Raw genomic sequence first — 72,089 nt, forward strand, 5'->3', positions numbered from 1 at the left:
GTTTTACTTCCCTCGAAGACTGTTGCGATCTCCTATACTTGTGGGTTATCATCGAGCGCGGCATGCCACCGCCGCCGCTGCCGCCGGCTGGTCGTTGTGCGCCATCGCGTTCGCGTGCGGGTGGGCGGTGGTTCGGGCGGCGGCTAGGGATGGACTGCGGGGAAAAGAGAGGAGTGCGCGCCGGTGTGGTTTTAAGGAAGGCGGCGGACGCGCATTGAAGGCGCGTGGGTAAGGTAGGTGGACGCCGTGTGGACAGTCGCCGCCCTCGCCGTTTTGGTTTTCGTGCGGGAGACCATTAACGCCGATGACCAACCTACCCGCGTCATTTCCGATGCGAACCGCCGCGACCCCTCGCTGACAAGGTGATACGTCCAATTTGCATCACTATTTTATATCATAATTTGCTGTTATTCATTGATATATTTCATATTTGGACACAATACTTATGTTATTTCATCTATTTTGTATGTTTCATCATTATTGGAGGATCAAGCACCGGAGCCAGGATTCTGCTGGAAAAAGCACCGTCAGAACGCAATATTTCGGAAGATCAACTGTGGAAGGAAATTATACCAAAAATCCTATTTTTCCAGATGACGAAGGAAGCCAGAAGGGGGAGCCAGCTGGACCCAAGGTGGGCCCAGACCATAGGGCGGCGCGGCCCAGGGCCTGGCCGCGCCACCTGGTGGTGAGGGGGGCCCACAGCCCCTTTCGCCTCCTTTTCTTCGCGAAATCCTTCGTCCCGAAGACCTAAGCCACAGAGGGTACCTCGCGAAGAGTTACAGCCGCCTCTGCGGGGCGGAGAACACCAGAGAGAAAAGAGCTCTCCGGCGGGCTGAGATCCACCGGGGAAATTCCCTCCGGGAGGGGGAAATCGACGCCGTCGTCACCGTCATCGAGCTGGACATCATCTCCATCACCATCATCATCATCTCCACCATCATCACCGCCGTCTCCACCGCTGGACATCGTCACTGCCGTAGCAATTTGGGTTTGATCTTGATTGTTTGATAGGGGAAACTCTCCCGGTATCGATTTCTACTTGTTGTTGATGCTATTGAGTGAAACCATTGGACCAAGGTTTATGTTCAGATTGTTATTTGTCATCATATCACCTCTGATCATGTTCCATATGATGTCTCGTGAGTACTTCGTTTAGTTCTTGAGGACATGGGTGAAGTCTAAATGTTAGTAGTGAACTATGGTTGAGTAATATTCAATGTTATGATATTTAAGTTGTGGTGTTATTCTTCTAGTGGTGTCATGTGAACGTCGACTACATGACACTTCACCTTTATGGGACTAGGGGAATGCATCTTGTACTCGTTTGCCAATTGCGGGGTTGCCGGAGTGACAGAAACCTAAACCCCCGTTGGTATATCGATGCAGGAGGGATAGCAGGATCTCAGAGTTTAAGGCTGTGGTTAGATTTATTCTTAATTACTTTCTTGTAGTTGCGGATGCTTGCAAGGGGTATAATCACAAGTATGTATTAGTCCTAGGAAGGGCGGTACATTAGCATAGGTTCACCCACACAACACTTATCATAACAATGAAGATTATTTAGCCGTATGTAGCGAAAGCACTAGACTAAAATCCCGCGTGTCCTCGAGAACGTTTGGTCATTATAAGTAAACAACCCGGCTTGTCCTTTGTGCTAAAAAGGATTGGGCCACTCGCTGCAATTGTTACTCTCGCACTTTACTTACTCGTACTTTATTCACCTGTTACATCAAAACCCCCTGAATACTTGTCTGTGAGCATTTACAGTGAATCCTTCATCGAAACTGCTTGTCAAAACCTTCTGCTCCTCGTTGGGATCGACATTCTTACTTATCGAAGATACTACGATACACCCCCTATACTTGTGGGTCATCAAGACTATTTTCTGGCGCCGTTGCCGGGGAGGAAAGGTAAAAGGCACTCATACTTCGGTTCAGTGTGATTTTTTAAGGCGCCATTGTGTTTGTGCTTGAAGCTATTTCCTTTAAATCCTGCAATTGCATATTTTTGTTTCTTGTTTACACTAGTTAGGCATAATGGAAAACAACAAAAATATGAGAGATCTTTATGAACTTTATCTTGAATTAGGACATGATGTGTTTGAAGAGAGAATTAAAAAACCCATGGAACTTTATATGCATGCTAATGGGAATGTTATTAATATGAATGCTTTGAACACTATTGTTGCTAATGCTATGGAAAATTCTAAGCTTGGGGAAGCTGGTTTTGATGAGCATGATCTTTTTAGTCCCCCAAGCATTGAGGAGAAAATTTACTTTGATGATACTTTGCCTCCTATTTATGATGATTATAATGATAGTAGCCTTTTGGTACTGCCTGTTATGGAGGATAAATTTGATTATGATTACAATATGCCTCTTATATTTGATGATGAGAATAATAATGATAGCTACTTTGTTGAATTTGCTCCCACTACAACTAATAAAATTGATTATGCTTATGTGGAGAGTAATAATTTTATGCATGAGACTCATGATAAGAATGCTTTATGTGATAGTTATATTGTTGAGTTTGCTCATGATGCTACTGGATATTATTATGAGAGAGGAAAATATGGTTGTAGAAATTTTCATGTTACTAAAACACCTCTCTATGTGCTGAAATTTTTGAAGCTGCACTTGATCTATCTTCCTATGCTTGTTACTTTGCTCTTCATGAACTTGTTTATTTACAAGATTCCTATGCATAGGAAGCATGTTAGACTTAAATGTGTTTTGAATTTGCTTCTTGATGCTCTCTTTTGCTTTAAATACTATTTCTTGCGAGTGCATCATTAAAACTGCTGAGCCCATCTTAATGGCTATAAAGAAAGAACTTCTTGGGAGATAACCCATGTGTTTATTTTGCTACAGTACTTTGTTTTATATTTGTGTCTTGGAAGTTGTTTACTACTGTAGCAACCTCTCCTTATCTTAGTTTTGTGTTTTGTTGTGCCAAGTAAAGTCGTTGATAGTAAGGTTCATACTAGATTTGGATTACTGTGCAGAAACAGATTTCTTTGCTGTCACGAATCTGGGCAAAATTCTCTGTAGGTAACTCAGAAAATTATGCCAATTTACGTGAGTGATCCTCAGATATGTACGCAACTTTCATTAAATTTGAGCATTTTCATTTGAGCAAGTCTGGTGCCTCAATAAAATTCGTCATTACGAACTGTTCTGTTTTGACAGATTCTGCCTTTTATTTCGCATTGCCTATTTTGCTATGTTCGATGGATATTTCGATTCCATTGACTTTTAGTAGCTTTGTGCAATGTCCAGAAGTGTTAAGAATGATTATGTCACCTCTGAACATGTATATTTTTATTGTGCACTAACCCTCTAATGAGTTTGTTTCGAGTTTGGTGTGGAGGAAGTTTTCAAGGGTCAAGAGAGGAGGATGATATACTATGATCAAGGAGAGTGAAAGCTCTAAGCTTGGGGATGCCCCGGTGGTTCACCCCTGCATGTTTCAAGAAGACTCAAGCGTCTAAGCTTGGGGATGCCCAAGGCATCCCCTTCTTCATCGACAAATTATCAGGTTCCTTCTCTTGAAACTATATTTTTATTCGGTCACATCTTATGTACTTTACTTGGAGCGTCTGTGTGCTTTTGTTTTTGTTTTTGTTTGAATAAATGTTTGTGTGGGAGAGAGACACACTTCGCTGGTTCATAGGAACACATGTGTTCTTAGCTTTTAATTTTCATGGCGAAGGTTGAAACTGCTTCGTTAAATTGTTATATGGTTGGAATCGGGAAATGATACATGTAGTAATTGGTAGAATGTCTTGGATAATGTGATACTTGGCAATTGTTGTGCTCATGATTAAGCTCTTGCATCATATGCTTTGCACCTATTAATGAAGAAATACATAGAGCTTGCTAAAATTTGGTTTGCATAATTGGTCTCTCTAAAGGTCCAGATAATTTCTAGTATTGAGTTTGAACAACAAGGAAGACGGTGTAGAGTCTTATAATGTTTACAATATGTTTTTTATGTGAGTTTTGCTGCACCAGTTCACCCTTGTGTTTGTTTCAAATAGCCTTGCTAGCCTAAACCTTGTATCGAGAGGGAATACTTCTCATGCATCCAAAATACTTGAGCCAACCACTATGCCATTTGTGTCCACCATACCTACCTACTACATGGTATTTCTCCGCCATTCCAAAATAAATTGCTTGAGTGCTACCTTTAAATTTCTATTCCTCCACCTTTACAATATATATCTCATGGGACAAATAGCCTAAAAACTATTGTGGTATTGAATATGTACTTATGCACTTTATCTCTTATTAAGTTGCTTGTTGTGCGATAACCATGTTCCTGGGGACGCCATCAACTACTCTTTGTTGAATATCATGTGAGTTGCTATGCATGTTCGTCTTGTCTGAAGTAAGGGCGATCTACCACCTTATGGTTAGAGCATGCATATTGTTAGAGAAGAACATTGGGCCGCTAACTAAAGCCATGATCCATGGTGGAAGTTTCAGTATTGGACATATATCCTCAATCTCGTATGAGAAAATTAATTGTTGCTACATGCTTATGCATAAAAGAGGAGTCCATTATCTGTTGTCTATGTTGTCCCGGTATGGATGTCTAAGTTGAGAATAATCAATAGCGAGAAATCCAATGCGAGCTTTCTCCTTAGACCTTTGTACAGGCGGCATAGAGGTACTCCTTTGTGACACTTGGTTAAAACATGTGCATTGTGATAATCCCGGTAATCCAAGCTAATTAGGACAAGGTGCGGGCACTATTAGTATACTATGCATGAGGCTTGCAACTTGTAAGATATAATTTACATAACACATATGCTTTATTACTACCGTTGACAAAATTGTTTCTTGTTTTCAAAATCAAAGCTCTAGCACAAATATAGCAATCGATGCTTTCCTCTTTGAAGGGCCATTCTTTTACTTTTATGTTGAGTCAGTTCACCTATCTCTCTCCACCTCAAGAAACAAACACTTGTGTGAACTGTGCATTGATTCCTACATACTTACATATTGCACTTATTATATTACTCTATGTTGATAATATCCATGAGATATACATGTTACAAGTTGAAAGCAACCGCTGAAACTTAATCTTCCTTTGTGTTGATTCAATGCCTTTACTTTGAATTATTGCTTTATGAGTTAACTCTTATGCAAGACTTATTGATGCTTGTCTTGAAGTACTACTCATGAAGAGTCTTTGCTTTATGATTCACTTGTTTACTCATGTCATATACATTGTTTTGATCGCTGCATTCATTACATATGCTTTACAAATAGTATGATCAAGGTTATGATGGCATGTCACTCCAGAAATTATCTTTGTTTATCGTTTACCTGCTCGGGACGAGCAGGAACTAAGCTTGGGGATGCTGATACGTCTCCGACGTATCGATAATTTCTTATGTTCCATGCCACATTATTGATGATATCTACATATTTTATGCATACTTTATGTCATATTTATGCATTTTCCGGAACTAACCTATTGACGAGATGCCGAAGTGCCAGTTGCTGTTTTCTGCTGTTTTTGGTTTCAGAAATCCTAGTAAGAAAATATTCTCGGAATCGGACGAAATCAACGCCCAGCATCTTAGAATCCCCGGAAGCATCCAGAACACCCGAGAGTCGCCAGAGGGGGGCCACAGGGGCCCCAGATGATAGGCCGGCGCGGCCCACCCCCTGGCCGCGCGGCCCTATGGTGTCGTCGCCCCGTTGACCTTCTGACGCCGCCTCTTCGCCTATATAAAGGTCCTCGACCTAAAACCTCGAGACGAAAAAGCCACGGTACGAGAAACCATCCAGAGCCGCCGCCATCGTGAAGCCAAGATCTGGGGGACAGGACTCTCTGTTCCGGCACGCCGCCGGGACGGGGAAGTGCCCCCGGAAGGCTCCTCCATCGACACCACCGCCATCTTCATCACCGCTGCTGTCTCCCATGAGGAGGGAGTAGTTCTCCATCGAGGCTCGGGGCTGTACCGGTAGCTATGTGGTTCATCTCTCTCCTATGTACTTCAATACAATAATCTCATGAGCTGCCTTACATGATTGAGATTCATATGATGATGCTTGTAATCTAGATGTCGTTATGCTAGTCAAGTGAATTTTACTTATGTGATCTCCGGAGACTCCTTGTCCCACGTGTGTAAAGGTGACAGTGTGTGCACCGTGTGGGTCTCTTAGGCTATATTTCACAGAATACTTATTCACTGTTATGAATGGCATAGTGAAGTGCTTATTTATGTCTCTTTATGATTGCAATGTGTTTTGTGTCACAATTTATCTATGTGCTACTCTAGTGATGTTATTAAAGTAGTTTTATTCCTCCTGCACGGTGTAATGGTGACAGTGTGTGCATCCGTGTTAGTACTTGGCGTATGCTATGATCGTGATCTCTTGTAGATTGTGAAGTTAACTATTGCTATGATGGTATTGATGTGATCTATTCCTCCTACATAGTGTGAAGGTGACAGTGTGCATGCTATGTTAGTACTTGGTTTAGTTGTGTTGATCTTTCATGCACTCTAAGGTTATTTAAATATGAACATTGAATTGTGGAGCTTGTTAACTCCGGCATTGAGGGTTCGTGTAATCCTACGCAATGGTGTTCATCATCCAACAAGAGTGTAGAGTATGCATTTATCTATTCGGTTATGTGATCAAAGTTGAGAGTGTCCACTAGTGAAAGTCTAATCCCTAGGCCTTGTTCCTAAATACTGCTATCGCTGCTTGTTTACTGTTTTACTGTGTTTCTACTGCCTGCAATATTACCACCATCAACTACACGCCAGCAAGCACTTTTCTGGCACCGTTGCTACTGCTACTATTTATTCATACCACCTGTATTTCACTATCTCTTCGCCGAACTAGTGCACCTATTAGGTGTGTTGGGGACACAAGAGACTTCTTGCTTTGTGGTTGCAGGGTTGCATGAGAGGGATATCTTTGACCTCTTCCTCCCTGAGATCGATAAACCTTGGGTGATCCACTTAAGGGAAACTTGCTGCTGTTCTACAAACCTCTGCTCTTGGAGGCCCAACACTGTCTACAAGAATAGAAGACCCGTAGACATCAAGCTACTTTCTGGCGCCGTTGCGTTTGTGCTCGAAGCTATTTCCTTTAGATCCTGCAATTGCATCTTTTTGTTTCTTGTTTACACTAGTTAGGCATAATGGAAAACAACAAAAATATGAGAGATCTTTATGAACTTTATCTTGAATTAGGACATGATGTGTTTGAAGAGAGAATTAAAAAACCCATGGAACTTTATATGCATGCTAATGGGAATGTTATTAATATGAATGCTTTGAACACTATTGTTGCTAATGCTATGGAAAATTCTAAGCTTGGGGAAGCTGGTTTTGATGAGCATGATCTTTTTAGTCCCCCAAGCATTGAGGAGAAAATTTACTTTGATGATACTTTGCCTCCTATTTATGATGATTATAATGATAGTAGCCTTTTGGTACTGCCTGTTATGGAGGATAAATTTGATTATGATTACAATATGCCTCCTATATTTGATGATGAGAATAATAATGATAGCTACTTTGTTGAATTTGCTCCCACTAGAACTAATAAAATTGATTATGCTTATGTGGAGAGTAATAATTTTATGCATGAGACTCATGATAAGAATGCTTTATGTGATAGTTATATTGTTGAGTTTGCTCATGATGCTACTGGATATTATTATGAGAGAGGAAAATATGGTTGTAGAAATTTTCATGTTACTAAAACACCTCTCTATGTGCTGAAATTTTTGAAGCTGCACTTGATCTATCTTCCTATGCTTGTTACTTTGCTCTTCATGAACTTGTTTATTTACAAGATTCCTATGCATAGGAAGCATGTTAGACTTAAATGTGTTTTGAATTTGCTTCTTGATGCTCTCTTTTGCTTCAAATACTATTTCTTGCGAGTGCATCATTAAAACTGCTGAGCCCATCTTAATGGCTATAAATAAAGAACTTCTTGGGAGATAACCCATGTGTTTATTTTGCTACAGTACTTTGTTTTATATTTGTGTCTTGGAAGTTGTTTACTACTGTAGCAACCTCTCCTTATCTTAGTTTTGTTTTTTGTTGTGCCAAGTAAAGTCGTTGATAGTAAGGTTCATACTAGATTTGGATTACTGCGCAGAAACAGATTTCTTTGCTGTCACGAATCTGGGCAAAATTCTCTGTAGGTAACTCAAAAAATTATGCCAATTTACGTGAGTGATCCTCAGATATGTACGCAACTTTCATTCAATGTGAGCATTTTCATTTGAGCAAGTCTGGTGCCTCAATAAAATTCGTCATTACGAACTGTTCTGTTTTGACAGATTCTGCCTTTTATTTCGCATTGCCTATTTTGCTATGTTCGATGGATATTTCGATTCCATTGACTTTCAGTAGCTTTGTGCAATGTCCAGAAGTGTTAAGAATGATTATGTCACCTCTGAACATGTATATTTTTATTGTGCACTAACCCTCTAATGAGTTTGTTTCGAGTTTGGTGTGGAGGAAGTTTTCAAGGGTCAAGAGAGGAGGATGATATACTATGATCAAGGAGAGTGAAAGCTCTAATCTTGGGGATGCCCCGGTGGTTCACCCCTGCATGTTTCAAGAAGACTCAAGCGTCTAAGCTTGGGGATGCCCAAGGCATCCCCTTCTTCATCGATAAATTATCAGGTTCCTTCTCTTGAAACTATATTTTTATTCGGTCACATCTTATGTACTTTACTTGGAGCGTCTGTGTGCTTTTGTTTTTGTTTTTGTTTGAATAAATGTTTGTGTGGGAGAGAGACACGCTCCGCTGGTTCATAGGAACACATGTGTTCTTAGCTTTTAATTTTCATGGCGAAGGTTGAAACTGCTTCGTTAAATTGTTATATGGTTGGAATCGGGAAATGATACATGTAGTAATTGGTAGAATGTCTTGGATAATGTGATACTTGGCAATTGTTGTGCTCATGATTAAGCTCTTGCATCATATGCTTTGCACCTATTAATGAAGAAATACATAGAGCTTGCTAAAATTTGGTTTGCATAATTGGTCTCTCTAAAGGTCTAGATAATTTCTAGTATTGAGTTTGAACAACAAGGAAGACGGTGTAGAGTCTTATAATGTTTACAATATGTCTTTTATGTGAGTTTTGCTGCACCAGTTCACCCTTGTGTTTGTTTCAAATAGCCTTGCTAGCCTAAACCTTGTATCGAGAGGGAATACTTCTCATGCATCCAAAATACTTGAGCCAACCACTATGCCATTTGTGTCCACCATACCTACCTACTACATGGTATTTCTCCGCCATTCCAAAGTAAATTGCTTGAGTGCTACCTTTAAATTTCTATTCCTCCACCTTTACAATATATAGCTCATGGGACAAATAGCGTAAAAACTATTGTGGTATTGAATATGTACTTATGCACTTTATCTCTTATTAAGTTGCTTGTTGTGCGATAACCATGTTCCTGGGGACGCCATCAACTACTCTTTGTTGAATATCATGTGAGTTGCTATGCATGTTCGTCTTGTCTGAAGTAAGGGCGATCTACCACCTTATGGTTAGAGCATGCATATTGTTAGAGAAGAACATTGGGCCGCTAACTAAAGCCATGATCCATGGTGGAAGTTTCAGTATTGGACATATATCCTCAATCTCGTATGAGAAAATTAATTGTTGCTACATGCTTATGCATAAAAGAGGAGTCCATTATCTGTTGTCTATGTTGTCCCGGTATGGATGTCTAAGTTGAGAATAATCAATAGCGAGAAATCCAATGCGAGCTTTCTCCTTAGACCTTTGTACAGGCGGCATAGAGGTACCCCTTTGTGACACTTGGTTAAAACATGTGCATTGTGATAATCCCGGTAATCCAAGCTAATTAGGACAAGGTGCGGGCACTATTAGTATACTATGCATGAGGCTTGCAACTTGTAAGATATAATTTACATAACACATATGCTTTATTACTACCGTTGACAAAATTGTTTCTTGTTTTCAAAATCAAAGCTCTAGCACAAATATAGCAATCGATGCTTTCCTCTTTGAAGGACCATTCTTTTACTTTTATGTTGAGTCAGTTCACCTATCTCTCTCCACCTCAAGAAACAAACACTTGTGTGAACTGTGCATTGATTCCTACATACTTGCATATTGCACTTATTATATTACTCTATGTTGACAATATCCATGAGATATACATGTTACAAGTTGAAAGCAACCGCTGAAACTTAATCTTCCTTTGTGTTGCTTCAATGCCTTTACTTTGAATTATTGCTTTATGAGTTAACTCTTATGCAAGACTTATTGATGCTTGTCTTGAAGTACTACTCATGAAGAGTCTTTGCTTTATGATTCACTTGTTTACTCATGTCATATACATTGTTTTGATCGCTGCATTCATTACATATGCTTTACAAATAGTATGATCAAGGTTATGATGGCATGTCACTCCAGAAATTATCTTTGTTTATCGTTTACCTGCTCGGGACGAGCAGGAACTAAGCTTGGGGATGCTGATACGTCTCCGATGTATCGATAATTTCTTATGTTCCATGCCCCATTATTGATGATATCTACATGTTTTATGCATATTTTATGTCATATTTATGCGTTTTCTGGAACTAACCTATTGACGAGATGCCGAAGTGCCAGTTGTTGTTTTCTGCTGTTTTTGGTTTCAGAAATCCTAGTAAGGAAATATTCTCGGAATCGGACGAAATCAACGCCCAGCATCTTAGAATCCCCGGAAGCATCCAGAACACCCGAGAGTCACCTGAGGGGGGCCACAGGGGCCCCAGATGATAGGCCGGCGCGGCCCACCCCCTGGCCGCGCGGCCCTATGGTGTCGTCGCCCCGTTGACCTTCTGACGCCGCCTCTTCGCCTATATAAAGGTCCTCGACCTAAAACCTCGAGACGAAAAAGCCACGGTACGAGAAACCAACCAGAGCCGCCGCCATCGCGAAGCCAAGATCTGGGGGACAGGACTCTCTGTTCCGGCACGCCGCCGGGACAGGGAAGTGCCCCCGGAAGGCTCCTCCATCGACACCACCGCCATCTTCATCACCGCTGCTGTCTCCCATGAGGAGGGAGTAGTTCTCCATCGAGGCTCGGGGCTGTACCTGTAGCTATGTGGTTCATCTCTCTCCTATGTACTTCAATACAATAATCTCATGAGCTGCCTTACATGATTGAGATTCATATGATGATGCTTGTAATCTAGATGTCGTTATGCTAGTCAAGTGAATTTTACTTATGTGATCTCCGGAGACTCCTTGTCCCACGTGTGTAAAGGTGACAGTGTGTGCACCGTGTGGGTCTCTTAGGCTATATTTCACAGAATACTTATTCACTGTTATGAATGGCATAGTGAAGTGCTTATTTATATCTCTTTATGATTGCAATGTGTTTTGTATCACAATTTATCTATGTGCTACTCTAGTGATGTTATTAAAGTAGTTTTATTCCTCCTGCACGGTGTAATGGTGACAGTGTGTGCATCCGTGTTAGTACTTGGCGTATGCTATGATCGTGATCTCTTGTAGATTGTGAAGTTAACTATTGCTATGATGGTATTGATGTGATCTATTCCTCCTACATAGTGTGAAGGTGACAGTGTGCATGCTATGTTAGTACTTGGTTTAGTTGTGTTGATCTTTCATGCACTCTAAGGTTATTTAAATATGAACATTGAATTGTGGAGCTTGTTAACTCCGGCATTGAGGGTTCGTGTAATCCTACGCAATGGTGTTCATCATCCAACAAGAGTGTAGAGTATGCATTTATCTATTCTGTTATGTGATCAAAGTTGAGAGTGTCCACTAGTGAAAGTCTAATCCCTAGGCCTTGTTCCTAAATACTGCTATCGCTGCTTGTTTACTTGTTTCTTGTGTTTCTACTGCCTGCAATATTACCACCATCAACTACACGCCAGCAAGCACTTTTCTGGCACCGTTGCTACTGCTACTATTTATTCATACCACCTGTATTTCACTATCTCTTCGCCGAACTAGTGCACCTATTAGGTGTGTTGGGGACACAAGAGACTTCTTGCTTTGTGGTTGCAGGGTTGCATGAGAGGGATATCTTTGACCTCTTCCTCCCTGAGATCGATAAACCTTGGGTGATCCACTTAAGGGAAACTTGCTGCTGTTCTACAAACCTCTGCTCTTGGAGGCCCAACACTGTCTACAAGAATAGAAGACCCGTAGACATCAAGCTATTTTCTGGCGCCGTTGCCGGGGAGTGAAGCGCTATTGGTAAGGGAAATATCTACTGTTTGTGCTGATTTTATTTCTGCCTGCTGCCATAATTCATTATGGAGAGATCTTCTCTCGAATGTTTATTTGGAAAATCTGCTACTACTGCAAAGGTAGTGGATGAGGCGCCAGGTGAGGAGGAAATACCATACAAAATACCTATGAAAATTATTGAACGCGTAGTGAATAACCGTTATACAGGGGATGGAACTGTCCACCCTGGAGATCATTTATTGTTCTTGCATGAATTATGCGGTTTATTCAAGTGTGCAGGTATTGCTATGGATGAAGTGAGGAAGAAACTATTCTCTATATCGTCTGCAGTAAAGCGGCGCATTGGTATAAATTACTGGATAATGGGGATTCTCTTGAATGGAATGATATTGTGCCCCGGTTTTATTCTAAGTTCTATCCTCCAAGTGAAATTCACAAGGATCGGAATCGCATATATAATTTTTGGCCTCATGATGGAGAGAGTATTGCCCAAGCTTGGGGGAGATTGAAGTCTTTAATGCTCAAATGCCCCATTCATGAGCTTCCTGGTAATGTTATTATTGATAATTTCTATGCAAGACTTTCTTTTGAAGACAAGACCCTGCTGGATACTTCTTGTTCTGGATCATTCACGCGCAATAAGGACGAGTTTAAAAGGGACCTTCTTAATCGAATCCAGGAAAATACTGAAGGATGGGAGATCGACAAAGATCGAGAATCAGGTATAAATTATAATTACAAATGCATTGAAGCTTTTATGGATACTGATAAATTTCGTAATATGAGTGCTACATATGGTCTTGATTCTCAAGTTGCTGCAAATCTTTATAAAGCTTTTGCCTCTCATTATGAATTGCCTAAGAAGAATTTTGATAAGTATCATGAACTGTATAAAGATAAAATTGATTCATCTATTAATAAATGCGTTGTAGTTGAAACTGTTGATCATGTTATTCCTGAAGCTTATATTGAAAAAACTCCTTTCCCTGCTAAAATGAAGGAGTACTCTGTTATAAATAGTGCGGTTCATAAAAGTGAAAAGAAACCTATAGAACCTGAAGAACAAATAAAAGTTGAACCTGCTGTTGCAATAGTTAAAGATCTTGTGACTGAAAATTTGGAGGAAGGTCATATTATTTTCTGTGAAGATGCTTCTAATATTGTTTCACATCCTAATAAACCCAAGCAAGTTAGTGTTCCTATGCTATCTGTTAGAATTGGTGATCATTGTTATTATGGTTTATGTGATATTGGTGCAAGTGTTAGTGCTATTCCTTATGAGCTTTACACGGAGATTATGCACGAAATTGATTCTTGTGAACTTGAAGATATTGATGTGGTTATTCAGCTGGCTAATAGAGAAACTATCTCTCCAATTGGTATTGTTCGAGATGTGGAAGTTCTATGTGGTAAGATTAAATATCCTGCTGACTTTTTGGTACTTGGTTCTGCTGCTAGTGATTATTGTCCTATCATTTTTGGTAGACCTTTTCTAAATACTTGTGGAGCTATTATAGATTGCAAGAAAGAGAAAATTTTGACTAAATTTGCCGGTGAATCTTATGAGTTTAACTTCTCTAAATTTACCAAAGCTCCTTATAAAGATGATTTGCCTAATAATGATTTTAAAATGGAACAGTGTGCATCTATTGTTCTTAGGAAATAAAGAGATGAGATTGAGGAAATTTTTCTCCGCCAACCTATTCTTAAGCATGATTTACCGGTGGAAGATCTGGGTACAACACCGCCACCAAAGGAAGATCCTGTCTTTGATTTAAAACCTTTGCCTGATAATCTTAAATATGCTCATATTGATGATAAGAAAATATATCTTGTTATTATTAGTTCTAAGCTTACAGAGTTTGAAGATGAAAGACTATTGGAAATATTGAAGAAACACCGAGGTGCTATTGGCTACACTCTTGATGACTTGAAGGGGATTTCTCCCTCTATTTGCCAACACGCCATTAATATGGAAGATGATGCGAAGCCTGTTGTTGAACCTCAGCGTCGTCTAATTCCCAAGATGAAGGATGTGGTAAGAAATGAGGTATTACGACTTCTTGAAGCTGGTATTATATATCCTATTGCTGATAGTAGATGGGTTAGTCCTGTGCATTGTGTTCCTAAGAAAGGAGGAATGACTATTGTGCCTAATGATAATGATGAGCTCATACCTCAAAGAGTAGTTGTAGGGTATAGAATGTGCATTGATTATCGAAAAGTTAATAAGGTTACTAAAAAAGATCATTACCCTTTGCCTTTTATTGATCAAATGTTAGAAAGGTTATCTAAAAATACTCATTTTTGTTTTCTTGATGGTTATTCTGGATTTTCACAAATCGCTGTCAAAACTAAGGATCAAGAGAAAACCACTTTCACTTGTCCCTATGGAACTTATGCTTATAGACGTATGCCTTTTGGTTTATGTAATGCTCCTGCTACTTTTCAAAGATGCATGTCTGCTATTTTTCATGGTTTTTGCGAGAGTATTGTAGAGGTATTCATGGATGATTTTTCTGTCTATGGGAATTCTTTTGATAATTGCTTGCGGAACCTTGAAAAAGTTTTGCAGAGATGTGAAGAAACTAACCTTGTTCTTAATTGGGAGAAATGCCACTTTATGGTTAATGAAGGAATTGTATTGGGACATAAAATTTCCGAGAGAGGTATTGAAGTTGATAGAGCTAAAGTTGAAGCAATTGAGAAGATGCCCTATCCTAGGGATGTTAAAGGTATTCGTAGTGTTCTTGGTCATGCTGGGTTTTATAGGAGGTTTATTAAAGATTTCTCAAAGATTTCAAAGCCTCTTACTAATCTTCTTCAAAAAGATGTACCTTTTGTTTTTGATGATGATTGTAAGGAAGCTTTTGAAACTCTTAAGAAAGCCTTAACAACTGCTCCTATAGTTGAACCTCCTGATTGGAACTTACCATTTGAAATTATGTGTGATGCTAGTGATTTTCTTGTAGGTATTGTTCTTGGACAGCGAGTGAATAAAAAATTGAATGTTATTCATTATGCTAGTAAAACTCTTGATGCTGCTCAAAGAAATTATGCTACTACTGAAAAGGAATTGTTAGCTGTAGTCTTTCCTTGTGATAAGTTTAGATCTTATATTGTTGATTCAAAAGTTACTATACATACTGATCATGCTGCAATCAGATACCTTATGCAAAAGAAAGATGCTAAGCCAAGGCTTATTAGATGGGTACTTCATTGCAAGAATTTGATTTACATATTGTAGATAGGAAAGGTCTTGATAATCCTGTTTGATAATTTGTCTAGATTGGAAAATATTGCTTATGATCACATTCTCGTTAATGATAGTTTTCCAAATGAACAATTGGCTGCAATAAAGGTGAGTTCGCGAGACAGTCCTTGGTATGCTGATTATGCTAACTTTATTGTTTCCAAGTACTTGCCTCCAACCTTTTCAGCTCAGCAAAGGAGGAAATTCTTTTATGACTTGAGGCATTATTTCTGGGATGACCCACACTTATATAAAGAAGGAGTGGATGGTATTCTGCGAAGATGTGTTCCCGAGTATGAACAACAAGAGATATTGAGTAAATGTCATGGTAGTGCTTATGGAGGACATCACGCCGGAGAAAGAACCGCGCAAAAGGTTCTACAATCAGGTTTTTATTGGCCAACTCTCTTCAAAGATGCAAGGAAGTTTATTTTATCTTGTGATGAATGCCAAAGGGTTGGTAATATCTCTAGGCGCAATGAAATGCCGATGAATTATACTCTTGTTATTGAACCGTTTAGAGAGACCAATTATGCAAACCAAGGTTCGATCTGGTACTTTCCTTTTGTCGTGAATTTTTTTGCTATATAATCCCCCGGACCCCTAGAGGTCCGTATATCGTTTTCTCGACGTGTTTTGTTTCGAGGTGTTTCTGCCAGGATTTGCTTCGGATCTAGAGCCATCATGTCTTCGCCAGAAACTCCAAAGGACAGCTCCTGCAAGGATGTTGGCAACTTGTACATGGAGGAGCTGAGGACGCACCCCAAGGAGTTGCTGCTCGTTGAGGGAGAACTGCAGATCAAGGATATCCAGGGTCCTAAAGGAGAAGGAAGCTTGGAAGACAGGATGGAGAAGCTAGAACAAGAGGTCTTCAAATACAAGAAGATGGCTGATCGTGAGGTGGATATCTTCCACAAGATTGTGTCTGAACTCATTGTTGAACACGAGAAGGAAACTGCAAAGCTTTGGGGCGACATCCTCTCACTTCACGACACCACCAACAAGCTCCAAGCACAACTCTATGACGTTCAGAATCAGAACTGTGAGTATGAAAACAGGTTTAAATACATAAGCCGTGCTGCTAGTTTCAGGATTCCTGAGACCAAGATGTCGTTTCTTGATGGAGAGCCTCTTCCTTGGAAGTTTGATGACGGGAGTTCATCACCACCATCGCCGAAGGAGTAATTCATCATCGGTATTGGCATCCCCTTGGTTTGTTCCAAGCTTGGGGGAGTGCCGCGGTATCACATCATCACTACCCTTTACTTTTTACTGTCAAGTAGTGTCATATCATGAGTAGGGAAGTTATCATATAAGATGGGTTGCAGTTTGGAAATATCTCTCCTTTAGTTGGTTGTCTATGTATCCCTTGGTGTGAGTTATCGTTATGGAATATTAATGAGAAGTCTTATCATTTACATATTGCACATCTTATTTTAGTTTACAATCTATATTATATGATTTACCTTGTTGTTAGTATTGGTATCACTTTGGGAGCATTGAATAAATCTATTTGGTTTTGGCAAACTTAGCATTGGTCAATAGCAACAACACTTTGAGGTTTAAGTAGAAAAGAGAAATACATGTAGATGTTTCATTGTCTTTCTTTCTTGTTAGCTCATAGCTTATTATTCTGAAGTTAAAACTGTTTGTGCTTACAAGGAAGATGCATGATTGTTTCTATCATATGTATATTTGTTTGTTTCCCTCAACTCTTATGCTTGCTAATTAACCTTGCTAGCCAAAGACCTGTACTGAGAGGGAATACTTCTCGTGCATCCAAACCTTAGCCCAAACCTATGTCATTTGTGTCCACCATACCTACCTACTACATGGTATTTTCTGCCATCCCAAGTAAATACTTCATGTGCTACCTTTAAACAAATTCAAAATTTACTATCTCTTATTTGTGTCAATGTTTTATAGCTCATGAGGAAGTATGTGGTGTTTTATCTTTCAATCTTGTTGGGCAACTTTCACCAATGGACTAGTGGTTTCATCCGCTTATCCAATAATTTTGCAAAAAGAGCTGGCAATGGGATTCCCAGTCCCAAATTAATTAATCTAAATAGACACTCCTCCATGGTATGTGATTGATGGACGGCACCCGAAGGATTCGGTTAGCCATGGCTTGTGTAAGAAAAGGTTGGGAGGAGTGTCATCATAATAAAACTAAAATAAAAAGGCACTCCTTCATGGTATGAGATTGTTGGCAGGCACCCGAAGGATTCGGTTAGCCATGATTTGTGAAAGAAAGGTTGGAAGGAGTGCCACACAAAATAAAAATAAAATGGGAGCCGCTCTTTGAAGGTTGTCTGGCAAGGGGGTTAGAGTACCCGCTACCAGTCGTTGACAACAACAAACACCTCTCAAAATGTTATTTTTATTCTCTTTATATGATTTCAAAACTGAAAAAGCTCTAGCACATGATTTAATCCCTGCTTCCCTCTGCGAAGGGCCTGTCTTTTACTTTATGTTGAGTCAGTAAACCTATTTCCCTCCATCTCAAGCAAGCATTTGAGTAGTTGTGATCAAACCATTATATTGTGATTTGCTTCATCATGTCTTTTATTCTTCCTTGTTTCGTACAAGTTTTATCTGAATGAATATAGCTTTGCAAGTTATCAATGATCATGAGGAGACTATTATAATTGAGTATGCAAGTTGTGCCATATAAACTTTAACATGAGAGCGCTGCTCAATGAGATAAGTATAATCTGTTAATTGTTCTCTGACCAAGAACGAAGTTTGCCATCACCAACTATGATTTCTTATGCACCTTTATTTGTGATTACTTTATACTTGTTTCAAGTTGAGTTATATGAGGAAGTTGTTTACTAGAATGACTTGTGTGAATGAATATGATGCTTCTTGTCCGTATTTTATTTATCGACTCTTCACTCCATAAACATGTGGTCTGTTATCGAGTTCGATTTCGCTTGGGGACAAGCGAAGTCTAAGCAGGGGAGTTGATACGTCCAATTTGCATCACTATTTTATATCATAATTTGCTGTTATTCATTGATATATTTCATATTTGGACACAATACTTATGTTATTTCATCTATTTTGTATGTTTCATCATTATTGGAGGATCAAGCACCGGAGCCAGGATTCTGCTGGAAAAAGCACCGTCAGAACGCAATATTTTGGAAGATCAACTGTGGAAGGAAATTATACCAAAAATCCTATTTTTCCAGATGACGAAGGAAGCCAGAAGGGGGAGCCAGCTGGACCTAAGGTGGGCCCAGACCATAGGGCGGCGCGGCCCAGGGCCTGGCCGCGCCACCTGGTGGTGAGGGGGCCCCACAGCCCCTTTCGCCTCCTTTTCTTCGCGAAATCCTTCGTCCCGAAGACCTAAGCCACAGAGGGTACCTCGCGAAGAGTTACAGCCGCCTCTGCGGGGCGGAGAACACCAGAGAGAAAGAGCTCTCCGGCGGGCTGAGATCCGCTGGAAATTCCCTCCGGGAGGGGGAAATCGACGCCATCGTCACCGTCATCGAGCTGGACATCATCTCCATCACCATCATCATCATCTCCACCATCATCACCGCCGTCTCCACCGCTGGACATCGTCACCGCCGTAGCAATTTGGGTTTGATCTTGATTGTTTGATAGGGGAAACTCTCCCGGTATCGATTTCTACTTGTTGTTGATGCTATTGAGTGAAACCATTGGACCAAGGTTTATGTTCAGATTGTTATTTGTCATCATATCACCTCTGATCATGTTCCATATGATGTCTCGTGAGTAGTTCGTTTAGTTCTTGAGGACATGGGTGAAGTCTAAATGTTAGTAGTGAACTATGATTGAGTAATATTCAATGTTATGATATTTAAGTTGTGGTGTTATTCTTCTAGTGGTGTCATGTGAACGTCGACTACATGACACTTCACCTTTATGGGCCTAGGGGAATGCATCTTGTACTCGTTTGCCAATTGCGGGGTTGCCGGAGTGACAGAAACCTAAACCCCCGTTGGTATATCGATGCAGGAGGGATAGCAGGATCTCAGAGTTTAAGGCTGTGGTTAGATTTATTCTTAATTACTTTCTTGTAGTTGCGGATGCTTGCAAGGGGTATAATCACAAGTATGTATTAGTCCTAGGAAGGGCGGTACATTAGCATAGGTTCACCCACACAACACTTATCATAACAATGAAGATTATTTAGCCGTATGTAGCGAAAGCACTAGACTAAAATCCCGTGTGTCCTCGAGAACGTTTGGTCATTATAAGTAAACAACCCGGCTTGTCCTTTGTGCTAAAAAGGATTGGGCCACTCGCTGCAATTGTTACTCTCGCACTTTACTTACTCGTACTTTATTCACCTGTTACATCAAAACCCCCTGAATACTTGTCTGTGAGCATTTACAGTGAACCCTTCATCGAAACTGCTTGTCAACACCTTCTGCTCCTCGTTGGGATCGACATTCTTACTTATCGAAGATACTACGATACACCCCCTATACTTGTGGGTCATCACAAGGCGCCCCCACCCGCGAAAACGTCGTTCCGCGAGGCGCCGGCGCGCCCGATTCGCGCCCTTGGCGAAGGGGCCGGCACGGGGTTGCCGACGATTCTATTGGGCTCCAAAATTGGCCGACGCCGTTTGGGGCGCGCCGGTGCGAGCCCATTTTCGCCCCCAGCCCCCAAATTACTATCGGGGCCGCTATTGGGGCCACCGGTGGAGATGCTCTAAGAGCATTTCCACCGGCAGCCTCAAATACGCGCCGGCAGGGCGCCGATACTGCCGTATGGGGGGGCCTGCACATCATCTTCTATTTAGGGATGCTGCTCCCACACCGGCGTTCTTCATACGTCAGCTCCGATAGATTTTGAAATTTAAAATGATATTTAAAAACCGAAATTCATATGAAATTTATATAACTCGAATTTAAATATAACTAAAACTTAAACTTAATCCTGATCTACTGGCCGTCGGTTGGGGCGCTCGACGGCCCTGCCTCGTCATCGTTCTTTGCCTTTACCGCCTGCGTCCGTTCCCGCTTCTTGTCCCTTGCTTCACGCATCTGGCGATGGAGTATGACAGCCGGCTGTGCTGTCCCCGCGCTTCCAGCCTTTCCCGAGAAGTTTCGATCTCGGCGTGTCTCGCCTGCTCGCGGGCGAACGCCTCATAGTGGCGATGAGCATTGAGCTCTGCGAGCTTCTGTCGCTCCGCCTCCATGAGGAGGCGTCCCGCCTCCTCGGTGGCCGCTCGCGGGCGCGAGATCTCGAGGGCGTGCTCGAGGTTCGCGTCGTTGACGAACTCCCGCTCCTCCTCCTTCAACCGCTAGTAGCGTTGCACGTTTAGCGGCGCGAGGATCGTCGCCTGCTTTGGATGGGCGGGGGCCTGCGGCGGCTCGCCCCACTGTGCCGCCTACTCCTCCGCCTCTGGTTCCGCGTCTGCGACGTAGGCCTCGTGCCATGCCGCAAATGGTGGGTCCTCGTCCTCGTCCTCGTCGGAGTTGTACTCCACGTCGGGCTGCGGCTGCGGTGGTGGTGGAGGCAGCGCGCGGCCGTTGAGGCCAAGAATGGAGTAGGTGGTCTTCAGATGGCGCAACATTTTGAGGTGGAGAGGAGAGAATGGAGCGACAGTGGTGGTGGAGATGAGAGGATAGCACTGTGGTAGTGGAAGGCCTACGTACTATATAGCGGTGGTAACTACCCGCATTTACAGCGGCGTAGGCGACTGGATGCTGCGTGGCCAGTCGCTGCCCTCGTGGCCGCCTAAGGTTTCCGCGCGGGAGATCATTAAACGCCGACGATCAACCTTCCCACGTCGCGGCCGATGCGAACCGTCGCGCTCTCGCTGACAAGACGCCCCCACCCGCGAAAATTGGCGCGCCGCGAGGCGCCGACGCGCCCGATTCGCGCCCTACGCGAAGGGGCCGGCACGGAGATGCCGACGATTCTATTGGGCTCGAAAACTACCCGGCGCCGTTTGGGGCGCACCGGTGCGAGCCCAAAAACGACGCCGTTCCCTAAATCGCTATCGAGGCCGCTACCGGGGCGCCGGTGGAGATGCTCTAACGTGCAAATTAATCGGTGTAACGATATCTTCAACAGCGACCCAAAGAGTGATCCATTCTGTCTATTTTGGTTCATTTAGATTGGTCCATTTGGTCAGGAGTGATCATTTTGCCCGTTGAATACAAACAAACAAATTTGAATAATTTTAAAAAGTGGCAAACATTTGATAAAGATATCATTCATTCATTCGAACATAGTTTACATAGAAAAAATAAAACACTAATTCCCAACGATGTCATCTTCTTGGTCGTTAGAGACAAGGTCGACGAACGGCGAAGGCACCCACAGCCGTTGCGACCTGCGACAGATGCAGCACGTACTACGGCGGATATGGCGCGTACCGTGTAGGACTGGCGGGCGGCGCATATTGTGGAGGAGGCGACACCATCTAGACGTCCCACACAGCCTGCGGTGGCACGTGCGGCGGTAGTGGTGGGCGACGCCTCGTCCTCCATGTCATGCTCGCCGTCTTCTTACTCTTCGTCCTCCTCATCCATGAGGACACGTGAGGGCGAGATAGAGAGCCAATCCTGTCGCTTGGCGGCCTGGACATACTTCTCGTCCGACTTCAATAGCTTCTTCGGCACCTTCACCTTCTTCTCGCCGTCGGTGAAGGCGCTGCGCTTTGAGCCCGCCATGGGGACGGTCTCATCAATGGCAGGGGTGGTGGCTGCGGTTGGTTCCTCAGCTTCCAATGCAGCAACAGCAGCGGCCAGGGCTTGCATGGGTGGGTAGGTAGGATTTTTGCCTCTGCTCGAATATGATTTTTGGGAGTGGAAGTGGTTTACGTGTCACTGGTGGGCGGGCCATGTAGGACGCATGGGAGGATGCGCGTGAACAATTCACGCAGCGTTCGCACAAACACAATTGGACCTCAAATTTGGATCACGTTTGCGCGAACATGCTGATCAGTTTATTCCATTTAGCTGACGCGGCCCGTTTGTCCCCAAAGGGATTTCGGGCGCGCCGGTTATACCTTCTCCAGCCGAGCGGCCAAAAGCCTTTTTTGGCCAAAAGCCCTTTTTGTTAGACGCAGCCCAATATGGTGTCCGACACTCCGATCTCATCCCTACTACACCGGGGACGATTTGACGGCGCCGGATAGAATGAAAACCTGCGTCGGGAGTGGCTAGCCTGATTCGTCAACAACGCAGAGGCATGCATCGTTGCAGCTTTGCCTTAATGGCAACGGCGGTTTCCAGGGCGCTGTAGGCGGGACGTCCCGTTGGCGCTGCGCTACCTCCACGCATCGCAACCGTTCGCTTTCCGCGCATGTTCGCGCTCCTTCTCCACCGCTTCCCACGCTATCTCCCCACCTCCTCCCGCGCCGCCACTGGCTATAAAAGGTCACCCCCGCTCGCCATCGCCACGATAGCCGCCGACAATCCATCCCTCCGCCTCCATGACACCATCCCTTGCTGCCTAGCCACCACGTTCGCAATGATGAGCCGCACTGGCTCCTCCACCACCGCCTCCGCCTTCACCTCCCATGTTCGAATTTAACTGCGACAACGACAACATGGAGGAGGACCCGGAGCTCATGGCGCCGTTTTTATTTGAAGTTGTAAAATACAATTAAATTTAAATGATTTTTTTTATATTTCATATTATTAACATTTTTTGGAGACTCGTTTTGGGGACGCAGGCCAAAAAAAGGCATAACCGCCGACGCTCCAAACGCTATTCATACTTATTTTGGAAACGCAAGTGAAGATGCTGTTTAAGTTTGGAGGAAGCAACTCCTTGCGGTGCAGCAAAGAAGCGCATCATATGCAGGGCCCACCGTCGACATGGACAAGCCAAAAGATTGTGCGTAGGCCTGCTCTCCGGCCAGTATCGACGCTCGTAGCCCGTAGGTGGTAGTAGACAGACCACACTAGCTGACTGACGGGTGGTCACGTCGGGTTCGGGTCCTTGCGCACCGTAGCCATGACGACACGATAGGTACAGTACCATACGAGTGCGACGGCGTTGCCCTAACCTGACGGTGACGGCGTGCCGCAACCGCTCTTCGCGCATTCATCGCCCCGTACCCACCCACGGAATTGCGGCTCCGCTCCACAATAAATTACTCTCAAAGAAACCATCCGGTCCGGGCCCCAGCCGGCCCAGCGCCGACGCGGCCGAACGGACGGTCCGGATCGAAAGGCTCACCTCGCGTGGACCACACGATAGGTCAGTGTCAGTGTCAGTCTGAGCGAGGCGTGGACTAGCTAGGCCTGGAAGTGCGCGCAAGGCACGCACCACGCCGCTCCCCACCGGACTGAGATCCAGTGACATGCCCACCGGACTGAGATCCACTGACATGCTGTGGGCATGTCACCGGTGAACAGTACCATGACATGCACCCTCAGCCATTAGATCTAAAATAGACATGCAGGATTAAACACTGTAGCACACGCACTGTGGATGACTGTAGCACGTGTACTGTAGACGATGCTGTAGCGGGTGAACAGTTTGAAAACACTGTAGCGGGTGTCCTGTAGCGGTGAACATCTGGCCATTAAATCTAGATCCAACGGTTAAAAAAAGGGTGCATGTCATGGTACTGTTTACCGGTGACATGCCCACAGCATGTCACTGGATCTCAGTCCCTCCCCACCCCACCGTAGGCCAAGATATATACGGAGTAGTAGGTTATAAAAATGCATCCAAAGGCGGAAAGAAAATTATTATTGGGGCCGTAGGTTGCGTTCTGGTCTGCGCCCAGTGGCGGGCCCGACTCGTCAATGACGCAAAGGCATGGACGATGGTTTCCAGGACGGTGCAGGCGCGACGACCGTGTCGTCGCCGTTCGCATTCCCGGGCATGTTTGCGCGCCTTCTCAATCGTTTCCCGCGCTTTCTTCCTACCTTTTCCCGCGTCGCCACCATCTATAAAAAGGTCACCCCCGCTCGCCATCGTCACGAAAGCCGTCGGCAATCCATCGCTCCGCCTTCGCCTCCGCCTCCACGACACCATACCTCGCCACCTAGCTACCATATACGCAATGATGAGCCGCACCGCCGACAGCGGTCAGGCTCCTCCGCCACCTGCAGCGGAGGGATGTAGACACCGCCCGCGCTAAGCCGCCATGAAGGTATCCCGCGGAAATCGGGCGGCGCCGGGTAGTTCGCCTCGTAGAGGAGACATGCCTCCAATCTTGCAGGGAACGGCGGCCGAACCCGTTCGCCGCCGCGCCGTCGCCGGGGAATCTTTCGGCCATCTGCTCTTCGGAAAAGAGGAGTGCGGTGGAGGCGAGGGAAGGTGAGGGAGTGGGCGCTCGGTCGGCGGTTCGTGGAGGAAGGAGAAGGGTGAAACGGGGGAATATATATCTCCGGTGACTAGTGGCCGCGTGGCGTGTAGAAGCCGAGTTGGCGCGAGTTGGCGCGTTGGCGCGTTAAAACCGATGAGACGACGGTTGACGCGCCGTGTGTCGCTTACCGGACGGGGCCACTGGCATGGCGGGTTTCTTCGTGCGCCGTCTCGACGATTCGCGCCCTTTTCTTTCCATATGTTGCTCGCGGGCGCTCGCTAGGTAGTTGGGTTCGGGCTGGAATTGCCGACGGAAAAACGGCCTAATCTGGCAAATTATGGACTGCCGGTGCCATGGCTGAGATAAAATTCGGCTCGAAGAGGGAGTGGCGAGGAGCGAAGTGGAGATGCTTAACTGACGGCGTGCCGCAACCCTTCTCCGCGCATTCGTCGCCGTGTACCCACCCACGAATTGCGGCTCCATAATAAGCTACCAAAAAAACCTTCCGGTCCAGCCCAGCCGAACGCACGGTCCCGATCGAACGGGACCACACGATAGGTCAGTCTGAGCGAGGCGTGGACTGGCTAGCCCTGGAATCAAGTGCGCGCACCACGCCGCTCCCATCTCCACCGCAGGCCAGATATATACGGACGCGGAAAGAAAATTATTATCGGGCGGCGTAGGTTGCGTTTTGGTCTGCGCCCACAGCCAACGCATCTTCCTTCCTGCTCCTCTCTCTCTGATTCGGCAGATGAGATTGGTTGGAGAGGGACTGGTGAGGAGGAGGGACGCGAGAGCAAGCGACGACGAGCAAGGATTCGGGAGGAGGAGCGGCTGCGGCGTCGCCGTCTGCTTACGCTGTCATCTCTCTTTTTAATGCCTAGACGCAGAGCACTGATTGCCAGTTGCCTGCCTGGACGCCGCCTTCTTCTCCACCCCTCCAGCAGCGGCACCACACCACTGAGCTCTCCACCTCTCTCCCGCCCCTGCTAGGCACCGGGCGTGATCAGGTAAAACTTCGAATCTGGAAGTGTTTTTCATGTTCCGCTGCAGATGTTTGTTGTGAGTGTTGAGTCGGCCGAATGGGTTTCTCTCTCCGGATCGATCTTGCGCCGGGTGGGATTTGGCGGTTCCTTTTGGTTCTCTTTTCGTTTGGGGGTTAGTGCTGTACTTGTTCCTTGGCCAGATTGGTGAATTCCTAGTGGTATGTCCGGTTGCTTCGCTGTATCTACGAGATCGGTGAGTTCCAGCGGTATATTTCGGTGCTTCGCTGTACACACGAGATCGGTGAGTTGCTGGCCGTATATCCGGTTGCTTCGCTGTATGTACGAGATCGGCGAGTTCCTTGCGGTATATTTGGGCGATGCGCTCTCACGCAAGCCGCAAACCCCGTCTGGGTGGCTCACGTTACCGAGGTTTCCTTCCCTTTTTAGCGCAACACGGTAGCGTCGCGAGCGAGTTCTTCCTGGGATTCCGCTGAGCTTTACTCTTTTTTTTTTTCCCTTTGTTCTCTTTTGCCGACAGTTCGTAGCAGTATCCACTGTGAAGCAAGGCCGGTTGCTTTTACTAATCTACTACTGTTCCCTGGGAGGCTGGGAGTACTTATGTTTACGATCTTGATGTGCTCATCGCGACCTGAATGAATCTATCGAGCTGTAGTGATGCAGTTCATCATTACCACTTGCCAGATTCGGTTTTAGCCTCTGACCCTTCTCACGGAAGACTCGTCCCGTCCTGAATTGATGCAGTACAAGTGAACTTCCTCTCGTTGTTGCAAATAGACAAAGTAATTTCTCCTAGTATGCCGCCAGCTTCCAAGCGAACTTCCTTCTTGGTGTTGGAAGGAATTTTTCTCGTAGCATGTTATCAGTTGTTTCTTGTTACGATCCGCCGTACGATCTGCTTGTCTATTCCCAGGTGGCATCTCATTACTCGTGTTTGCTTGCTTGTACTGCTGATTCCTGCCTTGCTTGCTTTGGAGAGAACTGACTTCACTTCTTCTTTGGGATTCTGCTGCGCTTTTACTTTCTTTTTTGTTTCCTTCCTTTTTTTTCGCCCACAGCTCGTAGTATCCAGTGTGAAGCAAGCCCGGTTGCTTTACGAGTTACTGGTTTTTCCTTGGGGGTATTTATGGTTATGGTCTTGATGTGCTCGTTCCGACTTGAATGGATCGAGATTTAGTACTATTCAGAAAGGAATTGCTACTTCTGTCTGGTAGATACTGTGTACTAATGGGGTGCTAGCAGTAAGTATCCCATCATCATCAGCATTAACACTTGCTAGATTTGTTTGAGGCCTCTCACTCTTCTCATGGAAGACTCGTCCTGTCATGAATTGATTGATGCAGTAGTACAAACCAACTTTCTCTAGGTGTTGCAAATAGACAAAGTAATTTTCTACTACTATGCTACCAGTGTCTAAGCGATTTTTCTTCTTGGTGTTATAAATAGATAAAGGAATTTTCTCCTAGTATTCCCAGGTGGCATCGCATTACTCGTGTTTGCTTGTACTGCTGATTCCCGCCTTGCTTTGGAGAGAACTGACTTCAGTTCTTCTTGGGATTCTACTGCGCTTTTACTTTCTTTTTTGTTTCCTTTTCTTTTGCCGACAGTTCGTAGTATCCAGTGTGAAGCAAGCCGGGTTGCTTTACGAGTTACTAGTTTTTCCTTTGGGGTACTTATGGTTATGGTCTTGATGTGCTCGTTTTGACTTGAATGGATCGAGATTTAGTACTATTCAGAAAGGAATTGCTACTTCTGTCTCGTTGATACTGTGTACTAATGGGGTGTTAGCAGTAAGTATCCCATCATCATCAACATTAACGCTTGCTAGATTTGTTTGAGGCCTCTGACTCTTCTCATGGAAGAATCGTCCTGTCTTAAACAAGACCAACCCAGGCATTAGCACCCATTGGCATTTTTATAGAAGAAAACTCCTAGCACCCGCCGAACCCATGGTTCGAACCCGGGTGGGCAGCGTGCGCTCCCGCACGCCTTGCCACCAGACCGACGGTCTGTTCTCAAGACTCGTCCTGTCTTGATGTATAGTAAACCAACTTTCTCCCGGTGTTGCAAATAGTACTAAACAAAGTAATTTCCTCCTAGCATGCTAGCAGCTTCTAGCGAATTTCTTCCTTCTTGGTGTTTCTAATTCTAATAGAGGAGTCTTCTCCTACTAGTATGTTACCAGTTGCTTAGTGTGATCTGCCTTAGCATCTGCTTGTCTATTCCCGGTTGACATGCATTACTTGTGTTTTCTTTCCTTTACCATTGTTTTCTAACTTCTTTTGGAGAGACTGACTTCAGTTTGTACCAGAGTAAACAGGTTATTGGCTGGCTATCAGGGACACGGCAAGATGTCGGTAGCCAAGAATGAAGAGGTAATTGAATTTTTCCTCGTTGTGAGGTCAGTTCTGGCCGCTTGGATGTCTCTTTCTACCTCATAAAATTGTCCATTGTTATGTGACCAGGTTTGCACTCATCAACTTGGACTGCGGTTGGGTGAGCCAGTTGCTGACGTTCCTATTAAAAAAAGGCCGTTTTTATTGTCCGATAAATCAGTTCCATCTGCAATGCCGCTGTTGATGAAGCCATCGTCTAATACCACGGGGATGTCTGCCTCGGCTGCTGGGGCAGGCTGTAGCAATGAGCCTTTCTTGAATAGATCGAAATCTGATATTCCCAACAGATCATTTACTTCATCCGCGACCGAGAAGCAAGGACTTAATGGCTCAAGCGAGGTCCCCTCTTGTGGAGGGAGTGTTGCTCCCATTGCCAAATCGCAGAGTCAGAAGTTTCTGACGTTGGATTTACAGTTAGCGTCTCGTCAGAGTGCCAAAATTAACTCTATTTCCCCTGTCAAGAAAGAGAAGGTAGATCAGGGGTTTTCTATCTTTCCTTCAGCAATACCTTCCAAGGATGTTCAAACAACAAGTGCCATGGAATCTCCTTCTAACAGTAGCTTGGGAAAACTCTCTAATTTGGATCTTAATGTATCATTGCACCCAGTTGATCAACTTGAAGTCGTGCCTACAATGCACACAGGTCATAATGTACTCCATCATACAACATTTCAGCATCAGAAGGCACAGGTTCCCCTAGTGGCATCATTATCTACAACAAGCAGCCGACTGAGTATGAATATTGGCAGTACTCTGAACCTGTCCAATGAATATGAATGTTCTAACAATAGTGGAGCAGCTGATGTTACCTTAGATTTGCAACTTAAACCACCAACTAGACCGGAGCTTGGAATAAGCTGGAAAGGACTTGCTCCTGATCCAGAACTAAGCCTCTCTCTATCTGGTCACACACCCAAGGGTCTGAATGTTCGCGATGCTATATTTACATCTGAACCAGTTGGAATGACCAAAATTGTCAGCGAGGAGGTTGCTACACCTATCTCTGATAAATCACCAGTCGAGAGGATTCTGAAACCTTTTCCGTGTAATGCAAATCCTGACACAGCCATGCCATCAACAGTTTCTGGAAATATGCAGATATTATCCAGTAGCTTGGTGAAGAAAGAGCCTGAAGAACCTCCACGGAAACATATTCAGAACAACATAAAGAAGGCACCTCTCTGTGACCAGCAAAGTGTTGGACAGGCTAGCAACTGTGCTGAATTTGAAAAAACTGGCAATACATACCAAGTGTGTCATAAAGCTGGCTTTGATTTGAACTCTGGGAATTTCCCAAATAATATCTGCAATGGACTGGAGGTAGTGACTGATAGTGTTCCTGTACAAACGGACAAGTTATCTGATGTCGTTTGCACTGAGAATATACCTGCTGTTTCTGATGTTGGGAAATTTATCAAGCATGAAGAAGTCACAACTAACATCCTGAGTCCTGTGATTACAACAATAAGTGGCCCATCTGTGTCATCCATTGCTAAATCATTCCTTTCGAAAGGTAATGTTGCCAGCCCTGCTGTTCGATTATGTGAATTAGTTACTCAGCCCACCATTTATACTTCAGAACCTGCAGGCTCTAATCCTGTCAAGTCTAGAACTGATTGTAAACCAACAGCTAGTCTTCATGCTCGTGAAAATGTGACTCGCAAGCCTTGTGATACTAAAGAAGCTTGTGATGTATCCAGAAGTTCCTCAAACCCTACAGCTGATTCTTTTGTTTTCAAATCTCTGCTCCGTCCTGTATTGGATGGTATGTCTCAAGGGAGTGCTTCAATGGACTGTTCAGATGACGTTGACAATGCTGTTTCACAGTTGCCTACTACCAATAAGCCTCTTGCTGAGTCACTGGTTAACAATCAAATCTCTGAGACTAATTTAAGCGCAGCGCTACAGAAGGAAGTTCATGATATGCATCATGACTGCTCATCTGTGACAAATAAGGTTCGCATCCAGGGCCTTGATGATGTCAAGCGTGCTAATTCTAAAGATGTCATTGCCACGCACTCTGGTGAGGAGCATGAAAGTGAGGTTTCTGTTTATGGGAAATACAGAGTCAAACAAATGTTGACATCAGAAAACAATTTACTGATGAATAATACTGATGTTGCCATGCAAGATGTTAATATTGCCACATCTTCAGCAGATCTTAGAAGATCACCATCTTTGGGAACTTCAAGTTCCCCTAAAATATACTCTACTGGGCCATCTCACAAGAAATTTGATAACACTGTCGAGAAGAGTAGAATGCCAGTGATAAAATCTGAAAGGAGCCAGTCTCCTGATGGCAAGCAAGCTGCTAACTGTAGTGAGGGCAATGGAAAAATTGGTGCTGTAAAGAGTGAGCATGGGACAGAAGCTGAAGATATTGCTAGAGCCTCTAATTTGCAGCCAAGTGATTCAGTTCTGGGTGAAGAAGATTCGCATCTTGATGGAGCTTCAACCAGTCAACCACATGATGGAAGTACAAAGTTGCAATCAGTGGGTGAAAGGTCAGAACATGAAAAATCCAAACCTGACTCTAGCATGACATCTTCTGTACAGAATGAAAAAGATGGACAGGTTAATGAATCACATTGGCGAGATGTGGCAAATGCGTATGTGAATAGGTATGACTCGTTTTTTTTTTTTTTGCAGCCATACTGCAGTAAGCGTAACTGTCCTTTTGCCATGCATATTGGATTTAGATTTGTTGCTGTTATCCTGGACTGGTGTTACAGAAGGCTATTCTTTTTTGTTTTCTTTACAGGAATGAAAGATGGGAGCGGTTCATGAAATCTGAGCGAGAGAAGAAGGGAGAGTACCATGGTGGCAGACAAGCATACGACATGAACAATCAACGTAGGATGGACCACCGTTATGGTGGTCGTGGTGGTAGATATCATGGCCATCCAAGGAACTTCCGGGGTCCAAGAATGAACGACGATTCTGAAATTGACTTTCCAGATGAACCTATTACTGGCAGAAGGCGGCCATTTGATAATGACTTTGGGCATTTGCACCGAAATCCGCATAGGCGGTTACGTTCGCCACCGAATCAGATGCCTGGGTTCCTCATGAGAGGTATGGAGCATGACCCTAGGCTGCAGATGGATGATATCCCAGATGAGATGATGGAAGAGAGGTTTTTCGTGCCCCATCCCCATCAACATCACGCACTAGGTGATCATGAATTTATTCATAGGGACAGGAGCCATTCACCTGGGCAAAGAAGGGGTGCTCCTACGCATTTCCACCGGGGACGATCCTCTGAAACGATGCACAGGTCACCACCGTTAAACAAAACTGACAGACTATATTTACCCCACCAACGTCACATGCGACGCCGTGTTTCACCACCTTTTGACCGAGTCGGACATGATGAGAGAGGTATGCAGAGGAATATGAGGAGGTGTGGCATGCATCAAGGTGGAAGGGAAGGTGACAACTTTGAGCCACCTTTACATCCTGCTCAGCTTGCTGAACTACATGCAGAGGCTGAACATACAGAAAGAAGGAAGTTTGGGGAGAGGCGAGCGTATCGCCGGTCCATGGAAGAGAGCCCTTCCGATGACGAAGAGATGCTCTCGTACCACGGAGATGGTGACATGGAGTTTGCTGACGGTGATGGCGGCCCACGGGAGCCTGATGGCCGCTTCAGGAACAGACCGGAGCACCGGTCGAGGGGCGAGCAAGAAGACGGCGGCTACAAGTACCGTGGTCCTCAGGGTTGTCGTGGTGGTAGCAACTCTAGTGACAGTAAATCGAAGAAGCGGAGGTACTGACTGATCTAGTCGTCGGGAACTGCCACCGGTATGAAGTGAATCTAGACTAATACAATACATAGTGGCAAGCATTTTGATCCAGCCGCCGCTTCTCTTAACCAGATGAAGAAGTGCTTGCTGATCATGCCCCTCGTCCTATATTGGTTTCTTTGTTGCATTTTTTCTCAGGAGATGTACTGCAGCTTAACATCCACATGCAGCCGAAGCTTCTCGAACATTCCAGAAATGCTACTCATATTATACTGCTTGGTATAAGCTGAAGCTAACTTGTCAACATGGAGGCGAAACCAACGTTTCTGGCTTAATCAGAGGATAGTAAAGGGGACGACCTGTCCTTGCTCCTTCCTCAGGAATGTTCATTTGCTTTGCTTAAATTAGGCAAGGAGAAGTGTCTTTATCTCTGGGCTAAAGCTACTTGCAGTCTCGCAGGGTATTGGTAGGGCAACTTGTATTAAAGTGGCTGTCTCTATAGTTTGGTATGATCTAGAAAAGCAGTTGGGATAGTGGGATACGGATGCCCAGTGTGGATCTGCATAACTAGAACATGTTGCTGTCTTGGACCTGACTTTTATCTCTATTTAATGGGTGTGAGTGTCACGCCACACAACACCACCGGGCGAATTGCATCGAATAAATCTCTTCAGTTCTGGCTTGGCACTGCCTTTTTCTATGAATCCCATCATGTCGTGGTGGAAAAGGTAAGCAGCACTGAGGTGGGCGGCATGATGTTTGTACATCCTGTGCGCGAGTCAAGTCGTCTCGAAATAATTGGTTGCGTTGCTGTCGACTTGACGAGCGAGCATTGTTTGGTCGCCTGCTTAATTAGTTTCCTTTGAGTGGACTAGTTGATGGAAATCTATGCTCGATCCTGTGGATGGTGTTGAGCCGTGGATAGATGGCATCATGGACCACGGATGAGGACCAACGGCACCGTTCCTCTTGTACCTTGCTACGACGCTTCCAGGATAACAATTCCACACGTGCAAATTCCATGGAAATTTTGCAGTTTAAGACGACCCAAGAAAGAACAGATGGGCTCTGATCTTAGAAACGTTGTCGAATTATCTACGGACGACAGCCTCGAGGAATCGAGTTTAGACCAAATGTTCCTATTTTCTCGCATTGTTAAGACGACCTTAGATGCGTTGTCCAAGTAAGTACACATATTTGTGAAGCAATGTCCCAATTATCTAAGCCTCGAGAAAATTTCTTCTCGTGACTAGATCCACACGAAAAAAAATGGACAATTGGGGTTTAGATCAGCACACTGTAAAAAAAATGTTGGTATTTTCTCGCATGGCTATCAGTTTTTACAACACAGCTCGTTGATACAGTTTACATACAACTTAACTCACAACGTAAATTACAAAAAGAACTCAGTCATTCACCGCCGCTCGCCGGGGCCTTGGGCGGCGCGGGAGCCGGCCAGACGCTGATCCGCTCCTTCTCGTACTTGACGAACACGGAGCCGGCCGCGACGATCGTGTACACCTGAAGGAACAGCGTGGGCGCCTGGTGGTACTTCACCAGGGACTTGCCGGAGCCGAGCTCCACCAGCAGCAGCGCGGTGAGGCCGACGGTGGCGAGCAGGCCGTTGAGCCGCTCGCTGTAGGCGGTGAAGCCGAACTCGACGGGCAGGCCGAGGGCGGACCGGGGCTCCCGCAGCGGCACCGGCGGGAGCGTCACGGCCTGGGACTCGGCGGCGGCCTTCCTCTTGCGCGCACCGGCGCTGCCCCGCTTCTTGGGTCCAACACGAGACTTCATGCGCAGCACGCGCTGCTCGAAGTCGTCGTCGGTAGGGGTTGTCGTGGTGGTGGCCGTCGGTGCCGACGGCTCCGTGGTGGCGTCATCGCCGGAGGACGCGCGGAGAGGTGAAGCAGTGAGCAGGGGCGTCTGGGCGTGGAGGCGGCCGTGCCAGAGCGGGGCGCGGAGGGTGGTGACGGAGAAGGGGCTGGAGAGCGGCGTCGCCATTGCTACTACCTTGGGTGCATGCGTGCAGCAGCACTTGTTCATGGTCGCGCGGCTGCGTGCTTGCTTTGCCGCTGGTTTTGGATAATTTTCGGTGGTCGATGCGTGGCTCCCGTGGCTGCACGGGGCCTCCAAAGCTGCCTCATGCACTTCTACTCCGGTGCTCCCCCCTAAAAATATTCTGGGTACATTAAACACAACAACGGTGGAGATTTTTCTATACTTGTTTGTAAGCGGGAGTACGATCATAATTTTAGTGTAGGTCCATCGTCTGTACAGCCCTGTATAGGCTCGTATGGCCCGTGTTATGTTGTAACTCATTTTTGAACGACGTGGACGGTAATTAGGCGGATGAGATCATTAACTGGTCACGTGCCCTCTTTTTTTTCTTACGTGAGGTACAAATACCTTATCAATACATACAGGTATATATGGGTTGGATATATATGGGATTCGGTGGACCCAACACAGAAAAAAAAACCAACTACGACACTTCAACTTCGTTTAGGGGGGAGCACCGGAGCAGGGCTCCTGCCTCATGTTGAACTTGCAAGTTGCGTGTTGTAACGCGTGTGAGGTGTTCGTCCGGTCGTCCTCCTGTCCTTAAAACGTTCCTAAGGGCACGTACTATCTTAGCAGTGCCACGTAGAATAAACATCGAGGTGTAGAGAAAAGAGATATATGAAAAAATCTCTTAGCACAATCTCCTCTTTCACAACATATTTAAAATGTATCGTTACTAAAGATAAAATTAAAAAAATAACTCATTGTACGTCATGTTTTGTTGTTATATCTAGATTACGTGCAAGATTAAGATAAGGCACCGTCTTATCAACCATTGCATATGCCCTAAGACCCGAGTACCACGTATTACAACACACTGACCGATTAGTAGGTCTTAAGATTAACTTGTTTCCTTTCCTTTCTGTGAACATACAACAGAGCATGCGGCGCCCCTCCGAATGAATACTAAAATAATTAAAAGTTATGTGTTAAAAAACTTAAGTCATTTTGAAAGCTTTAAATTTCCAAAAAGTCGCATTTTGAAAAAGCATATCTGTTTGAATTGCGCATGTGCTTGAAAAGATTAATGAATAAACATTATTTTCAAAGCATCAAATTTTTTTTTCTCATAAAAACAAAAAATCAATTTTGTTTATACCTAAAAAAAGCAACACAAGCTATCCTTTGTCAATGATATTTTACATGTATACATAGTGCATGGACATTGATATGTCTAAAAAGACCCACATCTTTTACTCTTTCATGGAGGAACATATGCTTTTGGGAGCCGTTTCGAAGGGTTTTGAAAGATCACTATTATCGACTAGGGAGTAGAATAGGCAATAATCAAAGTGTAAGATGAAAGTTGGAACTTCTATCATTTGTTTACTACGGCTTCCTAAAACACCCCATGCAAGCAATTCTACAAAGATATATCTTGTGAAAAAGTAGATTGCAAGTAAGTTAATGAGCAAGGGAAATGGATCGCAAAAATGAAAATGTGTCCCGAGGTTCGAATAGTAGGCACTATCCTAGGTAATTGCTGGAGAAGGCTTGGACACAAATTACGTGGTCACGAAGGCCAATCTAGTAATCTCCTTGAACTAGGACACTTAGCCCATGCCCAACTAAGAGGGATATTCACACAAAGTAGGTGATCACCGACAATCAAAAACTCTTATCTCCTTCACATATAACCATGAATTGAAGGTTTCCAAGTGACACTCTAGCCGTTTAGAAGGCGCAGACACCCTCCAAAAGATAACAACACTTGGCTAGCACTTGGTTCTTGAAGCCATAAAAAAAATTACCGGGAAAAGGCATACCAAAGATTTTTGGAAAGACATATGGAAATGGAAGCTCTCAAACCTATTCTGAAGTAAGTTTAGGATGAGGTTCTTTGAGCTTTTTTTTCATGCTTTCCCCGGCGGTCAGGGGAATGCAACAATCACTATGACATTTCTAATCCTTCCTTACTTTTGGGAAGAGCGTTAAATTCTTCTTCCTTCAATGGGAGCAAAGAAGGTTTGAAAAAGGATCTTAGAGTGTATAGGATTGCGCTTAACGCTCTTCTTTTTTCTGCCCATCAGAGCCATTTCTCAAGGATGAAAAGGAATGAGGCACCGAAAAGACTAGCTCATAACATTAATTAGTACAAGAAAGAGGCATTGGGGAAGTGACTAGCCACTTATGGTGAAGCTTAACACAGTCTCACTACTAGATAGAGACAACTACCAATCATGAACGATAGTGTGGACAACTCAAGCACCAAAGACAAAGGTATCGCTCGTAAAAGGAGATCTCCTTTAAAACCGTAAGCGTGTAAATGTTTCAATGCAGACTTTGATGGGATTAAATGGTTGTTCATATAGCTTTATCCTTGGGCTCAAAGAACCTATTCCAGTGAACTTGACTACCATTGGAAATGTTGGTAGTATTTATTTTTCTTGTTTGGATGGTTTAGCCAAATAAGCGAGCTCCTTGTTGTTAGTGCGGGATTTGACTCTTTCTCTTAATTTCCCATATCCAAGCACATAAGATGCTCACATCCTTCCATGAGCACTGAGAACATTCTTTTGATGATATTATTACGAGTATTCAATACTGGGTTATTCACAGCATTATTATACCTTCCCGTTCATCGCATGCTAGTTATTTGTCAGGTAGTGTTTACCTTTCTAACGTGTTTGAAAGTATTCAGCCAAATGAGTATTTCTCCAAAATCCAACAAGGAATTCCGTTAATAACCAACCGGTCATGTGTCTTTTTTCCGAATGTCTTATGTTGAGAATCAACTAACCGACAAATCCATAGCCCAGGTGATTCGCTACCTCCAATTTTTTATACACATACAACATGTCGACGGTTAAACAACTTATTAGAAACGCAAGATAGCCAATATGAAATGCTAGAAAAACCTCCGCTGAAAGTATATAAAATGACAATTCTTTTCTATTTTGATTATCTATATATTAGTATTAATATAAGTTAGTAGTACTATTCTATTAGTTAAAGAGGAGAAAGGAGACTTGACATGAAGAGGATTGTACCATGAGAGAAACACAGAGGTCAACCCACTTCAAATATGGAACATGGATTCAAGCAATCAACAGAATTGGGTCCTCACGCCGATCCGATCTGAATGAATATCTGGATCACTTTTTTTAGGGTTAACCTGGCATTCTTCACGATGCATTTCTTAGGGCTTTCGGTGATCCATGCATGATACTTTATGAGGTTAATAAAATAATAACTCTGAGATGCCTACTTCTCATTAAGATAATACTTAGTTAGTTAAAGAGAAAGATAAAGATTAGTTCATATTTGGTTACCCGAAGCCCATGTAGAGGCACCTACGGCTGGATCCGTCATCTGCATCAACAGGAATGCGGGAAAAGCTTCTTCTCGCCCCACAGTCCCGAGCAACCTTAAGTCCGTAAGCTACTTCTTTTAGTTGAGCTGGTTGCTCCAATTGAGAGAAAGAAAGATAGAGAGTAATAAGAATTTTCTTACCCCATTTGGAGGGATACCCCTCCATATAACTATCCATAACTGTTTTGTATCTAGCATGACCACTTGATAAAATATGGAGGAAAGTAGGGAAAATGGCTGATACTACGAGCAGAATTTCTTTTAGGCTTATAGGTACTGTAACCGGTACACCCGTGATATGTTTAGCATGTGTTTCTTTTACGATGCATATTCAGGATTAGGTTCATCACTATAGTAATTGTAGGGACCGGATTGTAAACATGATAAAGTAGGAGCTTAGTCGGTGATTACCCCCTTTATTTGATTAGAGCGGAAAGGACCCAAGAAATTAGTATTCTTATAACCCAACTTTATTTAATATATAATTTATTTGATTCACTCTTAGAAGGAGTTATCATGAAAATCTTTGATTTAGTTTCAAGTAATAAACTAAAAAAACTTAATCAAAACTACTCGTCTAGCGTAAAAAATAAAAACGACCCTTCAATGGAAGAATTTAAGTTTTTTTGCAAAAACGACCATTCCAGCCTTTTTTTCAATAAAGAAGGAGACTCCCTAACCAAGACTGCTAGTTGGTATGGAGGGACTTGCTTTCTCTGCTTGCCTCCTAATCAAATATGCCCTTCCAACCTTGTAAATTTAACTCTGCAGGGGCAGTGACGTTTAACCATTTTCGTTGCTTATTATGTGATGCACTGCACGAGGTCTGGAACGTAAGTTACGGGTGTCCGTTTTATCTCCGTTAGAAAAAAAAAAGTGGAAGGAGAAGGGAACAGGGTGCGGTTAGCGTTCCTTCAGCAAGTTTCTCTTCTCCGTAGTGGTGGTACACCGGCCGGCCGCTTCTTCTCTCTTCTCCGGCAGAGTCCGGCGATGCGACTAGGACTGGCGAAGAAGAAGCATCATATCCTTCTGCTTGTACGTCTACAGGCAGTTGCACTACAAAGGTTCGATTTGATTCAGGCATAAACCAAGAGGATTTTTCTAGACCTGATCATGACTTCGGTTTTACTTCCACTTTCTCAAGCAAATTAAACCGCTCCCGATAATATTACTAGACAGACAGGTTTACAGTAATTTCTGATTTCTAATGGCGCCAGTGTTCTCCTTCATACAAGGCGACTCAGCAGGAGCAGGGTCCAGGGAGGAATTGATTCATGGGGAACATCATCGACTCTCTGGTTTCAGGCTTCACCAAAGTCCTCGCCGACATCCTCTCCAAGCCACTCGACTTCCTCTCCGGCAAGACTTGCAGGTACTCCATCTAAAACTGCCTCCATCTTCCAGTTTCCCGTTTTTCGCTAACTGCAACCGTCACACCTGACGACACACGCAATGCAAGGGCAGCTCCGCCTGCGGCTCCACATGGGACGTCGTCTGCTACGTTGAGAACTTCTGCGTCGCCAGCCTCGCAAAGATGGCCGCCATGCTCTTCCTCCTCTACCTAGGTACATAGATACAATCCCTTCCTACAGATGCCTGTTAATTCAGAGACTCACATGACATCTTCCTCCACAAATACACACGCAGTCTTGGTGTTCTTCTACCTTGTTTACAAGCTGGGCATATGCCGCTGCGTCTGCCATGGGGTCTGCACAATCGTCTGGTCCTGCATCTCCTGCTCCTTCTCGGCGTGCAAGAACGGCTGCGCAATCGCCTGTGTCAAAATGAGGGATGTCAGACGCGCACGGCGCAAAAGGAGGAGACGCTCGCATGGCGACATCGAAGAGAACTCATACTTGAGTTCAAGCGACAGTGAGTCAGAGGATTGCACTAGACACAGGACAGCGAGACGTGGTGATAAGTCTGGGAGATCATTGTCACGGAGGTCAGGTGATCGGAAGAGGGTTTATCTGGAGAGGTCATTGAGGACAAGGAACCACCGGGTCACGGTCGGCATTGGCCGGCGGTGTGAGGTTGCGGATGAGAAGGGGCATGGGACAGTCCTTCAGCACCATGGCGTAAAGGTGACTCACACCTCACCGTTTGCGCACAAGGGTAGTTGTAGGAGAGCATACCGTGCAAATTGAGTGGGAATAATCTTAAAGATGCCCCGGTTCAGTTCTTTTATGAAGATCTAACTGTTCAATGGAAGTCTCTGAAGAAAAAATAGACTAATTATTTTCCTATCTGAAATGAGTAGCAAGACTACCATAACACCCACTAACATAATTTTGCTTGTTTTCTTCATAGAACACATATATCTGAAACATTTATTTATGTAAAAAGTACAAACATGATATATAGCACCAAGAACAGCAGAAGCAGGAGGAGCACCAAAAGGTACATTTTCACAAACCGCTAGAGTACTAGTTAGGAGCAGGCAGGGCAGCGAACCCTCTTGAAAACTAACATGGCAAAGCCGGTTTAGTTTATGCTTGTTCCACCTAACTCCTCTCATGCTTATTGTTAGCACATATTTTTTCAGATACACGTTAGAGGACAGCTGAGTGTCATTGTTAACACTAGAGCCACTGAGAGCCATTGTCGGTTATCTCTCCAATTCAGTTCACTTCAAACACGACAGAGGCACAGGATGCGTTTTCTTCTTCTTTTGTCTAAATCCTGATTTTTACAAAATAATAAAAACTAGTGATAAGTATGGCCGTTGTGTGAGAAGGTGTGTTGTTTTGGAGGGCTTGTTTTTGGTTCAATTGCAGCATCAAACGGCCAATAGTAGTGCGCACAACAGCTATAGCAGCAACAGGCAACGACACCATAATCAGGCATCACAACAGACAACATAGCTAAAATGATCAGGAATTAAGATAGCAACCGAAACCATACCACAAGTTCCCTCCTAGACAAACGCCATTCTCTAAGATCATCACTACCCCATCATACAAATTGGTAACAGCTATAATTGATTAAATATGTAGAAATCAAAAGCCCTCACCTGCATTCACCGCCGTAAAAGCCCCTGTGGAATCGAGCACCAGCTCCCGAAGGTGCTCCGTTGCCGTGGGCCACGGCAGCAGTGCACAAAAACAGGCAGCAGGAGACCCACAAAACCTCGCCAGGGCACAGAAGCACCAGGACACGACCACCAGGGGGGAGGCGGCAACAGCTGCAATGCGGCGTGACCACCAGTGCAGAGACGCGAGAGTGGTATGCTATCAGGCTTGATAATCACATCTCAACTATTAGATCTATTCAATATGTCATTGCTATAAATTGTATTCATTCAACTGTTAGGTTGATGCCAGACTCTTGTCCATAAACTCAACCCAATTAATCTACAAACAGCCGGATTTAAGTTTATGTTACCAGCTTTGCTGACAATGTATCTGCAGCAACTAATCCTAACAAGACATAGATCCCATCAGTTCCAATTATACCAAAGATTTCTCCAATCCAACTCCCCACAGCATGTTTTTATGATTTCAGCTTCTTCCCATTTGCCAGCATTTGAGTACAGATTTCGCACAGCATGCTCAATTATGAACAGTCAACTCAAACACAAACCAACCGAGCTCAACGTCACCAACTGCTGCCGCTCCACTAATAAATGCTTGCATTTGGCTCAAAAGGCATCTTGTTTACAAGCTCAAGCGCATCCTTGAGCATACCAGCACGGCTGAAAATAGAAACGATGCAAGCGTACTGCTCCATCATGGGACTGGTACTAAACACAGCATGCCTAAAGTGACTGTTCACCAGCATCCTTTATCGAAAAAAAACACAGCATGCCTAAAGTGATTTTTTTTTTTCACGAGCTTGAGCTACCATTAAACGTATGAGCACAGGGGGTGAAAAATACAGTATCAAGCCTAGTGCCGGCATGCCGGCACTGACCATATGTTTGAACAGGGCCAAGCCTCAGTAATTAGGGTTGCAAGGGGGATCCCGCGAAAGCCCGCATATAAGCATACCATAAGTCAACCTCATGTTACTGTCAAAAGAAAAAATTACAGCGAGTTGACTTACTCCCTTCGACAAAAGTTGTTTTGCGGGTTGCCCGCCTGCATCCTAGTCTGTAACATCTCCATGAACTGCGACAACCAATATGATAGATGTCCAGGCAGAGGTGCTTCTATTCTAATTCAATTCAAATACTCCCCAGGTATATCAAGAAATCCAGCTTTCGAGTAGTTATCAATCAGTGCACTCTTAACATTTTTGCTCTCATCATAATTATTTCTGATCACATAACCATTAGCTTGCTTTGCTCACGGTGTTACATTAGGGCTGAGAACAGCAGTACTGAAGCCATGATGATCGAGAGTGTTAGCTGCATTTGGGAGCATGCCAGCACCCATCATCTCATGCAACAACCTGAGAACATCAGATTGTCATCCCTTTTGAACCAATCCAGAACTCAGCGCATTCCAAGTGCTGGTGCCTTTAGCATCTGCTTGCTGGAAAAGATCAATTCCCTCATCGACATGCCCTGTACCAGACTGCATCTCTCTTACGGCATCCTTTCAATCCACTGCCGTGCATACTGCAACCGCCCTCATTCAGCGCAAAGCACTACTAGCTACTGAATTCCACGCTGCAACCTCCATATCAAGCCCGATCTCATAAGCAATCCGGAGCACGTACACCCTGAAATCAAAGGCATTGAGCTGGTCACAAGCATGAAGCGCAGTACTCACGGCAACACAGTTTGGCTGAACACCATCACCAGCACGAGCCTGCACGAACTCATGGAATAACTCCAGGCACTCCACGTACCAGCCTCCGCGACTGTACGCAGATATAAGCGAGTTCAAAGACAGGGCATCCCTGTGTGGAAATTCATCGAACACCACACGAGCAGCGCGCATGTCCCCAGCGTTTGGTTACGCTGTGATGAGCCAATGACACAAACTGTTCTCCGCCAAATTCACGCAGGAACGCGAGGACTTGGAGCTCCCAGGACGAGTGGGAACAGGTCCGGACTGTGGCGACCGGCGAGGGACTTCTGGAGTGTAGAGACTGTGAGTGGGCTTGTCAGGTATCTAAAGATATAATAGGCACACCCTCACGAGTGACAATGTCTACAGATTGTAGACTTAAGGTTTCGTAAGAAGTAGATGGCAAGTAGATCTCGAAAGTTTCAGCCGCAAAGATGCACGATTAAATGTTTCGGTGGTTCTGTTGACAATGAATTCGATCCCCTTGCTTTTCCCTCGGCTCGCCTTTATATAGGAGATGGAGCCGAGACTTTTCGTGCCGTATAAGCTACAAACTGCGAGAGGCGTGTTGAGCCTTTTTTATATTGCTACAATATTCCTATTGCAACTCTACTTTTCTTATCCGAAGTTCTCTGGGCTTCTGGGCCACCAAAGCTTCGGGTCGCGGGCCTATTCGGCATATCTATGTCACCGAGCCACCCGGTAAATTAGAATTTATCCACCGTTAGATCTTTCCTTCATCAAATCTTGGTTTCCCGCTCGTTATAATTCCTTAATTATCTGAGACAAAAAGAAGAAATGACAGGAGGGTTCTATTTCTATATAGATAGAGAAATAAGAATAAAATTACTACGTGGAAAAGAAGACACGAATTGTGTACAATGGCATTGTATAACAATTTGGAAAAGGGATGTAGCGTAGCTTGGTAGCGCGTTTGTTTTGGGTACAAAATGTCACAGGTTCAAATCCCGTCATCCCTACCTATTACTTCATTTCTTCTTTATGGGCAGTAGAAAAGAAGTCGATTAAAGTAAAGTGGGTATAACTTAAATTTGTGGAGACTATAAGTACGTGAGATATGTTAGAAATAGAAAAATATTTTCTTTTTGAATAAATGAAAGCGCTCTTAGTTCATTTCGGTAGAACGTGGGTCACCAAAACCCGATGTCGTAGGTTCAAATCCTACAGAGCGTGATTCCATCTATCTTATGTCGAAGCAGAGTAAAATAACTTACCAGTTTTCACCGCGTGTTATAAAAAAAGGAGCCCGTGGTGGAAAACCCTAGCCACTACCCACATGATCGCTCACGTTTCCGCTCCTTCCCAATCTCCTCTGTCCTCCTCCCATGCCTCCACCTTATAGTGATCATATCAAAAATGTTCCCAGTAAGAATTATGTTCTTAAGCACTAACCAACAAAAAACCTTAATGCGCAAAGGAATCTTGTGTTTCCACATAACTTTGTATGGAAAGTTAATTCCCCATTCGAACAAATTCAGGCATAAAAATTTAACAAAAAACCACTTGATCTAGTCAAAAGCCACGTAACCTTTTCATGCTTATCCGAAAGTTGAACCTGATGCATCTAAGAAGCTATTCCACATAGGCAGAGTCTCTTCTCCCGAAAAGCATCTAAACTTTAAACTACCCATAGTACTAGCAATAATATTTTGATTAAAATTAAGATAATAAATTTTAGGATTTTTTTTTTGGCAAAGAGGTATATGTCTGAGCCACCAATCTTCCCAGAATCTCATTTCTTTCCATCTTCCAAAGTTCGTTTACAAAATAGATTTTTCATAGACATCAAACCAAACCAAAAGTGGAAATTAGTAGGTTTATGTTTATAGCGAGTTAATTACACTTTTTCAAGACTTAGCTCTTAGCAACCTCTACCATAAACCATCCTCGTTCTCTAATCTCCGAAGCCATTTCGAAAGTAAGCTGATATTTTTAAGTTCTAAATTTTAAATGCATAGTCCACCTTGATCCTTAAGCTAACAAACATGAGGCCATCGAACCATATGGTATTTCCTTACCCGTGTTTCTCCTACCAAAGCATTCTAACTCTATAAAAATCACATCTCTTAAGCATCTCTTTTGGAATTATAGACATAGAAAGCATGTAAGTAGGCACATTTCTAAGCGCATTTTCAATCATAATTAGTCTCCCACCAATGGGATTTAAACCCCGTCTCTAGCAAGCAACTTTTCTATATCTTATATTGGGTGTCCTTCTAGTCACTACTCTTGGATAACTTCCCACAATGCATTAGAACAACTAGATCTCTAAAAGGGAAATACCAGTATTACATGTAAAATATGTCAGTATAAATATCAATTCTATCAATAGCTTTACCAAAACAAGTAGCTTCACTCTTATTATGATGGATACTCCATTCTCTTGCAGATCACTTATTAAACCACTAATAAACCCATTTTTATGAGATCTTTGCAATAAAACATCAAGCATCACCCGCAACATCAAAAAAAGGGGGGGGGGGGGGGGGGGGGAGAAAGGTTCCCCTTGTCTGAGCACTTTCCTAGTAGAAAAATAAGTACCTAACACATCATTAATCATAACACAAAATTTACCACCAGAAACTACTGACTTAGTCCACTAAACTAATTCTTTAGGGAACCCTTTCATTTCAAAAATAGAAAACATGACCTCCTGGTCCTGGCTAATTTGATCATAATTCTTCTCGAAATCTATGTTAATCAAGACCCTAGACTACCTTTTTCGAGCATATAATGAATTGTCTCATGCACAATTCCCGCACTATCCAAAATATAACGATCTTTAATAAAAGGAGACTCAATTTCATGCACAATCTTATCAGCAAGAAAAGTAATTTTATCATTCAAAACTTCAGTATTTTTTAAAAAATACTAGATTAAGAAAGCAAATGGGCATATACTCTTGAATCCTATCATCGCCCTGTTGAATGTACCGTGGCGCGACTAGAGGGGAGGGGGTGAATGGTCGCTATACCAATTTTGGTGTTTTTTTAGTTTTAGGCAATGCGGAAGTAAATGTGGTGACTTTAACAACTATGGTGATTCTAATATGATGCTATGCAAGGAAATAAGTAAAACAAGCTATGATCAAGTAAGGAGGAAATGAAACAACCGGACGGTAGAGGAGACGAGACGCGATATGTTTCCCGTAGTTCCTCCCACAAAAGGAAGTACGTCTGCGTTGAGGAGGTGTGGACCACAAAGGTCCAACAGCCACAAAGGCTTCACCTTGTTCCTCGTCAAAACCCCACAAAGGAGCCTTCACCTCTCCACTATCAAAGTCGGTCGAGGCGGCGATTTCTTCACACGAGGTTGGGGCAAGCTCCAAAACACCGGAGGCTCCCAACACCTTACGGGGCTAGCACAACACCAAGCTAGCCTCCATAGGAGCTCATCTGCAAGAGATCCCACCATAGGAACCCTAGCTACAAGATCCACAAAGGATTAGGTGGGATTGGCGAAATATTTATTGGTGGAACTATAAATCGAGATCTCATCCACCACTCCTCAAAGTTTGGGCTTGATTGATTGTATGGGGAGGGAGATCCTCAAGATTTGACTCAGCGATAATGGAGGAGAGAGAGAAGAAAATATCTAAATCGAGCTGGGAAAAAAGACCCCCTTTTATAGGGGTCCACGAATCCAACCGCTATGTTCTGGTTCCGCACAACCGATACAACCGCTTTGTGGAGCGGTACTACCGCCATAGGGTAAACTCGGCCCTTCGATGAAGGACACGTGGGGCTCAACCGATACTACCGGTATACCGACATGGTATCTGTGAGCCCCTGACTCCAGCCCGGTACCATTGTGGTACCAGGGCGAAAGTACCGCATGTGTTTGCTTAACCGGTACCTGGTCAGAACTACCGTGTTTCACCATCATTGCTGACTAAAGCGGTAGTGCCGGCCCAGGTACCATCAAGGTGGAGGGATTCGTAGCATAGAAAACAAAAAATTTCCTACCGCAAGAACAAATAACAAGCCAAGATCTAATCTAGCAGATGGTAGCAACGAGGTGAAGATCAACATACCCTCGAAGATCGCTAAGTGTTAACGAGATAAATCTCGTGGTGGATGTAGTCGATCACTTTCCGCTTACAAAAGCGCGTAGAAGATCTTGATGGTGCCACAATCGGGCACCACCTCCGCACTCGGTCACACGTACGGTGTTGATGACGACGTCCTTCTCGTCGTTCCAGCGGGCAGCGGATGTAGTAGATCCTCCTCGGAATCCCGCCAGCACGACGGCATGGTGACGGTGGTGGTGGAGATCTTCGGCAGCGCTTCACCGTAAGCACCGCGGGAGAAATAGGAGGAGGGAGTAGCTAGCGTTTGGGAGAGGGGGGCACTTGGGGCGCCGGCCAGGGAGCCCCTTGGTGGTGCGGTTGGATTGGTGTGTACAACCCCTCCCTCTCCTCCTCTATATATAGGTGGAAAACCTAGGGTTCCCCCAAAAACCACTTTGGAGTCCAACTCCCAAAATTACCAAAATTGGAAACCTAGATGGAAAGGGATTTCTCCCTTTCCTTCTTCTATGGCCGGCCAACAAGGTGGATTACACCATGGACTCCACATTCCCACTTGGTGGGTTGGCTAGGGCTGGTGGAGTCCCTCCAGGACTCTACCTGCCATAGTGATTTATTCCGGACGATTCTAGAATCCTATCATCGCCCTATACTCCGGCTGGGGAGGCGTCTCCACCGACGGCTGCTGATGCATCGGCGCGCCAAGGGAAGGTGGCCTATAGGGGTTGGGGTCGTGCCTGAATTCTGCCCCCGAGCCCCAATCATCGCCGAATTCCGTCGCCACACCGCCGCTCCTCCAGCCGCCGGCACGACCCTTCCCCGCCCAGCCACCCGCCTGTGCGACTATGCTTTCGGGATTTCGTCGATGTATCGCGCCTGACCTCCGCCCCTCGTGGCGCAGAGCAGCAGTGGAGGAAGGGGAAGTAGGAGAGGAATAGGTGAGGGGAGAGTCGGGTTGCCTGAGCACATGTGAGACTAATCATTGCATATGTGACCAGTGTTTAACAGTTAGACACGTGTTGGGCAGAGAAGGGGTGCTCACGTATACACCTGATCACCAGGATTCATTCGTTACTAGGTTTATGTTTATAGCGATTTAAAGTACATGTTTTCAGGACTTAGCTCTTAGCAACCTCTGCCATAAACCATCCTCCTTCTCTAATCTCCAAAGCCATTTAGCCTTAAGCTAACAAACATGAGGCCATCGAACCATATGGTATTTAGTTACCCATGTTTCTCCTGCCAAAGCATTCTAACTCTATAAAAATCACATCTCTTAAGCATCTCTTTTGAAATTAAAGACATAGAAAGCATTTAAGTAGGCACATTTCTAAGCGCATTTTCAATCAGAATTAGTCTCCTGCTTGTGACGGTAAAGCACACGTCCGTTGGGAACCCCAAGATGAAGGTATGATGCGTACATCATCGAGTTTTCCCTCAGAAAGAAACCAAGGTTATCGAACCAGTAGGAGATGAAGGCCACGTGAAGGTTGTTGGTGAAGGAGTGTAGTGCGGTGCAACACCAGGGATTCCAGCGCCAACGTGGAACCTGCACAACACAATGAAAGTACTTTGCCCCAACTTAACAGTGAGGTTGTCAATCTCACCGGCTTGCTGAAAACAAAGGATTAAACGTATGGTGTGGAGAATGATGTTTGCTTGCAGAAAACAAAAGAGAACAATGATTGCAGTAGATTGTATTTCAGATGTAAAAGAATGGACCGGGGTCCATAGTTCACTAGTGGTGTCTCTCCAATAAGATAAATAGCATGTTGGGTGAACAAATTACAGTTGGGCAATTGACAAATAGAGAGGGCATAACAATGCACATACATATCATGATGACTACTATGAGATTTACTTAGGGCATTACGACAAAGAACATAGACCGCCATCCAGCATGCATCTATGCCTAAAAAGTCCACCTTCGGGTTAGCATCCGCACCCCTTCCAGTATTAAGTTGCAAACAACAGACAATTGCATTAAGTACTGTGCATAATGTAAACAATACAAATATCCTTAGACAAAGCATTGATGTTTTATCCCTAGTGGCAACAGCACATCCACAACCTTAGGGGTTCTTTGTCACTCCCTGCATTCAACGGAGACATGAACCCACTATCGAGCATAAATATTCCCTCTTGGAGTTACAAGTATCAACTTGGCCAGAGCCTCTACTAGCAACGGAGAGCATGCAAGATCATAAACAACACATATATGAAAGATCAATAATCAACTTGACATAGTATTCCATATTCATCGGATCCCAACAAACACAACATGTAGCACTACAAATAGATGATCTTGATCATGATAGGCAGCTCACAAGATCTAAACATGATAGCACAAGAGGAGAAGACAACCATCTAGCTACTGCTATGGACCCATAGTCCAAGGATGAACTACTCACGCATCAGTCCGGAGGCGGGCATGGTGATGTAGAGCCCTCCGGTGATGATTCCCCTCTCCAGCAGGGTGCTGGAGGCGATCTTCTGAACCCCCCGAGATAGGGTTGACGGCGGCGGCGTCTCTGGAACTGTTCTGGTATTCTGGCTCTCGGTACTTGGGTTTTCACGTCGGGAGGATTATATAGGCGAAGGGGCAGAGTCGGGGGACGCCCGAGGGGCCCACCCCATATGGCGGCACGGCCAGGGGTGGGGCCACGCCCCCTATGGTGTGGCCGCCTCGTGGCTCCTCTTCGTCTCTCCTTCGGACTTCTGGAACCTTCTGTGGAAAATAAGGCCGTGGGCTTTTGTTTCGTCCAATTCCGAGAATATCTGTAAACTAACTTTTCTGAAATCAAAAACAGCAGAAAACAGGAACTGGCACTACGGCATCTTGTTAATAGGTTAGTCCCGGAAAATGCATAAAAACATTATAAAGTGTGAGTAAAACATGTAGGTATTATCATAAAACTAGCATGGAACATAAGAAATTATAGATACGTTGGAGACGTATCAAGCATCCCCAAGCTTAGTTCCTACTCGCCCTCGAGTAGGTAAACGATAAAAAGAATAATTTCTGAAGCTACATGCTACCAACATAATCTTGATCAACACTATTTGTAAAGCATATGAGATGAATGAAGTGACCCAAAGCAATGGTCTATAGTTTGCTATCAAAAAGATAATGACTAAACGACTGAATCATATAGCAAAAACTTTTCATGAATAGTACTTTCAAGACAAGCATCAAAAAGTCTTGCATAAGAGTTAACTCATAAAGCAATAGATTCTTAATAAGAGGCTTTGAAGCAACACATAGGAAGATTTAAGTTTCAGCAATTGCTTTCAACTTTCAACATGCATATCTCATGGATAATTGTCAACACAAAGTAATATAATAAGTGCAATAAGTAAGCATGTAAAAATCAGTGCACACAGTTGACACAAGTGTTTGCTTCTAAGATAGAAAGAAGTAGGTAAACTGACTCATAAAGTAAAAGAAAGTCCCTTCGCAGAGGGAAGCATGGATTACTCATGTGCTAGAGCTTTTTATTTTGAAAACATGGAAACAATTGTGTCAACGGTAGTAATAATTCATATGTGTTATGCATAAAACTTCCTATAAGTTGCAAGCCTCATGCATCGAATACTAATAGTGCTCGCACCTTGTCCTAATTAGCTCGGACTTCCATGGATTATCATTGCATTTCATATGTTTCAACCAAGTGTCACAAAGGGGTACCTCTATGCCACCTGTACAAAGGTCCAAGGAGATAAATCGCATTTGATTTGTCGATTTTGATAGATCTCAACTTGAGAACATCCATACCGGGACAACATAGAAAACATATAATGGACTCCTCTTTTATGCTTTAAGCATTCAACAACAGATAATATTCTCATAAGAGATTTGAGGATTAATGTCCAAGCTGAAACTTCCACCATGATACATGGCTTTGGTTAGCGGCCCAATGTTCTTCTCTAACAATATGCCTACTCAAACCATTTCAACTCATGGAAAATCTCCCTTACTTTAGACAAGACGAACATGCATAGCAACTCACATGATATTCAACAAAGGTGTAACAGGTTGATGGCGTCCCCAGATAACATGGTTACCGCTCAACAAGCAACTTATAAGAACTAAGATACATAAGCGGCATATTCTTTACCACAATAGTTTTTTAGGCTACTTTCCCATGAGCTATGTATTGCAAAAACAAAGAATGAATTTTTAAAAAGGTTTTAAAGGTAGCACACAAGCACTTTACTTGGAATGGCAGAAAAATACCACATAGTAGGTAGTTATGGTGGACACAAATGGCATAGGTTTTGGCTCAAGGTTTTGGATGCACGAGAAGCATTCCCTCTCAGTACAAGGCTTTGGCTAGCAAGGTTGTTTGAAGCAAACACAAGTATAAACCGGTACAACAAAACTTACATAAGAACATATTGCAAGCATTATAAGACTCTACACCGTCTTCCTTGTTGTTCAAACACTTTTACCAGAAAATATCTAGACCTTAGAGACCAATCATGCAAACCAAATTTCAACAAGCTCTACGGTAGTTCTCCATTAATAGATTTAAACTACATGATGCAAGAGCTTAAACATGATCTACTTGAGAGCTCAAAACAATTGCCAAGTATCAAATTATTACCACATGAAGCATTTTCTGTTTCCAACCAAATAACAATAAGTGTTGCGGCTTTCAGCTTTCGCCAAGAACATGAAAAACGAAGAACACGAGTGTTCATATGAAAAAGCGGAGCGTGTCTCTCTCCCACACAAGGATGTTTAGGATCCGATTTTATTCAGAGAATGAAAATAACAAAACGAAAATAAAAGCACACAGACGCTCCAAGTAATGTACATAAGATGTGACGGAATTAAAATATAGTTTCACTAGAGGTGACCTGATAAGTTGTTGATGAAGAAGGGGATGCCTTGGGCATCCCCAAGCTTAGACGCTTGAGTCTTCTTGAAATATGCAGGGATGAACCACGGGGGCATCCCTAAGCTTAGACTTTTCACTCTTCTTGATCATTGATACATCTCAAACGTATCTATAATTTCTTATGTTCCATGCTAGTTTTATGACAATACCTACATGTTTTATTCACACTTTATGTCATTATTATGCATTTTCCGGAACTAACCTATTGACAAGATGCCGAAGTGACAGTTCCTGTTTTCTGCTGTTTTTGGTTTCAGAAATCCTAGTAAGGAAATATTCTCGGAATTGGACGAAATCAACGCCCAGTATCTTATTTTTCCACGAAGCTTCCAGAACACCGGAGAGAGACCAGAGGGGAGCCAGGGGGCCCCACACGCCAGGGCGGCGCGGCCAAGGGGTGGGGCGCGCCCCCCTATTGTGTGGCCCCACCAGGGCCCCTCCGAGGCTGCCCTTCCACCTACTTAAGGACTCCGTCGCGAAAACCCTAAGGGAATAAGCCACGATACGAGAAAAGTTCCAGAGCCTCCGCCATCGCGCAGCCAAGATTCGGGGGACAGAAATCATGCCGCCGGGACGGGGAATTGCCCCCGGAAGGCATCTCCATCGACATCACCGCCATCTTCATCACCGCTGCTGTCTCCCATGATGAGGAGGGAGTAGTTCTCCCTCGAGGCTAAGGGCTGTACCGGTAGCTATGTGGTTCATCTCTCTCTCCCATGTGATCTTTATGTGATCATGAGCTTTGTGATCTAGTTGAATATCATCTATGTGCTACTCTAGTGATGTTATTAAAGTAGTCTATTCCTCCTTCATGATGTAATGGTGACAGTGTGTGCATCATGTAGTACTTGGTATAAGCTATGATTGTGATCTCTTGTAGATTATGAAGTTAACTATTACTATGATAGTATTGATGTGATCTATTCCCCCTTTCATAGTGTAATGGTGACAGTGTGTGCGCTATGTTAGTTCTCGGTATAATTGCAATGATCTATTATGCACTCTAAGGTTATTTAAATATGAACATCGAATGTTGTGGAGCTTGTTAACTCTGGCATTGAGGTGCTCTTGTAGCCCTACACAATGAATGGTGTTTGTCATCCAACAAGAGAGTGTAGAGAAAGTAGTATTTGTTTATTCAGTTATGTGATCAATGTTGAGAGTGTCCACTAGTGAAAGTATGATCCCTAGGCCTTGTTTCCGAATAAGTTACACCACAGAGAATTGCTTCCCACGCCAGCAAGCTATTTTCTGGCACCGCTTGTTTACTGTTTTACTGCATCTTTACTTCCTGCAATATTACCACCATCTATATCATTTGCATTTTACTATATCTTCGCTGAACTAGTGCACCTATACATCTGACAAGTGTATTGGGTGTGTTGGGGACACAAGAGACTTCTTGTATCGTGATTGCAGGGTTGCTTGAGAGGGATATCTTTGACCTCTTCCTCCCTGAGTTCGATAAACCTTGTGTGATCCACTTAAGGGAAAACTTGCTGCTGTTCTACAAACCTCTGCTCTTGGAGGCCCAACACTGTCTACAGGAAAAGAAGCGTGAGTAGACATCAATCATATCATATCATCCTCCTCTCTTGATCCTTGAAAACTTCCTTCACACCAAACTCAAAGCATTCTCATTAGAGGGTTAGTGCATAATCAAAAATTCACATGTTCAGCAAGGACACAATCATTCCCAACACTTCTGAATATTAACCAAGGCTACTGAAATTTAATGGAGCAAAGAAATCCACTCAACACAGTAAAAGAGGCAATGCGAAATAAAAGGCAGAATCTGTCAAAACAGAACAGTCCGTAAAGACGAATTTTTTGAGGCACTTAACATGCTCAGATGGAAAAGCTCCAGTTGAATGAAAGTTGCGTACATATCTGAGGATTACGCATGAATTTTTTCAGCATTTTATGAGTTTCCTACAGAGAGAAAAACTCAAATTCGTGACAGCTAAAAATCTGTTTCTGCGCAGAAATCCAAATCTAGTATCAACTTCCTATCAAAGACTTTACTTGGCACAACAATGCTGGAAAATAAAGATACAAAGGTATTGCTACAGTAGTAACAAACACCTTGACTCAATATAAAACAAAAATTGCAGAAATAAAAAAATGGGTTCTCTCCCATAAGCGCTTTTCTTTAACGCCTTTCAGCTAGGCGCATAAAGTGTAAATCAAGTAACATCAAGAGAAGAAGCATCAACATCATAATTTGTTCTAACAATAGAATCAAAAGGCATCTTCATTCTCTTTCTAGGGAAGTGTTCCATACCTTTCTTAAGAGGGAATTGATATTTAATATTTCCTTCTTTCATATCACTAATAGCACCAACGGTTCGAAGAAAGGGTCTTCCCAAAACAATAGGACAAGATGCATTGTATTCAATATCCAAAACAACAAAATCAACGGGGACAAGGTTATTGTTAACTGTAATGTAAACATTGTCAATTCTCCCCAAAGGTTTCTTTATAGAATTATCAGCAAGATTAACATCCAAATAACAATATTCCAACGGTGGCAAGTCAAGCATATCATAAAGTTTCTTAGGCATAACAGAAATACTTGCACCAAGATCACATAAAGCATTACAACCAAAATCATTGACCTTCATTTTAATGATGGGTTCCCAACCATCTTCCAACTTCCTAGGGATAGAAGCTTCAAGTTTTAATTCCTCTTCCCTAGCTTTAATGAGAGCATTTGTAATATGTTTTGTAAAGCCCAAGTTTATAGCACTAGCATTAGGACTTCTAGCAAGTTTTTGCAAGAACTTAATAACTTCAGAGATATGACAATTATCAAAATCAAAACCATTATGATCTAAAGCAATGGGACCATCGTCCCCAACACCTTGAAAAATTTCAGCACTTTTATCACAAACAGTTTCAGCAGTTTCAAGTAATTTTGCAAGCTTTGTAGTAGAAGTAGAAACATTGCCATTGATAGTAGGAGGTTTAGTAACATGTGAAGCATCAACATTACTAGTGGTGGTAATAGTCCAAACTCTAGCTATATTATTCTCTTTAGCAAGTTTTTCTTCTTTTTCCCACCTAGCATGCAATTCAGCCAACATTCTAATATTGTCATTAATTCGAACTTGGATAGAATTTGCTGTACAAAATGACTTAGCCTCTTTAACTTCATTAGGCATAACTTTCAGTTTCAAAAGATCAACATCAAGAGCAAGACTATTAACCTTAGAAGCAAGAACATTAATTTTACCAAACTTTTCCTCAACAGATTTGTTAAAAGCAGTTTGTGTACTAATAAATTCTTTAAGCATGACTTCAAGATCAGAGGGTACACTCCTTCTATTGTTGTAAGAATTACCATAAGAATTACCATAACCATTACCACTATTAGAAGGATATGGCCTATAGTTGTTGTTACCAAAATTATTCCTATAAGCATTGTTGTAATTATTATTTTTAATGAAGTTCACATCAACATGCTCTTCTTGAGCAACCAATGAAGCTAAAGGAACATTATTAGGATCAACATGAGATTTACCATTAACAAGCATAGACATAGTAACATCAATCTTATCACTCAAGGAAGAGGTTTCTTCAACAGAATTTACCTTCTTACCTTGAGGAGTCCTTTCAGTGTGCCATTCAGAGTAGTTGATCATCATATCATCAAGAAGTTTTGTTGCAGCACCCAAAGTGATGGACATAAAAGTACCTCCAGCAGCTGAATCCAATAGGTTCCTTGAAGAAAATTTTAATCCTGCATAAAAGGTTTAGATGATCATCCAAGTAGTTAGTCCATGGGTAGGGCAGTTCTTTACCAAAGATTTCATTCATTCCCATGCTTGGGCAACATGTTCATTATCCAATTGCTTAAAGTTCATAATGCTAGTTCTCAAAGATATAATTTTAGCACGAGGATAATATTTTCCAATGAAAGTATCTTTACATTTAATCCATGAATCAATACTATTTTTAGGCAAAGATAGCAACCAATCTTTAGCTCTTCCTCTTAAGGAGAAAGGAAACAATTTCAGTTTTATAATATCCCCATCTATATCCTTGTACTTTTGCATTTCACAAAGTTCAACAAAATTATTAAGATGGGCAGCATCATCATCAGTACTAACACCAGAAAATTGCTCTCTCATAACAAGATTTAGTAAAGCAGGTTTAATTTCATAAAATTCTGCTGTACTAGCAGGTGGAGCAATAGGAGTGCATATGAAATCATTATTATTTGTGCTAGTGAAGTCACACAACTTAGTGTTCTCAGGAGTATTCATTTTAACAGTAATAAAGTAAACCGAATTAAATAAAGTAAAACAAGTAACTATTTTTTTGTGTTTTTGATATAAAGAAAGCAAACAAGACAGAAAATAAAATAAAGCAAGACAATAAACAAAGTAAAGAGATTGGATGTGAGAGACTCCCCTTGCAGCGTGTCTTGATCTCCAACAACATGGCCTTGAGAAAAGTAGCTGCTTGTGACGGTAAAGCACACGTCCGTTGGGAACCCCAAGAGGAAGGTATGATGCGTACAGCAGCGAGTTTTCCCTCAGAAAGAAACCAAGGTTATCGAACCAGTAGGAGATTAAGGCCACGTGAAGGTTGTTGGTGAAGGAGTGTAGTGCGGCGCAACACTAGGGATTCCGGCGCCAACGTGGAACCTGCACAACACAATCAAAGTACTTTTCCCCAACTTAACAGTGAGGTTGTCAATCTCACCGGCTTGCTGAAAACAAAGGATTAAACGTATGGTGTGGAGAATGATGTTTGCTTGCAGAAAACAAAAGAGAACAATGATTGCAGTAGATTGTATTTTAGATGTAAAAGAATGGACCGGGGTCCACAGTTCACTAGTGGTGTCTCTCCAATAAGATAAATAGCATGTTGGGTGAATAAATTACAGTTGGGCAATTGACAAATAGAGAGGGCATAACAATGCACATACATATCATGATGACTACTATGAGATTTACTTAGGGCATTACGACAAAGAACATAGACCGCCATCCAGCATGCATCTATGCCTAAAAAGTCCACCTTCGGGTTAGCATCCGCACCCCTTCCAGTATTAAGTTGCAAACAACAGACAATTGCATTAAGTACTGTGCGTAATGTAAACAATACAAATATCCTTAGAAAAAGCATTGATGTTTTATCCCTAGTGGCAACAGCACATCCACAACCTTAGGGGTTGCTGTCACTCCCCCAGATTCAATGGAGACATGAACCCACTATCGAGCATAAATACTCCCTCTTGGAGTTACAAGTATCAACTTGGCCAGAGCCTCTACTAGCAACGGAGAGCATGCAAGATCATAAACAACACATATATGATAGATCAATAATCAACTTGACATAGTATTCCATATTCATCGGATCCCAACAAACACAACATGTAGCACTACAAATAGATGATCTTGATCATGATAGGCAGCTCACAAGATCTAAACATGATAGCACAAGAGGAGAAGACAACCATCTAGCTACTGCTATGGACCCATAGTCCAAGGATGAACTACTCACGCATCAGTACGGAGGCGGGCATGGTGATGTAGAGCCCTCCGGTGATGATTCCCCTCTCCGTCAGGGTGCCAGAGGCGATCTTCTGAACCCCCGAGATAGGGTTGACGGTGGCGGCGTCTCTGGAACTGTTCTGGTATTCTGGCTCTCGGTACTAGGGTTTTCGCATCGGGAGGATTATATAGGCGAAGGGGCAGAGTCGGGGGACGCCCGAGGAGCCCACCCCATATAGCGGCGCGGCCAGGGGTGGGGCCGCGCCCCCCTATGGTGTGGCCGCCTCGTGGCTCCTCTTCGTCTCTCCTTCGGACTTCTGGAACCTTCCATGGAAAATAAGGCTGTGGGCTTTTGTTTCGTCCAATTCCGAGAATATCCGTAAAGTAACTTTTCTGAAATCAAAAACAGCAGAAACAGGAACTGGTACTGCGGTATCTTGTTAATAGGTTAGTCCCGGAAAATGCATAAAAACATTATAAAGTGTGAGTAAAACATGTAGGTATTGTCATAAAACTAGCATGGAACATAAGAAATTATAGATACGTTGGAGACGTATCATCACCCACCAATGGGATTTAAACCCCCTTGCTAGCAAGCAATTCTATATCTTATATTCGGTGTCCTTCCAGTCACTAATCTTGGATAACTTCCTAAAAAGCAGTGGAACAACTAGATATCTAAAAGGGAAATATCAGCATTACAAGTAAAACAATATCAGTATAAATATCAATTCTATCAATAGCTTTGCAAAAACAAGTAGATCCACTCTTCTTAGAGCATCTCTAGCAGATTCCGTAAAAATGCAAACTGTAAAACGCGAGTTCAGGCCACCGAACTCGCGTTTACGGGTCGAAAAAGTGCTGGTGCAGATCAGAACCCGTAAACTCAAACTGTAAAAAAACATATTCCTAAATATGGCACTAGACCCACATGTCAGAGCTCCTTTTTTTCGTCTTTCCTCCTCCTTCTTCTTCTAGCTCTTTCCATCCACCCAGCCACGCACGTCCACGCCGGCCGGCCGCCCCGCTCTGGCTCCGCCCCACCCTACGTCGGCCCCGCCTGCGCCGCGCCGCCCCGGCCTCGTCGTCCGCCCAGCGCCGGCTCGCCACGCCCGGCCGTGCCACCCTGGCCCTGCCCCACCCGCCCCGCGCCCCCGGCTCCGCCATGCCCCGGCCCCGCCTCGGCCCCCGGCCTTGCCCCACCCACGCAGCGCCGCGCGCCGCCCCAGCCCGACCCCCGGCCGCGCCGCCTCCCCGGCCACGCCCGCGCCGCCCCTGTCCGGCCTCGCCCGCTCCGCCCCGAGCCGCCCCACATCGAGCTCACCCCGCCCCGCAGCGAGCTCGCCATGTCCCGCGCCGCCCCACGCCCCAGCGAGCTCGCCCCGCCCCGCGCCGCCCCACGCCGCAGCGAGCTCGCCGGAATTTGGTTGGATTCCGGCGAATTTAGTTGAATTCCGGCGACTGTACCTGCGGAAGCACTTGGCTCGAGCTAAAAATTCAGCGCGCCATGAGTAGGGGTTCGGTGTTCAGTTCGCTCTTTCAGCCCCTACAAATACAGGCCGAGTTGGGTTTTCGGTCTCGGCCTGAAATTTTTTTTCGGTTTTGGCTCGTTTACGGTGACTGATCTGCGCCATTTTCTAAACTGAACCCGTAAAATGGCAGTTATTTTTCGGTTTTGCCCAGTTTATGGGCTCTGTTAGAGATGCTCTTATGATGGATACTCCATTCTCCTGCAGATCACTCGTTAAACCTCTAATAAAACCATTTTCTTGAGATCTTTGCAATAAAACATCAAGAACATCACCCACAACATCAAACAAAAGGAGGGGGAGAAAGGGTCCCCTTGTCCGAGCACTTTCCTAGTAGAAACATAAGTACCTAACACATCATTAACCATAACACAAAATTTACCACCAGAAAGTACTGACGTAGTCCACTAAATGAATTCTTTAGGGAACCTTTCATTTCAAAAATAGAAAACATGAACTCCTAGTCCTAGCTAATTTGATCATAATTCTTCTCGAAATCTATGTTAATCAAGATTCTAGACTTCCTTTTTCGTGCATATAATGAATTGTCTCATGCAGAATTCCTGCACTATCCAAAATATAACGACCTTTAACAAAAGGAGACTCGATTTCATCCACCATCCTGTCAGCACTAAAAGTAATTCTATGAGTCAAAACTTCAGTATTTAAAAAAAAAACTAGATTAAGAAAGTAAATGCGCCTATACTCTTTTCTTTCCATCTCCCAAAGTTTGTTTACAAAATAGATTTTTCATAGATATCAAACCAAATCAAAAGTGGAAATTAGTAGGTTTATGTTTATAGCGGTTAAAGTATATTTCTTAAAGACTTAGCTCTTAGCAACGTCCATAAACCATCCTCGTTCTCTAATCTCCAAAGCCATTTAGAAAGTAAGCTAATATTTTTACGTTCTAAATTTTTAAAGCCTAGTCCACCTTGATCCTTAAGTTAACAAACATGAGGCCATCGAACCATATGGTATTTCGTTACATGTGTTTCTCCTGCGAAAGCATTCTAACTCTATAAAAATCACATCCCTTAAGCATCTCTTTTGGAATTATAGACAAAGAAATCATGTAAGTAGTCACATTGTAAGCGCATTTTCAATCAGAATTGGTCTCCCACCAATGGGATTTAAACTCCTTTCTAGCAAGCAACTTTTATATATCTTATATTCGATGTCCTTCCAGTCAGTACTCTTGGATAACTTCCTAAAAAGCATTGGAACAACTAGATATCTAAAAGGGAAATACCAGCATTACAAGTAAAAAAATATCAGTATAAATATCAAGTCTATCAATAGCTTTACCAAAACAAGTAGCTTCACTCTTATTATGATGGATACTCCATTCTCCCGCAGATCACTCGTTAATTCTCTAATAAACCCATTTTTCCTGAGATCTTTGCCATAAAACATCAAGAACATTACCCGCAACATCAAACAAAAATGGGGAGAAAGGGTCCCCTTGTCTGAGCACTTTCCTAGTAGAAAAATAAGTACCTAACACATCATTAATCATAACACAAAAGTTACCACCTGAAACTACTGACATAATCTACTACACGAATTATTTAGGGAACCCTTTCATTTCAAAAATAGAACACATGAACTCCTGGTCCAGGCTAATTTGATCCTAATTCTTCTCAAAATCTATCTTAATCAAGATTCTAGACTTTCTTTTTTCGTGCATATAATGAATTGTCTCATGCAGAATTCCTGCACTATCCAAAATATAACGACCTTTAATAAAATGAGACTCGATTTCATCAACAGTCTTATTAGCAGGAAAAGTAATTCTATCATTCAAAACTTCATTAATTTTTAAAAAACTAGATTAAGAAAGCAAATGGGCATATACTCTTGAATCCTATCATCGCCCTATACTTTTGGGATCAAAGTAACTAAACCATAGTAAAATCTTTATATCTAGTTTATATCAACATAAAAGCTAGAAGATTGCTAGAAACCAAATTCCAAAATTTCTGAAGAAAAAAAACTATATGAAAATCATTGGGGCGAGGAGATCTATTGTGCTCCATAGTGAAAACCCACTTCCTTGATCTCTTTCAAAGTAAAATAAGCAACTAAACTTTCCTTGTCAGCCTCATTAAGAGCCGAGGTGACAGGTGAAAGGACATATATCTTTTATTTGTGGTTTTGGTGTTGATGACAATAATTTTATATGATCATTTTGTTATATAAGATTTGTATGATGTAGCGTTGATCGGTATGCCCAAAAGTTGAAGAGATTATTGAAGATATGCTATGCTATCCTTGAGAGATTCTTTTTAGAAGAAAGAACAGAAGAGCAAAGAAGAAAAGAGGAAGAAATGAAGAAAGAGAAGAAATGAAGAAAGAAAAGAAAAGAAGAAGAAAGGAGAGGAGGGGTGGTCGCCGGCGGTGGTGCGGGCGGTACCACCGGTCACGCAGCGGCCGGAGCCTCCGGGCTGGGTACCGCCCGTGGTACCGGAAGGAACCGAGTGGCTCAGTACATATGCTAGGGGGGTTGGAGCCCCGGCGGTACCTTGGCCGGTACCCCGGCCGGAGGCTCCGGCCTCCCCTCCCGGCCCGCGCGCTCCAGGTCCTCCTCGGCCACGTGGCCCGCTCCGGTTGGCTGCGCCTTTCGCCTAGGGGCGGTAGTACCGGCCCAACCTGGCCGGTACTACCGGCCAGCTCTCTCCAACGGCAGGATCTCCACAGACTATTTATAGTCTTCTTCTCCAAATGGTTCAGCTGCTCACTTCTTCCCCAAAAAGCAAGACACCATTGTTGAGCCACCAAGAACACCAAATTCATCGGATCTCCTCCCTCAACCACCCAAATCCCTTGTGCTTTGGAGAATCGAAGGAGAAGACCCCGATCTACATCTTCACCGAAGCAATTTGCTTTTCCCCCTCATTTTGTTGAGGGCCCTCTTGCTAGTGTTCCTCTTTGGATCCCTAGTTGATTGTTGTGTTGTTACAGATTTGGGAGCCTCCAATTCGGTTGTGGATGTGTGCCCCAAGAACTTTGTAAAGGCCCGGTTTCCGCCTCGAGAAAATCCCTTAGTGGAAGTGGGCTAGGCCTTCGTGACGTTGCTCACAGGAGATCTGAGTGAAGCCTTCGTGGCTGTTGGTTTGGCTTGCGTAGCAACCACACTCCTCCAAACGTAGACGTACCTTCTTGCAAAGGAAGGGAACTACGGGAATCATCTCCGTGTCATCGCGTGCTCCACTCTCGGTTACCTCTATCCTATTCTCTCTCCTATATATTGCGTAGCTATATCTTGCTTAGTTGATAACCTTGTCATATAGGTAAATTCACTTAGTTGCATATCTAGAGAATTTACCTTTGTGTCAAGCCTAAATTGAAAAAGAACTAAAAATTGGTTAGCACCTATTCACCCCCCCCCCCCTCTAGGTGCGGCATACGATCCTTTCAATTGGTATCAGAGCCTCGGCTCTTATTTCGGGCTTAACCGCCTAAGAGTATGCCGGACGATGGGCCTGCGGAAGAGGCCGCTAAGATGGTCTCCATGGATGACATCAATTCGTTGAGGTCCTCCATGGAAGCTCAAATGGAAAGCATGAGAAAAATGATTTCTGAGCTTTTGACTCCGGTCCTTCCTAGGGCTCCCACCGTAGAGGTAAAGGACACGGGTGTGTTAGAAGAGGGAGGTGCTTCGGCATTACCTTTCTCTACCAAACCCGTGGATGGTGATAACTCAACTTCTATCAAAACTCCCATTGCATCTCCTAGGGGAACTAGTGGAGGTGAGAGCTACAATCGAGTGGCTCCGCCTTTCCTATCTCCCGATATCCCGGTTCCCCATCCTCATGTAAACATTAGGGGTGACCCACCTAAGTTCAATGTTAAAGATTTTGATACATGGCAATTTGAGTTTCGCTCACATGTTTGCAGTGCCTCCAATGAACTTTGGAGAATCATCGTGGATGGCTTCAAGCCATACAACCCCGACAAGTTGACTAGAAGAGAAGCGATTGATAGTCAACTCAACAACACGGCCTTGCACATGATCCAAACTAGTGTGGGGACACAAGAATTGTCTCGTGTTCGGAATTGCACCACCACCAAGGAAGCTTGGGATGGGTTGGCCGCTAGTTGCATTGGAAGTGATAGCATGAGAAGGAACTGTAGGATAATGTTGCATAGAAAACAAAAAATTTCCTACCGCGAACACGCAATCCAAGCCAAGATGCAATCTAGAAGATGGTAGCAACGAGGGGTTTATCGAGTCTCACCCTTGAAGAGATTCCATAGCCTACAAGATGAGGCTCTTGTTGCTGCGGTAGATGTTCACTTGTCGCTTGCAAAAGCGCGTAGAAGATCTTGATCACCGGCGCCACGAACGGGCAGCACCTCCGTACTCGGTCACACGTTCGGTTGTTGATGAAGACGACGTCCACCTCCCGTTCCAGCGGGCAGCGGAAGTAGTAGCTCCTCTTGAATCCGACAGCACGACGGCGTGGTGTCGGTGGCGGTGGAGAACTCCGGCGGAGCTTCGCTAAAGCACGCGGGAGCTATGGAGGAGAGGGGGGCGGCTAGGGTTTGGGAGGGGGTGGCCAGCCACTTGGGGGGTGCGGCCAGGTGGTGGTCTTGAGGTGGCCGGCCCCCTCCCCTTGTCCCTCATTATATAGGTGGAAGCCCAAAGGGTTGGACTACAAGTCTCCGAATAAGACCCGAACCCAAAACCTTCCATATGATAGGAAAACCTACCCAAGCTAGGACTCCCACTAGAGGTGGGAGTTCCACCTTCCATGGAGGGGGTGGCCGGCCCCCTTTGGGGGAGTCCACTTGGGACTCCTCCCCTTCTAGGGTTGGCCGGCCATGGAGGTGGAGTCCCTCCGGGACTCCACCTTCCTTGGTGGTTTCTTCCGGACTTTTCTAGAACCTTCTAGAACCTTCCATAGAACCTTCCGCATCATTTTGAATCACATAAAATGACATCCTATATATGAATCTTATTCTCCGGACCATTCCGGAACTCCTCGTGATGTCCAGGATCTCATCCGGGACTCCGAACAAATATTCGAACTCCATTCCATATTCAAGTTCTACCATTTCAACATCCAACTTTAAGTGTGTCACCCTACGGTTCGTGAACTATGCGGACATGGTTGAGTACTTACTCCGACCAATAACTAATAGCGGGATCTGGAGATCCATAATAGCTCCCACATATTCAACGATGACTTTAGTGATCGAATGAACCATTCACATACGATACCAATTCCCTTTGTCACGCGATATTTTACTTGTCCAAGGTTTGATCATCGGTATCACTCTATACCTTGTTCAACCTCGTCTCCTGACAAGTACTCTTTACTCGTACTGTGGTATGTGGTCTCTTATGAACTTATTCATATGCTTGCAAGACATTAGATGACATTCCACCGAGAGGGCCCAGAGTATATCTATCCATCATCGGGATGGACAAATCCCACTGTTGATCCATATGCCTCAACTCATACTTTCCGGATACTTAATCCCACCTTTATAACCACCCATTTACGCAGTGGCGTTTTGGTGTAATCAAAGTACCTTTCCGGTATAAGTGATTTACATGATCTCATGGTCATAAGGACTAGGTAACTATGTATTGTAAGCTTTATAGCAAATAACTTAATGACGTGATCTTATGCTACGCTTAATTGGGTGTGTCCATTACATCATTCATATAATGACATAACCTTGTTATTAATAACATCCAATGTTCATGATTATGAAACTAATCATCAATTAATCAACAAGCTAGTTAAGAGGCATACTAGGGACTCTTTGTTGTTTACATATCACACATGTACTAATGTTTCGGTTAATACAATTATAGCATGACATATAAACATTTATCATAAACATAAAGATATATAATAACCACTTTTATTATTGCCTCTTGGGCATATCTCCTTCAGGAACAAGTACCAGTATCTTCGGAATCAAGCCGAAGGATTCATGAGGTTACCAAATGAAGATCATGAAGTCATGTATGGAAGGCTTCTCACCGTTGCCGATGCATTCCGGAATGTGGGTGCGACCCACATCAATGACTCTTGGATCAAGGAGAAGTATATCGAGTGCATGATGCCGTTTGAACCCATTGATGTCAAGACTCTTGTTGGGAGAGAATGCTATTCCTCTCTCACTTCTCAACAAGCCGTGCATGAGATGCAAGCTCTCAAGGTGCTCGAGCAAAACTCCCGTGATTCTCGCAATCGTGCCATTGGCATGTCAAAAGGGAACGATCTTGCCTTGATGATAAACTCCGTTGAAGAAGTGCACCCTCAAGAACAATATAGGGCATCTTGGAGTATGTCCTATCCGGAAGATTTGAAATGCCACTATCATGATCACATGGCCTTCCATGCAAAATCCTTTTGGGTTGATCCTTACAAGGCCAAGGAAGACAACATCAAGAGAAACAACAAAAGTGGATCCACTAGCTTTGGTCCAAAAACAAGATCATGCTACAATTGTGATGACAAGCGCCATTTCATCGCCGAATGCCCCTATGAGAATAGGGAGGATCATAATGGAAGGCTCATTCCCAAAGACAAGAGCAAAGACTCAAAGGGCAAATATTTAAAAGCCCCCAACAAGAAATTCTACAACAACAATACCAAGAAGGGCAAGAGGCCCTCAAGAGTTGTGCTAGTGACTAGAGAAGAATACTCTTCCGATGAAGTTGAAAGTTCTAGTGATGATGAAGATGAAGAAAGCTCAAAGGAAGTGGCCACCATTGTCACTACCAACATTCCCTCTTCATCTCTCTTTGAATCCCCCAATGAGAATACTCATATCAAGAATGCACATTGCTTCATGGCAAGGTCCACCTTGGACACATCTATTGTGCTATCAACTCAAGAAGAATATACCTCCGGAGATGATGAAGTTGATGATGAAGAAGATGCAACCTCTAATGGATTGGTCGCTCTAGCCTCCCTCTCCACTAAATCTTCATCACCAAGTGAATCTCTCAATGAGGTCATTCATGTGGAGGAAGAAAGTTGCCTCATGGCTAAATCCTCCGAGGTATCATCTCCTAGCCCCTCTTTGCCTAACATATCAAGTGATCTAGGAGTTGATCATGCTAGTCTAAAAGTGAAACAAGAAATGCTAGAGTTTGATGAATTCATTCTTAACTTACAAGGTAACACTAAAAAGCATGTTTCAAATGTCATGGTTCGTATAGCTCAACTAAATGATACCCTTGAGAAACAATGTCAAATAGAGAGAGAAGACTCTCTTGAAATACATGCTCTTAAAAATGCTCTTGAGGAAAGTCAAGAAACCATAGCTTCTCTTGAAAAAAGGCTAGAAACTCTTGAAGAGCCTCAAGATAAAATTAATAAGCTCACTAAAGCTAGAGATCTTGCTAGGGCTAAGACTAAAGTGCTTAAAAAGGAAAAGGCCCAATTTGGTGTTGATCATGAGAAACTTGTGAAGGATCTAGATGAACTAGACAAAGCTCACAAAGCTTTGAAGAGTGAATACACTCTCCTATCCAAGTCTTATGAGCAACTTCAAATTAGGCTTGCTTCATATGATGTGCCTAGTTCCTCTACTCCTTCATGTGATCATGCAAATGTTATTGAGGAAAATGCTAGGTTGAAGGATGAACTTGCTAAGGCCTCCTCTCCCCAAAGTAAACTTTCTTTGGATGATCTTTTGAGTAAGCAAAGATCAAACAATGGGAAGGAGGGCCTTGGTTATAATGCCAAGGCAAAGAAGACAAACAAGCAAAAGGCCAAGCCCGCACAAGAGAAGAAGAAAGTCATCACTAATGGTGAAGCTCCTAAGGGCAAAACCATTAATGATGATGATGCGGGAAATGCTAACCCTCACTATGTTCTATTTAAAGATTATTATGGTGATGTTTATGCTAAATATGTTGGCCCATATGATGGTTACATTGCTTGGTCTATTTGGGTCCCAAAGACCCTCGTTGCTAACAAAAGAGGACCCATTGAGAAATGGGTACCTAAATCCAAGAATTGATCTCATGTAGGACTATGCCGCCGGAGGGTCAAAATGGGTACTTGATAGTGGATGTACAAGTCATATGACCGGCGGCAAGAACCTCGTCAAGGAGTTGAGGCCCAATATAAATAATATCACCGTCTCCTTTGGCGATAATTCTACATCCGAGGTAATGGGTTTTGGCAAGGTTGTGGTTGCACACAACATTACTCTTGTGGATGTCATGCTTGTCAAAACCCTTGGTTACAATTTGCTTTCCGTTTCCGCCCTTGGCAAGATGGGTTTCGCCATCTTTATTGATAATGATATTGTGGTCCTCTTGTGGAGCAAGACTCTAAAAGTCGCTTTCGTTGGGTATCGCGAACATAACTTGTATGTGGTGGACTTTTCGGGGACCACCACTTCAAGTGCGATGTGCCTATTCGGAAAGGCGGATGTGGGTTGGTTGTGGCATCGCCGCTTGGCCCATGTCAACATGAGAACTTTGCAAAGTCTTCACAAGGGGAACCATATTGTGGGACTAATGGAAAATGTGTCTTTTGCCAAAGATCGTGTTTGTAGGGCTTGTGTTGAAGGCAAAATGCATGACTCTCCGCATCCAAGCAAGACCATTATCTCTTCCAAGAGGATCTTGGAGCTCCTTCATGTGGATCTCTTTGGTCCCGTTACTCATGCAAGTCTTGGTGCGAAGAAACATTGCTTGGTGATTGTTGATGACTACTCAAGATACACTTGGGTCTACTTTCTCAAGACGAAAGATGAGACTCAACAAATATTCATTGACTTTGCTACCGAGGTGCAACGCCAACACAACCTCCTCATTATGGCAATAAGAAGTGACAACGGCTCCGAGTTCAAGAACTATACACTCAATGATTTTCTTAGTGATGAGGGGATTCGTCATCAATATTCCGCTGCTTACACCCCTCAACAAAATGGTGTTGCGGAGAGGAAGAACCGGACTCTTATGGATATGGCAAGATCTATGATGGCGGAGTATAAATCCCGCTATAATTTTTGGGCCGAAGCCATCTCCACCGCTTGCCACTCTTCTAACCGGCTCTATCTCCGCAAGGGCTTGAACAAGACTCCATATGAAATACTCACCGGGAACAAGCCTAATATCTCATACTTCAAGGTGTTCGGGTGTAAGTGTTTCTACAAAATCAAAGGAGTTCGTTTATCTAAATTTGCTCCTAAAGCTTTGGAGGGTATATTTGTTGGTTACGGTGTCGAATCTCACACTTATAGAGTCTTTGATGTATCCTCCGGGATTATCATCGAATCTTGTAGTGTGAGGTTTGAAGAAAATGATGGCTCCCAAGTGGGGCAAGTTGATGTATGTGCAGGTGATGAAATACCTCAAGATGCCATAGTAAGAATGGGTGTGGGATTTTTCCGCCCCATTGAGGGACACGGTGTGGCGTCTCGGGAAGGACTATGCTCTACCACGGTGGAGCCCTCATCTTCTCAACATCAACAAACCCCATCTCTTGAAGCAAACAATGCACCAACCCAAGAACAAGAACAAAACCCTCCCTCTTGTGTGCAAGATCAAGGACAAGATCAAGGACAAGATCAACCATGGATTCATGATGGATCCGATGAATATCCATTCAACATTCACCTCTCACTGGATAATGTCCAAGATCAAGCACATGAGGATGAGCAACCTCAAGAAATTGAGGAAGCTCAAATTGAAGGTCAAGACGGGGACCCAAATGATCAAGTTGATCAAGTGAAACCTCCAAGGCCAAGAAGAACCAAGGAGGAGATCGAGGCCCGTCGTCTAGCAAGAAGAGAAAGGAACCTTGAAATTCGTGAACATACTCATGACAAGGTCCTTGGTGATGTGATGGCAAAAGTTTCCACAAGAAGGCAATTGGCTAACTTTAGCAATCATCATGCTTATATCTCCTTAGTGGAACCCAAGAAAGTATTTGAAGCCCTTGAAGATTCGGATTGGTTGGAAGCTATGCACGAGGAACTCAACAACTTCAAGCGCAACAAAGTGTGGACCTTAGTAGAGAAGCCAAAGGAGTGCCGCAATGTTATAGGCACTAAATGGATTTTCAAGAACAAGCAAGATGAGTTTGGAAATGTTGTGAGGAACAAGGCAAGATTGGTGGCTCAAGGGTTCTCTCAAGTTGAGGGAATTGACTTTGGAGAAACCTATGCTCCCGTGGCTCGCCTTGAGTCCATCCGTATCCTTCTTGCTTATGCATCGCATCATAACTTTAAGTTACAACAAATGGATGTGAAAAGTGCATTTCTTAATGGTCCTTTGCATGAAGAGGTTTATGTTAAGCAACCCCCAGGGTTTGAGGATCTCAACTTTCCTAACCATGTCTACAAGATTGATAAAGCACTTTATGGTCTCAAACAAGCTCCTAGAGCTTGGTACGAGCACCTTAAAGAATTGTTGGTAGACCGTGGGTTTGATGTTGGGCTAATCGATCCCACTCTTTTTACTAAGAGGGTCAATGGGGAGCTTTTCGTTTGCCAATTATATGTTGATGATATTATCTTTGGCTCTACTAACAAAGCTTTCAATGATGATTTTTCAAAGCTTATGACCGATAGGTTTGAGATGTCTATGATGGGAGAGATGAAGTTCTTCCTTGGTTTTGAGATCAAGCAATTGAGAGAAGTGCTGGCGTGTAGTTGACGTGGGAGTTAGAAATCTTTGTGGTGTAACTTTTCTTCAGTTCCCCGGCAACGGCGCCAGAAATTTAGCTTGATGGTGTGTATTTCACATGTTCGTTGGGCAACCCCAAGAGGAAGGTATGATGCGCACAGCAGCAAGTTTTCCCTCAGAAAGAAACCAAGGTTTATCGAACCAGGAGGAGCCAAGAAGCACGTTGAAGGTTGATGGCGGCGGGATGTAGTGCGGCGCAACACCAGGGATTCCGGCGCCAACGTGGAACCTGCACAACACAACCAAAGTACTTTGCCCCAACGAAACAGTGAGGTTGTCAATCTCACCGGCTTGCTGTAACAAAGAGTTAACCGTATTGTGTGGAAGATGATTGTTTGCAGAAAACAGTAGAACAAGTATTGCAGTAGATTGTATTTCAGTAAAGAGAATTGGACCGGGGTCCACAGTTCACTAGAGGTGTCTCTCCCATAAGACGAACAGCATGTTGGGTGAACAAATTACAGTTGGGCAATTGACAAATAAAGAGAGCATGACCATGCACATACATATTATGATGAGTATTGTGAGATTTAATTGGGCATTACGACAAAGTACATAGACCGTCATCCAACTGCATCTATGCCTAAAAAGTCCACCTTCAGGTTATCATCCGAACCCCCTCCAGTATTAAGTTGCTAACAACAGACAATTGCATTAAGTATGGTGCGTAATGTAACTAGTGACTACATCCTTGAACATAGCACTAATGTTTTATCCCTAGTGGCAACAGCACATCCGTAACCTTAGTGGTTCTTGTCACTCCTCCAGATTCACAGAGACATGAACCCACTATCGAGCATAAATACTCCCTCTTGGAGTTACTAGCATCAACTTGGCCAGAGCATCTACTAATAACGGAGAGCATGCAAGATCATAAACAACACATAGACATAACTTTGATAATCAACATAACAAGTATTCTCTATTCATCGGATCCCAACAAACGCAACATATAGAATTACAGATAGATGATCTTGATCATGTTAGGCAGCTCACAAGATCCGACAATGATAGCACAATGGGGAGAAGACAACCATCTAGCTACTGCTTTGGACCCATAGTCCAGGGGTAGACTACTCACACATCACACCGGAGGCGACCATGGCGGCGTAGAGTCCTCCGGGAGATGATTCCCCTCTCCGGCAGGGTGCCGGAGGCGATCTCTGGATCCCCGAGATGGGATCGGCGGCGGCGGCGTCTCGGAAGGTTTTCCGTATCGTGGTTCTCGGCACTGGGGGTTTCGTCACGGAGACTTTTATAGGCGGAAGGGCAGGTCAAGAGGCGGCACGGGGCCCCACACTACAGGCCGGCGCGGCCAAGGGGCCGCGCCGCCTATGGTGTGGCCCCTCCGTGGCCCCTCTTCGTCTCTCCTTCGGACTTCGGAAGCTTCGTGAGAAAATAGGCCCCTGGGCTTTGATTTCGTCCAATTCCGAGAATATTTCCTTACTAGGATTTCTGAAACCAAAAACAGCAGAAACAAAGAATCGGCACTTCGGCATCTTGTTAATAGGTTAGTTCCGGAAAATGCACGAATATGACATAAAGTGTGCATAAAACATGTAGATAACATCAATAATGTGGCATGGAACATAAGAAATTATCGATACGTCGGAGACGTATCAGCATCCCCAAGCTTAGTTCTGCTCGTCCCGAGCAGGTAAAACGACAACACAGATAATTTCTGGAGTGACATGCCATCATAATCTTGATCATACTATTTGTAAAGCATATGTAGTGAATGCAGCGATCAAAACAATGTATATGACATGAGTAAACAAGTGAATCATATAGCAAAGACTTTTCATGAATAGCACTTCAAGACAAGCATCAATAAGTCTTGCATAAGAGTTAACTCATAAAGCAATAATTCAAAGTAGAGATATTGAAGCAACACAAAAGAAGATTAAGTTTCAGCGGTTGCTTTCAACTTGTAACATGTATATCTCATGGATATTGTCAACATAGAGTAATATAATAAGTGCAATAAGCAAATATGTAGGAATCAATGCACAGTTCACACAAGTGTTTGCTTCTTGAGGTGGAGAGAGATAGGTGAACTGACTCAACATTGAAAGTAAAAGAATGGTCCTCCATAGAGGAAAAGCATCGATTGCTATATTTGTGCTAGAGCTTTGATTTTGAAAACATGAAACAATTTTGTCAACGGTAGTAATAAAGCATATGCATCATGTAAATTATATCTTATAAGTTGCAAGCCTCATGCATAGTGTACTAATAGTGCCCGCACCTTGTCCTAATTAGCTTGGACTACCGGGTCATCACAATGCATTGTTTTTACCAAGTGTCACAAAGGGGTACCTCTATGCCGCCACGTACAAAGGTCTAAGGAGAAAGCTCGCATTGGATTTCTCGCTATTGATTATTCTTCAACTTAGACATCCATACCGGGACAACATAGACAACAGATAATGGACTCCTCTTTTATGCATAAGCATATACCAACAATTAATAATTTTCTCATTTGAGATTTGAGGATTGTTGTCCAAAACTGAAACTTCCACCATGGATCATGGCTTTAGTTAGCGGCCCAATGTTCTTCTCTAACATATGCATGCTTAACCATATGGTGGTAGATCTCTCTTACTTCAGACAAGACGAACATGCATAGCAACTCACATGAAATTCAACAATGAAAAGTTGATGGCGTCCCAGTGAACATGGTTATCGCACAACAAGCAACTTAATAAGAGATAAAGTGCATAATTACATATTCAATACCACAATAGTTTTTAAGCTATTTGTCCCATGAGCTATATATTGCAAAGGTGAATGATGGAATTTTAAAGGTAGCACTCAAGCAATTTACTTTGGAATGGCGGAAAATACCATGTAGTATAGGTAGGTATGGTGGACACAAATGGCATAGTGGTTGGCTCAAGTATTTTGGATGCATGAGAAGTATTCCCTCTCGATACAAGGTTTAGGCTAGCAAGGCTTATTTGAAACAAACACAAGGATGAACCGGTGCAGCAAAACTCACATAAAAGACATATTGAAAACATTATAAGACTCTACACCGTCTTCCTTGTTGTTCAAACTCAATACTAGAAATTATCTAGACCTTAGAGAAACCAAATATGCAAACCAAATTTTAGCATGCTCTATGTATTTCTTCATTAATGGGTGCAAAGCATATGATGCAAGAGCTTAATCATGAGCACAATAATTGCCAAGTATCACATTACCCAAGACATTTATAGCAATTACTACATGTATCATTTTCCAATTCCAACCATATAACAATTTAACGAAGGAGAAACTTCGCCATGAATACTATGAGTAGAAACCAAGGACATACTTGTCCATATGCTACAGCGGAGCGTGTCTCTCTCCCATAAAGTGAATGCTAGGATCCATTTTATTCAAACAAAACAAAAAACAAAAACAAA

The 72,089-nt window shown here is 43.7% G+C and overlaps 3 protein-coding genes and 1 pseudogene across 6 annotated transcripts; 2 read left to right on the forward strand and 2 right to left on the reverse strand.

The window, feature by feature from the left end:
• Positions 1-25,437: 25,437 nt before the first annotated feature.
• Positions 25,438-32,592, forward strand: LOC127295910 (uncharacterized). Of its 4 annotated transcripts, none has more exons than XM_051325915.2 (5): positions 25,438-25,774; positions 28,080-28,143; positions 28,234-30,785; positions 30,926-31,968; positions 32,109-32,592. In XM_051325915.2, exons 2-4 carry the CDS (start codon positions 28,120-28,122, stop codon positions 31,938-31,940), a joined length of 3,591 nt encoding a protein of 1,196 aa, XP_051181875.1. In that variant the 5' UTR covers positions 25,438-25,774; positions 28,080-28,119; the 3' UTR covers positions 31,941-31,968; positions 32,109-32,592. The 4 variants fall into 4 exon arrangements, with proteins under 4 accessions (XP_051181875.1, XP_051181877.1, XP_051181873.1 ...); XM_051325917.2 differs by having other exon boundaries at positions 25,439-25,774; positions 28,234-29,677; positions 29,753-30,785; positions 30,926-32,592; XM_051325913.1 differs by having other exon boundaries at positions 25,439-25,774; positions 30,926-32,592.
• A 616-nt stretch (positions 32,593-33,208) lies between these two features.
• LOC127295912 (uncharacterized) lies at positions 33,209-34,460 on the reverse strand. The gene is made up of 2 exons (XM_051325918.2): positions 34,444-34,460; positions 33,209-34,049 (listed from the first exon to the last, which is right to left on the reverse strand). The coding sequence occupies exon 2, from the start codon at positions 33,951-33,953 to the stop codon at positions 33,321-33,323; it is 633 nt and encodes a 210-aa protein (XP_051181878.1). The 5' UTR covers positions 33,954-34,049; positions 34,444-34,460; the 3' UTR covers positions 33,209-33,320.
• A 3,711-nt stretch (positions 34,461-38,171) lies between these two features.
• LOC127348998 (uncharacterized) lies at positions 38,172-39,552 on the forward strand. Its single transcript, XM_051374835.1, has 4 exons — positions 38,172-38,347; positions 38,531-38,655; positions 38,748-38,848; positions 38,931-39,552. Exons 2-4 carry the CDS (start codon positions 38,558-38,560, stop codon positions 39,428-39,430), a joined length of 699 nt encoding a protein of 232 aa, XP_051230795.1. The 5' UTR covers positions 38,172-38,347; positions 38,531-38,557; the 3' UTR covers positions 39,431-39,552.
• Positions 39,553-41,369: 1,817 nt separating this feature from the next.
• Positions 41,370-42,994, reverse strand: LOC127347756 (pentatricopeptide repeat-containing protein At1g11290, chloroplastic-like; annotated as a pseudogene).
• Between the last annotated feature and the right edge of the window lie 29,095 nt (positions 42,995-72,089).

This window comes from Lolium perenne, chromosome 4 (assembly GCF_019359855.2).
Source record: "Lolium perenne isolate Kyuss_39 chromosome 4, Kyuss_2.0, whole genome shotgun sequence".
NCBI lineage: Eukaryota > Viridiplantae > Streptophyta > Magnoliopsida > Poales > Poaceae > Lolium > Lolium perenne.

Excerpts from the sequence above, each read along its gene's own strand:
- LOC127295910 (XM_051325915.2), top strand. The coding sequence starts at position 28,120 with ATGTCGGTAGCCAAGAATGAAGAG. Across the intron at positions 28,144-28,233 it reads CGGTAGCCAAGAATGAAGAG|GTTTGCACTCATCAACTTGG; the intron begins GTAATTGAATTT and ends TTATGTGACCAG. Across the intron at positions 30,786-30,925 it reads GCAAATGCGTATGTGAATAG|GAATGAAAGATGGGAGCGGT; the intron begins GTATGACTCGTT and ends TTTTCTTTACAG.
- LOC127295912 (XM_051325918.2), bottom strand. The coding sequence starts at position 33,953 with ATGAACAAGTGCTGCTGCACGCATGCACCCAAGGTAGTAGCAATGGCG.
- LOC127348998 (XM_051374835.1), top strand. The coding sequence starts at position 38,558 with ATGGGGAACATCATCGACTCTCTGGTTTCAGGCTTCACCAAAGTCCTC. Across the intron at positions 38,656-38,747 it reads CTCTCCGGCAAGACTTGCAG|CTCCGCCTGCGGCTCCACAT; the intron begins GTACTCCATCTA and ends ATGCAAGGGCAG. Across the intron at positions 38,849-38,930 it reads GCTCTTCCTCCTCTACCTAG|TCTTGGTGTTCTTCTACCTT; the intron begins GTACATAGATAC and ends ATACACACGCAG.